Below are 72,089 nucleotides of genomic sequence, written 5' to 3'. Positions count from 1 at the left end.
CAAGATTCCCCGGTGATTGTCTCAGCCTTCGCCGGTGAGCCGCCCGGCCGCCGCCCGTAACTCGCCCGGATTTTTGCGGACTGCTCCCGGATTTTCGCGGGCGCAGGTCCGTGGAGGGGATGACTGTTGCCCGTGACCACACGCCGGATATATTTTTTGCCTGCCCCCGAAACCCTGATTCCAGTGACATGGAACCTGAGGCGCTTGTCCCTGAGTCCTGGTCCCAATCTGGGTTGGCCCTACCCGGCGGCCATCTTGACAGGACGAAGTCTACTATCCTGTACACTGGGTCGCAGCACGGTTGGAAGTGTGCGACTATGAGGAGCGTCGCGGTGCGAGCGCCGAGAGCTGTGCTGGGGTATGGTGATCTTCTCGAGGCTCTTGGTGCCCTCCATTCCACCTTGGTTCACGGCGCCTGGGTATTGGGGAGTAAGCTTGATGGGGTGACATCAGCGTTGGAACAGTTGCTGCCTGCCTGTCCCCAGGTACACGGGGAATTCCTACACCGCACACAAGAGGACAGTGTCGTGGCCGCCCCTGTGGATAGTGACCAGCTGGAAACTCCGGACAGTATCTTAACGTGTGATCGGCTGGCTGTGGGTCTGGTCTGTTCCGGAGGTATTGGACATGAGTGGGGGGTGGTGGCCTTGTCCCGTGCGCGGCCTCCGGCAACCCAGGCAACATTCAAGCAACGGTCGCCTGCTCTGGCTGATTTCGCTTTCTTGGACCTTGTGTGCGGTGCAGATCCTGGGGCAGCACTGGGAAAGATGACTCTCCATACTGCTGACTGTGTCGGTGATCAGAGACTTCCACCCTACCTGTGTGTGTCGCTTCCTGTTCTCCTTTGGACGCTCCTCTTCTTTGTAGCATTGGACATGGCACTGGGCCGATGGGTATGCATGGGTAGATTCGCAAAGAGTGGCCAAGGATAAGGCTGATCCTTCAGAGGTAGTCATCTAATAGGCGGGCGGGCTCAGGGGTTGCGTGCTCTCACGGCATAACTGTTAGTGTATTAGGCGCATAATGCTCCCCATTCTTCTTTGACTTGGTCGATTCTGTGTTGCTTAATGTTTGCTTTAGGGGAAAACAAATTGTGCGGGAGGGAGAAGCCGGGGGCATGTTTTGAAGGCCCTCCTCCAGTTTATTAATATTCTCTCTACCCCCCCGTCGGGTGGGGTTTCTTTTCCTACTCCTCTTTCTCTGATTCTTCTATATTTCGGGTCTGGTTCCGGGGCGACAGGCACGCTGCTGGGGGGGGGGGGCCGTACTCATCTGCAGAGGTGCAGGGTGGGGGGTTGGGGGAGGGGATCTTTTAGTCTTTAACCTCCTTTTTCCATGGCCTCCTTTTTCTTCTCTTATTCTTCTTTGTCTTTCTTTTCTGGGATCAGCATGGTAAAACTCCTTCGTCGTTAATCGCTGCGTTTTCATGTGTGCCACAATTTCCGTGGTGTTTTCTGGGTTTTAGGGCAGGGGACTGCAGGTGTAAATGGCCGTGATATTCCTCCACATCCTGAACTTCTTGTTTCAGCGCCATTGACTAGATAAATTGCTGTTTATTGTGGACGTTTATTATTCTGCCTGCCATTTCTTGCTGCCGGGAAACTGTTTGGCACCTGATCCTTCCATTCTCCCTTATTATAAAATGAAAACCTTTTGTATCATGGTCTCCTACTTGGGCTGTTTAGTGGCCGAGAATATACCAGCATGGAGATTCTGCTCCCCGAGGTGCTGCCTGTGATAAATATTGATTTTTGTTACTCTGACTGCTTAGCGGCCGGACCCGGGGGTTGTAGGCCCATACTTGTTATTGGTTGAAATGTCAATAAAGGTTTTTCAAAAAAAAAAAAAAACGGACACAGGACGTGTTTACACAGTGGTGAAGGGAGGGGACAGGGCCTGAGTTAACGTGTGCAAAAACGCCCTGTGGCCTGTTTTAAGAGGTAGTTTTAATCCCCCTGCCCTATTATATACTAGGGGCTTACAGAGGAGGTCATGCTAATCACAGGGGGACCCCAACACATAATGTTCCCTAGTGTATGTAGGTGTTTTCACTGTATTCTAAGTGTCTTTTAACATAGCACTGGCTCTAGGACTGGTTAGTCAGACTCAGTTACCACCAGTATCCGTCTGAAAAAGTTGAGGGTACAGGATGATTTTGCAACAAGGCTTCTTTCTGCTCTTCTTTTTGTTCTTTCTGCACGTTATCCTTCTTCCTGCACTTTTCTTCGTCTTTGAGGACTTCTGTTGCTTCTTTCTGCACTTCTTTTTTTTCTTTCTGTGCATTTTTTCTTCTTTCTTCACATCTCTGTAGGCATAGTTAGAAATTAGCATTTAAAAAACCTTTGAAATTCACAGAAAAAACCATAGGTTTCAGGCACGTTATAGTTAGGAATTGACATTTAAAAAACCTCAGAAATTCACTGAAAAAACCATAGGTTTCAGGGGTGTTATAGTTAGCTGGACTTTTCACTTGTACAAAACCATTGAAATTCCCCCGTTATAGTTAGTTCAGCTAACTATAACTCGCGCGCCCGCAATGCACTGCTGATGACGTCACATATTACATCACTCATGACATGGTCAGTGACATCACTGTCCAGCTAACTATAACACCCCTGAAACCTATGGTTTGTTCAGTGAATTTCTGAGGTTTTTTAAATGTTAATTCCTAACTATAACGTGCCTGAAACCTATGGTTTTTTCTGTGAATATATATATATATATATTCACTGAAAAAACCATAGGTTTCACACAAGTTATAGTTAGCTGTACATTTCACTCGTAAAAAACCAATGAAATTCCCCCGTTATAGTTAGTGCAGGCAACTATAACTCACGCGACCGCAATCCTCTGCTGATGCTAATACTGTATTTAGACACTTATTTGCCCATGTCTTCTTCCATTAAATTTTAGCTATACATATATTACAAATATTTTTTTTTCATAAAGACACATATGTCATCAGCAGAGGATTGCGGTCGCGTGAGTTATAGTTGCCTGCACTAACTATAACGGGGGAATTTCATTGGTTTTTTACGAGTGAAATGTACAGCTAACTATAACTTGTGTGAAACCTATGGTTTTTTCAGTGAATTTGCAAGGTTTTTTAAATGCTAATTCCTAACTATAACGTGTGTGAAACCTATGGTTTTTTCAGTGAATTTGTACGGTTTTTTAAATGCTAAGTTACTTTACGCCATTCGTGGCGTGCGCGCCCAGTTAACGCAGTTCGTTCCGTGCGTGGACGGTGCGCTTCGCGCACCGTGCGCGCACAGTGAGCACGCGGTGCACTTCGCGCACCGCGCGCCCAGTTTACGCAGTTAGTGCCGTGCACGCACGGTGGTCACGCGGTGCGCTGCGCGCACCGCGTGCCCACGTTACGCGGGATGGGCCATGTACGCACGATGCGCTTCGCGCACCGTGCGCACATGGGGGACATATTATGTGCTTCGTTGTGAAAGGTATTCATTTTTAGTTTCCTTGAAAAATATCTGCCATGCACTAATGTTGCCCTTCGGGCACCATTTGCACACGGGGTGGGGAAAGTGTGGATAATTTTTTTTTTTTAAATAATTTTAACCGTACGCGTACGGTAAGCGTAATCGGCGATTTTTCGAAAAAAATTAAAATTGATTTTTTGGTCTTGGGGGTTTTTGGGGGACACCTATATCGATGCTGGGTGGTTAAGAACTAAATATACTACCTCTTAAGATGTTTTTTGACTTTGTTTATGCTGCCCACCTCAGAGTGCGAGAGAGAAAATGGCGGCCGCCGCTTCCTGGTTTCGACCGATTCGAATGTTTACTTAGATCGAACAGCCAATCAGAATCGCGCTCGCGCACGTCACCGTACGCGTACGGTAAGCGCACCGTAAGCGCACCGTAAGCTGGCTCAGATATATATATTGATTTAAAGGCTATTTTCTCAGAATCTACTGAACAGATTTACACCAAACCTACAAAAGGCACTTCCTTGACCTGTAGACTACCTCTCTGCCAAATTTCAAGGAATTTCAAGGAGCCCCCGCTTGACGAATCCCCCCGAGACTTTCAGGGTAGGAGCGGAGCGCAGCGCCCCACCTATTTTGAAAATTTCACGAGGATTCGTCGACCGGCGCCAAAGTTATTCAAAATAGAATGTTGCGGTTTTCCTATGGAAACAGGGTCCTAACTATAACTACCTACTGGCGACCGCCAGTAGGTAATACATATATATGTCGTGAACAAGGCAGCGCGAGTCTGCTGAAACGCGTTGATGTTACACCTCGTTCATCAAAAATAAAGACCGAGTGCCCATTCTTATTTCGGAGTGCTGGATGTTTGTTTCGCAACAGAAATACACCTATACATATATATATATGTATGTGTATATATATATATATATATATATATATATATATATATATATATATATATATATATATACATACACATACATATACTGTGCAGCCTGTGTGACTGTAACAAACACCACAGGAGCTGAACGGTGTCACTGTTCCCAGGGTCGTCGGATTAGGATTCAAGCCACTCTTTAGAACCTACAATAGTGGGAGCTCAATGTTATCTGTGACTAGGGAAAAGCATTAGGTTGTCAGAGATGGGGTTGTACCCAATAGCTCACTTCCCCAGAGATGTTTTAAGGCTTGGGCAAGGTAGGCAGTTGCCCTGGGCCCCCTGGGAAAGTGCAATTTCTCTCTATCTAACATCTGTGTATTTTTGTGTCTTAATATTTAACATTTAATTTAGTATTGGTAGGCAACATAGGACGTGAATTGGCAAAAATGGGGAATAAAATTCAAAGTTGTTCCAAACAGGAGCCACAAAATATTTCTTGCCAGGGCCTCCAAAATCCTTGGGATGACGAGGGCCACAGAAGGTCTCTGAGATGGTTTACCTGGGTTCATGGGCCGGGACTGGGAGAGTATTGTGTACTACATTGCCAATGAAAGCTGATGCCCCGGGCTAAACTCCATACTGAGATTACGGCGATTCCTATAATTTTTTCAATCTCTAAATTTAAAAGACACTACAATAACAACTCTACATGACTACTGTATTTATAGGACATGCCATGCTCAAGTTATGATGCTAACTGAACACATAAAATGTTCTTTAAGATACACATAGGCTTTCCTGTTTTCAGTTTCTATTTTTGGTAAATTCTGGTGGGGCTTTTTCAGTTTTTTCAATACCTTAAAAAACAGTGGTTATCAGTGGTTACACATTTTTGTGCCATTAAAACAACAGAAACAGTGATTTTTCCGGTGTTTATGGAATTTAATTTAATTTTAATTATTGCTTGCTTTCTGCACTGATAGTGCATGTGTATAGGTAGCGTATGCACGGGGTGTATGATGTCCAAATACATTTTTACTGCACCAGAATGGACTACAAAGTCAATAGCATTCTTCATTAACTCTGAAGATTGTAAAGATGCTTTCAACATACCATCTAGCAAGTGACAAGGATCTCTTACAGGGAAGCACTTCAGCTCAGGTATTGATTTTGACAGGCCATCATACAACGTTTTCATAAACGGAGCTAAGCTGAATTTCTGCAAATACAAACAATATCACTCCAATCTTTATTGCAATTGGAAGGAACTTTTTTCAGCAGCATTCCAAGTGACACTGCATTCCATGTTTACCAAACGAATGGTGTCATGTTTTCACCACTATCTCAGATGCTTGGTGACAACATTCTTTTCGCATACACCTGTCATTACATCTTGTATTTAATGTTAAAAGACTGGGGTGTTTGGCAATTCACTTACAATCGATACTGACTCACTAGAAAAGGGGGCTGATGTATCAAAGGATTTTACCCATTCTCTGTGGGTAAATGTGATGGTAGATATTAGGAAAGATTCTTATGAAACCAGCCATTTTACCTATCAGTGAAATCAAATGTAACCAACATTTCAAATATGATTTTGATATTTCCTGATTCTCTACAGTTCATAAAATAACTAAATAAGACTGAAAATATGCTTCTGAACACTGCATCTTTAGACCAAAGACCACAAAACTGAATACAGCAGAAGGAAGAAGAGACAATGTTTTAGTGACATCCCTAAACAACAAAACTCAAGCAGAATAATGTTAGCCCAGTCTTTCTTGTTGCTACCTTGAATAACAAAGTCACATTGTATTGGCCCCTTCAGGAAGAAATAAAAATGACTCTTTCACTCATCTTTTCCTTTCTATGAATGGCACTTAGTTTGTGGTTGCAAAGGTGTTTTTTCAGTGTTTATATGTTTACACCGGTGATGACTATTTTTCTTTTGGTGGGGTTTTATCAGTTAGTATAGGTTTAAACCTAAAACCAAATAGCCTAGATACACACATTCAATCCTTCACATAGCCCAGAAACTTACCTAGAACCGCGACAACCACAGTGGACACTGATTTTAAGCATTCTAAAGACCATAATCAAATGCACCCAATGCCACTCTGACATTAACTATGGATAGTGTTGCAGTTTAAAATCTAATTTGAGCATTAGCACCTGAGGCTTAGAGCTGTAAAGTGACTCCCTATGTCATATGAAGCCAGTCCTAACTTTTAAGCCTTCATAACTGCATTCTGGGACTTGTACTTTTATTTTTACTTTCTAAAAATGGGAGTGTGGGATTAGAAATCATTGTTTTCATTGTGCTTTTGAGCAGCCCTACACTCTGTGAACAAGAGTTGTCCCAGCTGTTGACCATGCTATCTGGGTTATGTGAGGGCTTACTGTTAGGTCTGAGCACTAACTTGTTCATCTCCACTATACCAAACCACAACAACAACTTCGCCTATCTTTTACCTATGAATGCCAGTCCTCTCTCCTGGAACTTCTCATGAGCTCACTTTCAGGAACTCTTGCCCAGAAGTGGTTTTGGAACTTTTTACAAAATACCACCACAGAATATTTTACCCAAATCGTTATTAACTTGTTTTCTTCTTTAAGTTTTAAAGTTAGTTCATTATTTGGCGGCCCTTCATACTGCTGTGGAAAATGGCCACCTCCCGACTGACTGGTGCCATGCCAAGATAGTGGTCTTCCCCAAGCCGGGCTGACCCCCAGAGTTGCATGCCTCATATAGACTGATCTCTTTACTCAATGTAGAAGCCATACTCCTGGCCAAAATCATTGCTAATCGCATTGTCCCATTAATTACCACACTGGTCCATCCATATCAGGCCGGTTTTATGCCTAACCATGCCACCCGACACAATATTCGTCGCGCACACAACGCGATTGCCTCTGTAAACCAGCTACGCTCCTTCTTGCCGACATGGATAAGGTGTTCGATTCGCTGAGCTGGACCTATCTGTTTGCACTCTTAGATCACCTGAACATTGGCCCTAGACTTCTTAATTACATTTGCCTCCTATACACAGACATCACTGCCTCGGTACGGATCGCCAACTCCATCTCGTGGCCGTTCCACATCAGAAGAGGCACTAGGCAGTGATGCCCTCTATCTCTTCGCATTTGCCATGGAGCCGCTCGCAGCATGGGCGCGAATTGACACCCAGATATATGGTTTTGACTGGTCGAGCGAGGTATCCGATCGTATAGCGCTATATGCTGACGATGTGTTGTTCTTTTTTACACGCCCGAATAGATCTGGCCCACGCCTGCTTCGTATAATGCATATCTTAGGCCAAAACTCTGGTCTCTATATGAATGCTTGCAAGTCCTACTTGTGGCCTTTGTGCGAGAGCGATCAGCTTGGGACTTAGGCACAAGAGGTGACGGTAGTGACAGATGGTTTTAAATACCTTGGTGTCTTCCTGTCGTCGTCTCAACCTGGCTCCTTGAATAAAAATCTGGCCCCTCTGCTGCCTCAGATTAAACAACAGGTGAGCTCCTGGTCACATCTGCCCCAGACGCTGTTTGGCAGATCGGCCATCTTTAAAGTGGTTTCGATACCTTATCTGCTCTACTAACTCCAACACTATCCCTACCCAATATCACATACATGGTTTCGGCAATTAAACTCAGCTCTCAGTCACTTCCTCCGGGGGGGGGGGGCGCAGTGCCGGTCACCCTTCGAATGTGCTTTCAGTCCACATACTGTGGGAGTCTTACGACCCTGGATATTCAAATGTACCATGCGGCTTCTCATCTTAAATGATTGGTGGTATGGTGATCGAGGTGACCCTGCCTATGCGCTCGAGCGTTGGTTGATGGACTCTAAATCTCTGCACATGATTCTACACTCTAATATGACACTAAACCTGCTGCCGCCTGCAACCCGGACCATCTTTGTGATCTGGCGGCAGGCTCTGCGCAGGATCGGGTGGTGGCGCAGACCCACAAAGGAGACTCCCCTCTGGCGCACTGGCCTCCTACCGCAATTGCTCGAACTTCTAGAGTTTGCGGGCTGGGCCGCCATTGGAATCTCAACGGTTCGAGATGTTCTTCAAGGCCGGACCCTTAAGTCCTTCCTGCAACTGCAATCCGACTTCCAAATGCCCCGATCCAAATTTTACAAATATCTTCAATTTCGTCATGCATTCTCTCCTTACCTCGCGCGACAAGACACTACCCTGAATTTCAACCCCATCGAAGCAAAGTGTTTGTGGGTGAGATGGGTGCACACAGAATCACAGCACTATACCGCACCTTGGTCACTAATAGTAACACCACACTTCACAAAACCAGAGAGGCCTGGCAGGAAGACCTGGGTCCACTTGACGAAGATGACTGGAAGGAGGCTCTTGAATCCCCGCACGGTGAGGCCTTCGTGGCACGCCTACGACTTATACAATACAAATACCTCCACAGGGTTTACTTTACCCACTACAGACTTTGGCGCGCTGGGATGATTGCGTCTCCCTTGTGCCTGGTCTGCAGACTGGCGGAGGGTACTTTCCTCCACATGACATGGGACTGTACCACCCTTTCGTGGTTTTGGCGTGGGGTGCTGGCCTGCCTCTCCGAGGTTTTGGGGTGGGATGTTCCAAGGTCTACGCGCCTAACTATGCTTCACATTACCGATTGTTGTGTGCAGATTTAGATTCCGTATATAGGTTTTCCGATTTATGCCCTTATATAGGTACAATTCACATTGCCCTTATTTGGACATAGAAATCCGGCCCTTATTTAGACATTGTCCATACAAACCAAATACAGGCATGGCCACCTACATCTGTCCATCCACTTCACAACGAATTCTTGGAAAACCAGACCCTTAAGCCTTTAGGCATTTCCCTCAGCTTGAATATTGATTTCTCCAAGAACTTATTAAGTATGCATAAACATCTATTCCTTAGGGGTTCATTCATGACGTTCCTCTGCCCGACTTTTATCAATACTGGCATTCCTAGACACCTTCAAGGTATACATATACCAGCACTTGCCCTGGCCAATTGCGGTTCCCGGAGGATTCGATCCAACCCAGATTACGCGGTTCACCACGGCAAGTTTGGAAGGAGATCGAGTTCCAGCCTGATGCACTGACCTGACGCTGCCATCCTCCTCGCAGAGAATCCAGCTCCAGTGCTCTCTGACTTCCCTTGCGGGGGGTTAGACTATCGAGTCCAGAAAAGAGATTCCAACCTCTCTCATTCTAAGGTACGGAGCTGACTAGAACTTAGAGCAGTGTTCTTCAATCTGTGGGGCGCGCCCCTCCAGGGGGGCGTGCCACCATCCAAGGGGGGGGCGCGCACTCCTTAGCTTAGCTTTGTTGTCTTGTTTTTCGTCTGCCCCACGTCGCAAGTTATCACCCATTTCAAATGGGGATTTTTAATTGGCTACTGCTCCCACTTTCTCCAATCAGCTCACAGGAACGTCACCTGTGACATTCCACCAATGAGGGGGACAGCTAAAATTGCAGGAAGTGCCGCGAAATTTGCGGGAATAAAGCTCCTGCTTTCTATTTTTGCTGCCTTTTCTGCCTGTTTCCTTTGAAGGCTTTACTACGTTTTCCCTTCGTCTCGCTGTGAAGGCCTGCTGAAATCTGCACAGCTAAGAGGGCTTTCTCGAAGTTGGGGGGAGAAGGGGATGTTGGGCTGATGTTCGGCCCTAACAGAGGTTTTGATCACAATGCGCGACCTAAAAGCATCCTTGCGCACAGCGCTTTATCTGTGCATTGCTGCACTGCCGGTAAGCAATCTAGCCTGTCTGCAGGTGACCTCGTTGGTATTTATACCACATGATACATATGGCAATCACACCAGACGCAAACCACCCGCACACGCACCTGTGTAAGCTTTTCAACATGCTTTTATTCTGGCTGGCACAGCTTTATTACTGGCGCTTCCTGTTGCATTGCCATGAGAAGTTTCACTTTCTCTTTCCGGACAAGCAAGAGAGCGACTCGTAAGTACTTGACAGAGTGCTCGCTCACGGAAGAATGGACAGCTTGGTAGAGAAAATTGGGAGGTTATTTGGGATATTTTACATGGCAAAACAGATTGGGAATAGTTCGCCCTCAAAATGTAAGTCCCTCAAGACGTGGCTCCGCAGGGCAGGTGGAGGTGGACGGGGGCTGGCACTTATGTCCTGGATGCTACAGGGCCCTCCTGCAACGTGGTGATCATTCACCCACTCTGGAACCCTTCTGTGCTGTCGGATTTCAGTGCTGGGCTGCACTTTTTCTGTTGTATATCAATCACTATTGCACGGTTTGCAAAGGGATGCTGTGGAGCTGGCAATGATGTTGGTTTTGGCTTTCTATTAGCAGTAGCAACCACTGGGAATTATCAGCTGCTGCACACAATTATCACAGCAGTTTTACGTGCCCATTTGAGCGGAGGTGAAAACTTTTGTTTTGAATAGCTTCCAAGTAGCCTCCATGTCATTCATAACATATTGGCCATGCCTGCCATTTTAGTCAAGACAGTTTTGCATTCTTGGACTCGTAATTTCGATTTTAACATGGCAAGTATGGGATGAAACTTAAAAGTATATCCCGTAGCTCCAATGCTTGCTGAAAAATCAGAGCTTGTTGAGAGTTTCATTTTAAGAGTAAATTAATGTCAGTCTCACAGTGGAAATGCTAACTAGAGACAGAATAACCATGAAAATTAGTGAAAAGTGTGAATCCTCATTCGTGCAGAGTAGACTTCATATTCAGTGTAATACAGCCGTAATATTTAGTGTAGGGTGACAGTAATAATTCTAAATGAAAATCGGAGCAAACTGGGCTTCATGATCAGAGCCCTGTGGCTATTGAAATCAGTACAGAGTGGGCAGCATGTGCAGTCTTATTAGGAGTACGGTCACAGTTCTCTGCCTCTCCCAGACTCAAACCAAAAAGTTGTTGTCCTTGTTGAAAGTCAATGCTGTGGGTTTCAACTCTGATTGTTCAAGATTTTGGTTCTTCATTAGGCCAGGTACCCAAACGGGTCTAGGTGAAAAATAAAGTACTTTTGGCAGCATATGCTTCACAAAGGGGATTGTGAAAATATATGGTGGGAAAGTGCACATATCTGTGAAACTCATTAAGTGCAGGCTGTTCAAGATTCAAACAAAAATGTGAAGTGTTTTTTATTGTCCACATCTAAGTCTCAATGAAACATGTACCAAGTGCTATGCCTAGTCATGAAGTATTGAGTCCTGTCGCACACTTTAAGTCAGTGACTTCTTAAGAGTTTGACGTTGCTCAACTGGGTGTGATTTCTGATATTTATGTTTCCCTCATCGTCTTTGCGTGATTTTGCTTGTGAGAAAGTGTCACTCATAGTCGTTGAAATGTAATTCATAAGACACTAACACTATGAAAATGTCACACATAGCAATCTGAAACCTTGGCACTTCTCAGGAGACCCGTTGACTTTAAGAGACCCACACATGGAAATACCAAAATATTTGGGGGCAATGGTGTGACGTTTACAATGTGGAACGAGGTGTTAGGGTACACTTAAGTCAGAGTTCTTCAATCAGGGGGGGGGGCGCGCCACCATCCCAGGGGGATGTCTTCAGAGGTACCTTTAGGGCAGCAGCCCCTGGGTCTGCACAGAGAAGCTAAATTACACCACTTCAAACCTGTTTGTAAATAATTGGGGATTGTTTAACTTTCTCTCAAATATTCCTGTACTGGAGTTCAACAATTACTTAGGCCTCCCAGGCAAGTGTGTGGCATGTTGCACTTGGGCTGCATTTAGAAGAGCACAGCAGCCAAGCTGGAAAATACATAGTTTCTTTTAGAATTATACAGGCAGGCAGCAACACCCACAGGGCTAGAAGGGCTTCAAGTTCAAGTCTCACTGGGAGAGTTTTGGCTGAAAATGTCTGCAGAATATTCAGCATTTGAGAGAAACTGCTATCAAAACTCTCTTACCTTTCAGCTCGTCCTATTTATGTGAGATTGGGTTCTCAGCACTTGCAGTATTAAAGACTTAAGTACCATTCAAGACTGGATGTGGAGCACGACCTGTGGATGGCAGTAGCAAATATCCATCCAGAGATTGACCGTCTCTGTGGCGAAAAACAGGCACACCCGTCACATTAATATTGGTGGTGTTATTATCAATCTGTCATGTGTAAAACAAAGCATCCTCGTAAAAACAATTTGTGCACATTTTATCTTGGAAAATTTTGTTTTGAGCTGTGTAATAAGCCTCTGTCATTTAACCACACCCACTCACAAACCTACAGTTAACTAAACTCTTATTGCTTTGAACATTATTTGCCGGATATGGCCTGGGATATGCGGGTGGCGGTCAATTATGTAGTGTAGCAGATTACAGAAATTTCTGTCAGGTGGCTGGGGGGGGGGCCCGACATTTCAAAAAATTCACCTGGGGGGGCTCAACCTACAAAAGTTTGAAGACCTCTGACTTAGAGAAACTTTTGGCAACTCTTGGCTAAACTAAAATATAGCTAGCTATACTTTAGAAATGGCACCTACTTCAAACCTCGTACTGCACTTAGGTTAGGTACACTGGGGTAGAACAATTTAGAAGTATCAGATGAGTATCACATTTTAGCTTGTGTTATGTATGTATGTATTTTAATGAATATATGTCATAGTTACAAACCAGGCTATTGCAGTATTATTTTATCTTACTGCTAACCTTGTACATATTGTACTTTGCAGTCTGTCTTACGATTGTGGCAATTCATATCTCTTGCATTAGAAATAAGACTGTTCAATAAACCCTTTTATTGAAACGCCCGTCTCTCTATTTCTGTGCAACTCTGTAGAAACGAAGCATGCACGATTGACTGAGTGAAACTGTTATCTATTCTTTCCACGATTATGAGACTGTTCCCGATTCTAAAAGGAAACAAAGTTGTCATGTTTATGCGGTTGTCAGAGACTAATCCCTTCTTGTATATTCAAGAAGTTTCTAGTGACCTCTGAGTTAGCTGGCACACACAAGTAATTAAGTTTAATATACTCGATAGAGACATACTGACTTTAGTCCTATGTCCAATCTATAGTGTATGTTATTCCAATGCGCAGAGCCTATCAGGGATATAGGAACTACACTACACGATGAGATCGGAGGCAATAGATACAAAAGATGCTTGCTATTCCTGGGGCTTACCTTAGCTAAGTGCAGCATTGCCATGGCTTGGATGGCGACTTCCCCGCCCTCAGTTGGGGCATGGAAGCGAGGCCTTAATTTCTCCATGGGGCTGGGAATTCTGATTTATAAGGCACGGGGATGCCCCCAGAAACACCAGAAAATATGGAAGAGATGGGCCGACTATCGAGGTTTATATCTTGAACCTATCCCCCCGGCGCTCTGTACTGATGATCTGCCTTGACGTTCCAAGGTTGGGTATGCGCACTGTGGCTAATTGTACATATGGTAGTTTATCGCGATTGGAGTCATTACTTACATGGACAAAGTGACACAGCTGTTGTTTGTTTATTTTCATGTTATTCAGCCCTATGTATCCTCATTTTTTCGACAAACCTACTATCAAAAGTTGACATCTTTACCACTGCCATATCATGTATATGATATATTGCCCTGGATCCTCCTGGACTTATTTTGCCTGTCAACAATAAAATCTGTTGTGAAAAAAAAAAGTTCTTTGTTCACAATAAGTCTTAAAGAGCCTTCTATTCAATTTCCAACATTAGTTTCTTTCTTTTCACAGGAGTCCCCGGACTCCTAAAGTGTCAGCCCTATTAATCGAATGTCTGGACTGTAAGTACATCTGCTCTACTGAGTAGTGCTTGTGCGCGCGGTAAAGGCTGCTCCAGCGCAGGTGTCTGTTGTCCGTTGTTCTTAAAGCTGTACTCTTGTTTTTGTCTTGCAGGTTCGGGGGTTGCAGAGCCCCCTGGAAGACAGATAGACATCGAGGGGAGCCAGATGGAGGATCAGAGGCGTGGCGCGAGGAATATAACAGAGAGGTTAATTCATCTGCGCACAGGTAAGTATAACAAGCATGAAACGTTGGGTGGGCGCGGTTTATATAGCCAGCCGTGCTGAAAATGGCTGCCGTTCTCGCAAGATTTGGATATATCGCAAGAACATGGTCTCTGGTATTTTCCAGAACATTCCATATGTGTTTTTATGCAACAGTTCAGAGTGTTTGCTCCCTCACAGCCACAATTTCTTGTGCTCAGCCTGCTTTTGTCTGTGTGCCCGAGCTGGGCTTGGCATGGTTTTCCTCGCGCCCATGACACTTCCAAATGATACTTGCTTCCTGTGGTATATCTGAATTTATGATCGAGGCTTGTACAAATTTTGCTTACGTGAAGGAGGCTTGCGCTGGTACTGCGTCCTATGGCTGCATCTCTGAGCTCTATGGTGGTTAGTTCCATAAATCTTTGCTTCACATGTTGCATCTATTTTCTGGCAACTTGCACTGCTCTTTCCGCCCATGCCTATTTGTTTAGTTATTTATTGTGAGGGAGGCTTGCTTTACGTGCTGCATCTGTTTTGTAATCAAGCCACAAGTTCTAAATAAAAAGAAGTGGGGGACTAACCAAGATAGGCAGTATGCAAATGACATCATGGCGTGTGACATCGCACAAGGTATCACAGGAAGTGGCATCGCAACCCATGACCTCACAAGAAGTGACATCAGATCTTAAGACCTCACACATCTGTTTACCAGGTCTATCATGGGTACATTTGAGTGCATTACAATATTTAACAAATGCGATTTTGCGTCAGGGTTGTGCCAAAAAAATGATGCAACCCCGACGCAACCCCGACGCAAAATCTTGACCTCAACTTATACATTTAATTTTTAAAACCATGCCACAAACAAATTGGCAACAAGGAGAAACGTGTCAGTAAGTCTGTTATGCTTAATTAGTTGCTAAGTCTGCATTTTAAAGTATCTTATGGGGTTAACTCACCTGCTGTAGAGATCTTTGTATGGCCAGTAAATCTCAGAGAATAATAATGGTAAAATAACTATTTGATGGAGAGGTCTGTGTTTTGTCTAGTCCCAGTTCTGATTCAAAGTAACATAGGTGGTTAATATGTCTCCTGCAAGATTTTTATTTTATGGAAATGGGGAAGTGGGTTACTGCTTTTAACACAAATACCGTTATGTTACTTGCAGTTCATAAAATGTAACCCTTCTACTACAGCATAGTAAGCTACCAAGGACACCTTATAACCCTCGCTGTCTTATGTAACACACCCTGTACATTGATTTATGCACATTTATTATCAATGTATAACGTGTACGTGTGATGTAAAGTGCTCTGACACCCATCAATGGGATGAGTAATGTTATAAAAGAAACAAAACAAAATATTGGTATTTCAATTGTTACCTGTGTAAATACCTGGGTGGCCAACACACCTGACATTCTAACAGTGCATGCTTCTCATATACAGGGACTGAACACAATCAAATGCATGCCTCTTTTAAGTACTTGTAAAGCGATAAGCAGTGTGCCTTTATTTCCCCACCATTGCATTTAGGTATGAGTCTCCCGATAGCTCCCAGCCAGGATACTCCAACAAAAAGTGGCCTGATGGCCCCTTAACTTTGGCCTTTGTTAAGGCCCTAGCTGGAATCTGATAAGCCCCCACCTCGCCTGCACGTATCTGCTCCGAACGAAAGCATACAACACGCAGGCGCTGCTTAAAGTATCCGGGTGTCTGAAAATTACTCCGGGACAAGTTTAGCATATTTCTGTGGGGCCCAACCTCTTGTCAGGGTAGACAGCGTCCACCCTGTGAAAAGAGTGGGTAGACGCCGTCTACCTGCGTGCACCCTCGACTCGTGCCCTGTTTGTAATGAAGGTTTATACTTCTCATTACTTCCAATACAATATCTGTTTTGTAAGGGAGGCTTGCACTGAACAATTATGAATTATGATAATTTACAAAGAGGCTTCCTTCTGGTTTTCTTTCTTGCATTTATCAGCTTCTAGCCTCTTGATGTTTTGGTTTCTTATGTGGCATTTTGTGACAGTGTTGGCTCTTGAACTGGTAATGTGGTCTTGAAAGGGGGAATCACAATGACGATCTATGGTAGTGGTGGGGTGTAATTACCCGCCCCTGTGACCTTCACTTTGTGGGTATGACCACGAGACCCACAAAAACAAGAATGATGGAACACCGGAGCAATATACGCTGTAGACACAGCACCACCAAAATGTGTGCCCATTTCTGTGATTCCAATCACACACAAGATGATCGATCTTGGAGGCCTACCATCTAATCTAAGGAGCAACATGACACTCTTCAAAGAGAGAGAGAAACAATGGATTTTTCACCTCTCCACTAATACAAAAGGCCTAAATGATGACATTCCATGGTGCGAGGTGTGATTACTTACTTGTGATTTAACTGTGCTATATTAATTACACCTCTGATGGAGGAAAAAGCTACTGCCCCTCATTATCTATCGTTCAGGGTCACACTATGGCCGAATATTGACAGGTTCTTCCTCACACTCACTACAGTCTGTGATACTCATTGTTCAGTCATACCTATACCCTAATTGAGATATGTCCATTTCTTACACCCCAAATGTATGTGGAAATAGCATGACAATAGGATAAGACCTGTGATTTTCATGTCTCAGCAACATATGACCATCAGTACAATGATAATATGATGAGACTTGTCACTTTCCCTGCTCACCGTTATACTCTGAGCAATATATGGCCCCAGTATCCATCACCTGCAAATGTTTCCACACATCAGGTTACCGCTCTGTAGTATATTTCCCCGTGTTTGAACACCTCGCAGCAGCTCCAACAGGCCATTAGTTGTTGTAGACACCGCCCTGAAAAGTAAGGGGGTTGGCTCTACTAGTCACTACTGCTCCAGAGTGCATGTCGTCTCACCTGGATCACCTCACACTAGCTGGCCACACATGGACTGTTGTTCTGTAAAAAAGTACAATGCAACCAAGAAAGAAGGAATTTGTTTTTTTAGTCTAGAGGTGATGGTAATTTGAGTTACACTTTAATCTTCCTTTATTTTTTAATGAATTTTCACTTGAATCCACACATGCCTCACAAAAGAATTCCTTGAAGACCCTTTTATTAAGTGCTGCATTGATTTATATTTTTGTGAGGCCAGGCACACAGAATGTAAGCCCCTCAACCCATACTTTGTAAATTACAATTTGGTATGTCCTGCTGTCACAAAGCATTTGCATTACGACACTTCTGGGTATATCTCTGGTATGAGTTAAATTGTGTGAGGTACTTGAACACAGTGGGATCAGGGGGATTGTATGAGGGGAGCCCCTTTATTGTACCCCACACTGCCCCCCTACGTTTTTGTTACACCACTGACAAAGCAGCAGCAAGATCAACTTACTTGGGACAATCGATGTGTCCCCAGACCTCTTCCTCCACAAGTTCCAACAGAGAAACTTTTATATGGAGCAGCATATCAGACATCCCCCTTCTATATATAGATATAAATGTTATAACAAAATAAACCTTGTGTAATAGTGTCATTCCAACCATCACATTTGTTGGGAATTTTCTTCAGATGTACTGATCTCGTGCCATTACCTTTATACTTTTTTTCTACAGGAACCAGTAAATAGATGTCTTTTACTTCCAACTGGTGCCATTCACGAACTTTCACACCTTTACGACCTTACAGCATTTCATTTCTTGCAATCCTTCAAGTTTGCAGTAATAGAAAAAACCTTGATCACCCTATTCGGTTGGGGCCACTATATGTACCTCTTCCTATATGCTAGATTCCTTCCCTAAGAAGTACCAACAGAGAACCTACAAAGCACATGTAATAAATCTGTAATGCCGCAGTGTCATTTACTGTGTCACAGTCCCCTCAGCTCTGCTGGGCTAAGCCCATCATAAATGGGCACGGCCACTTGCCTCTGCCTGCTGGTACCCTTGCCTTGGCTTATTTGCTACACCATGATCCTAGAACAAATGTCTCTCCTTGTGTAAAAACTCTTCAACCACTATTGACTATTATTACTACTACCTTATCAACCCTGGGTACGTGGTTGAACATGGCACTGAGATGTATGAACTAATTCTGGAAAACACGGTCAGTGCTTTAATGATCACTGAACCCTGTCTTGCTAAACATCTTGAATTCTCCTTACTTTTCTCCTACTCCTGAGACATAGGGCCATATGTAGGTACGATATATTTACCGATTCATAAATACCGAATTTTACCGATTCGGTATTTATGAATCGGTAAATAGAATATAGGTAAACATTCGGTAATTATTACCGAATCGGTAATATTCGGAATTTATGAATCGGTATTTACCGATTCGGTAATAATGCATCCCTTCCAATTCATTCCTATGGGCCTGGAGGCCCATAGGAATGAATGGGAAGAAATTCACAATTACCGATTCGGTAAATACCGAATCGGTAATAGGGGGAGCATATTCATGGGTGGCAGGGTGTCATATTGACACCCTGTTGCACCCCTGAATCGTGCATGTGTGCACATGTGGCGCACATACATGCCCTAAGGGCATGTATGTCTGCTACATGGCACTTGTCAAAAAGCACAAAATTGCTTTTTAAAAGGTTTTCGTTATTTACCATCAACTTGTAGTTGGTGGTAAATAACGAATCCAGACACCTAAAATGCACTCACTTGAGTGCCCCCTACATTGGATTTCAGGATTCGGTAATTTACCGATTTCTTAAAATTCCGATTCGGTAAATTACCGAATCCTGAAATCCAGCCACCTACATCTCAATAGCCTAAATACCGGTCGGTAACGGGATATTTACCGATTTTCGTCCGTTACCGACCGGTATTTAGGTACCTACATATGGCCCATAAAGTCTTAGAGAAAGACATGGTGAAGGGCTTTGAAGCTGGGGAAGCTGCAGTCAATTTAGTGAACAATCTTCCTGTATCACCTACCTGCCCACTGTTTACTTGCTACAAATCTGAATGACTCGCATGATTATTTAGCCCCAACCACAGTTTCATTCCTCTGTGCTAGAAATGTTTTTACCCAATCATGGCATGTGTCAACATGCTCTAAAAGCTTCACTCTTTCAAGTCACTTTCTTATTTTTTGTGGTTCTGGTGTGACCATTTTCTGGTCCATTTTACTTTCCAGTTAAAATTGTTACAGGGCTGCTTAAACTACCTTCATTCTTACAGGATCAAGAATAATTATTGAGTCAACTCTACTCAACCTTTCCAGTTGCTGCTATGGCATTTTATTACTATTTATTGCCTAGAGAACTTAAGTCTTTTTTACAACTAATTCATCATTTTTTCAATGGTGCTCTTCCCATATGTAAGTCCCAGATTTTAACTCATGACCCCCCTTAGTGCAGTCTTGAACTTCATGTCTTGTAAGGCCGTAATCGGGTTAATATCATCGACCCAAAGATAAAGTGAGTTATTGTAGGCTTATAGCTTGTACGCAGGCCTGTACCACAACTATGCTATTGACACAACATCAGTAACAAGTGCAGTAACTACTGATGGTCTCTATTTAAACTAATTGCTTCTACCTCTGCCTCTGCCCCTCGCTGTAGGCCCTATGCAGTCACTTTGCAACAACTTTGGTTGGTTCTTTAGGGATACAATTTCTAAAAGAAGGCATACATTACACAAAACTGATATACAGCAGTCTTTGTAACTGCATTAGCTGTTGATGTACCCTATTTCTTGTGCAGCCATAAGCTATTTGTTCAGTTGCATTATTGGATCACTACAGTGATCTTCCTTACTCCTCCTCCTCTCTGAAAATGAAGGATTCTGTTTTGAACTCAGTTTAAGCCTGTATGTTGAAAGATCATGCAGCCATATTATCTCTGCTAGCTCAATCTATTATCCTAAAATTCTGTGAGAGATTTGTTCTAATGTTTTGAGGACCATATTGCCACCCAGTTAATGAGAAAAATCTACATTGGGTCCTGCAGATTTTGATAATTTCAGAGCTTCTGGCCGTATTCAAAACTTCTTTGCACCATGCACCAATCCAACCCGAGTCCAGCCTAGTTTCTACTAGAGTTCTACTGGAGTTCTTGAATCTGACTCATAAATATCTCCACCAAGCTGAGAGGCGGTGGCGAAAAAACTATGATCCAGCAGAACTGAATGCTTATAAAGACCTCTTTTCCTCCTCTAAATAAGCAATTTTAATCGGGAAAGCGGAGTACTATGGGGGAAGGATTGTCGCGGCAGTGAATAGACAGAAAGAGACTTTCGCAATTCTGAAAGAACGGAGCCAAAAGGCCGAGAAGAAATCTACAGTCTCATCTTCAGACTGCGATGTCTTCCAGGATTTCTTTCTTCAGAAAGTCAAAGACATCATTTTGGAAATTGCCAACACCTCGACTGACCTCGGTTCCCCCTACCAGACCCAGCCCCGACCCTGCGATGGCAGTCAACTTACTAATATCCCTCAAATTGATTCAGCCACTCTATCTCTATTAGAGAACCGCACTAAATCAGGCTCTCAAGCAGACCCCTGCCCTCCGAGGATTTTTCAAATGGCCCTTCCAGAGCTGGAACAGCAGATCCTTACGCTACTAAACAATTCTCTGGAAACTGGCTACCTGCCGACCAATTTTAAAAAGGCCAGGGTTACCCCCCTGCTGAAGAACCCTATTTCACAGCTCCCTTTTCTGGCCAAAGTGTTAGAACAACATGTACTAAAAACACTTTCTAATCACTTGGAGGACCACCAGCTACTCCAAGCCAGACAGGCGGGCTTTCGAGCCCACCATAGTACAGAGCTAGTAATGCTGTCCGTTCTTGACGAGCTCAGAGTTATGGCTGACAATGAACAGCCGAGTGCCCTAATTTTATTAGATCTATCAGCGGCATTCGATACGGTCAGCCATAATATACTGCTGACTCGTCTTACCAACCTGGGCATCAGTGGGCCAGCACACCAATGGCTAAAGTCATTTCTGTCTGACCGGACTCAGAGGGTTCAGTTGGGTGAGCACACATCGGACCTGTGTACTCTTGCTAGCGTGGTACCCCACGGCTCCGCGTTGTCTCCACTCCTGTTTAATATCTATTTGCAACCTCTTGTGGAGACCCTGGCTCACATGGATTGTCATGTCTTTAATTATGCCGATGATACCCAAGCAATTCCCATCAGGCTCAGGAGTCGGCCAAAAAGTTGCTCAGATTCACAGTGAACTGGATGACGGCCAATTCACTGAAAATAAATCCCGATAAAACCGAAGTGCTTGTCATTCCAACTAGTAATAGCCCCCGGTGTGATCTTTTCTGGCCTCCGAAACTAGGTGCCGCTCCGGCACCAGTCCCGGTTGTAAAAAGCCTGGGTTTGAAAATTGACTCTGAGTTATCCATGTCCAGCCAGGTCACCACGGTGGTTGGAGCCTGTATAGGACTACTAAGGCAGCTGCGAAAACTTGCTCCTCACCTATCAACATCTTCATTACAGTCAATTGTCTCTGCTACCGTCATCTCTAGGTTGGATTATGGGAATGCCCTCTACATCGACCTTTCCCAGAAACTTATCAGGAGATTGCAGGTGGTGCAGAATGATGTGGCTAGGCCTATTTTCAGACTTCCTAGAAAGACTCGTGCTATCCCTCTGTTACATAAACTATACTGGCTCCCCATCAAACAAAGAGCTCAATTTAAGGGCCTATGCATTGCCCACAAGGCAATCTACGGCCAGGCACCTAGGTATATAAAAGATCGCCTAGAGAAATATGTCCCTAGTCGGACATTGCGCTCATCTGAGGCCTGCCGGTAAGCTTCCCCCCAGTACACTACTAAATCTAAAGGGGGTAGAGCATTCTCGGTTCTGCTTCCGCAGATTTGGAATAACTTACCTGAGTACCTGCGTAGGGAACCCGTTCTCCTCACTTTTAGGAAACAATTAAAAACGTTCCTATTTAGAGAGGTGTTAACTACAGAGTAATTTTTCTGCCACCACTGCTGACTTTCTATCTGCCCTAGTGACTTGCTCACTTTCTCTATAAGCGCTTAGAGACCTGAAGGTGATTTTGCGCTATATAAAAGGCATATAACATAACATAAATGAATTGATAAGGGCCACAGAGCAGTTGCGATTCTTTTCAACCTTTCTAGTGCCACTGACACTGTGGATCACTTGGTGTTACTTGATCAGCTTTCCTTTGTGTCAAATGACTCATGAGAAACTTAGGCCTTGTGCCAGTCCTATCTCTTGTAGCATTTTCTTGGATACTAACATCACCCTTGAACCTAAAATTGGCACCTTAGTTACATTTATTGTTTGTTCTTGGCACTACTACTGCTTTAACCTAGCTCTTGAATGACAGCAATTTGCTCTCTTCCAGACATTCTCCATGTCTGGTTCACCACATCAAGTTGCCATGGAAGGCAGCAGTCAGGCTTTTGATCAAAGTCAGGAAGATTGATCATGTGTCCCACTCGTGAAAGGTTCTGTACTGACTCAATGTTCGAACTTCAGAAGGATTTAAATTCTGCCACCAAGGGGGCGATTGCCTTCACTATAAGTCTTGCATATGTTTTTTAGTGCTCTTCCCCTGTAGGTTCCATCTAGGCTCATAGAGGCTTCCTTCAGCTGCTTCTCTCAATTCCTTTCTTTAGACTCAGTTTCAACATTTGGACGTTATTTCGCTGTCCAGGCTCCTTGGATCCATAGAAACGACATCTCAAAACCATTTTGTTCTAGATTTTGGTTTCCATCTGTCTGTGGTGTGCTGTAGGTTGTTGTGTGCCACACATTGAAATCTGGTGAATGTATAAGGCACTAAGCAAGAAAGTACACGTATCTAGGACACTCATTGACAATTTGTCTCTAGGCACCATTGTGCTATATTGTCTGATGTGAAAATTCCAGGACAGGGTGATCACCTCCCACAATGTCATTATGGACACTGTTTGCAGTTTTCCATTTTCATTAAACTCCACCCATCCCTAAACCCTTTCTACCCCTCACCATGCCTGTCCTACCCACACATCCCTGACCCGTAAACTCCACCCATCCTGTAGCTTTAAAAACCCTTTCTACCGCTAAACTCCACTCATCTATGAATCCGAAAACCCCATTACCACCCCTAACCTTCAACCATCCCTGAACCCTAAGAAAGCCTCACCGCCCATCCTGGACTTATTATCACCCCTCACCGCCTCTAAACAACGCCCATTCTAAATCCCCCAAAATCTGCCACCACAAAAACAACATCCATCCCAGACTCCTACTAATCTCTTACCACCCCTAAATTTTGTCTATCCCTGACACCCTAAATACGCCTTTCTACATCTAAACTGCACCCATACCGAAACCATTAAAACATCTCGCCAGCCTCAACTACTCCTATTCCTGAACCTTAAAAACCCTTAACTATCCCTAAACTGTACCCATCACTGAACCTTAAAAAACCCTCACCAACCTTAAAGTATGCCCGTCAGTGAACCCTAAAACCTCCTCAATGTCCATACACTTCACCCATCCATGAACCCTAAAATCCCATTACCTCTAAACTCTAGTCATCCATGAACTCCAAAAAACCCTCACCACCCCTATATTCACACATTCCTGATAGATAAAAACCCTCACCACCGCTGAACTCCACCCATCACTGAACCTTAAACCTCCCTTTCTACACCTGAACTCTATCCAGCCATGAAACCTAAAAATTCCTCTTTTCCTCTAATAAACACCCATCCTTAAAACAAAAAATAACCCCCCACTACTCCAAAACACCACCCTATTTTAATGTAATTTTGTATTTTCCCTAAAAATAGTTTTGCCGTAAATTTTTTTCCCAAGATTTTGGTTTACTCAAATGTGGTTTCTCAGTTTTCGTACTTCTATTAATTCATATACATTATCGTGCAAGCATTGTATTGTAAAATCAATAGGTTTGTTACCGCTATACGCTCCTGAGGTGGGCACATTTTTGACATTAGACATGTACCACCTGAGCTTCAATGCCAGTTCAGGTCCTAGAGGAGCTACGATTATGATCCCCTGATTCAGAATCCCATTCCCAGCTTCTGACAAGGTTGGGACTGCTCCCACGCCCCTTCTTGTGCTCATGTAGGATACCTGGCTCCTCTAGGGATGATCCACTATCTGGAGTCTTCATGAAGTGGAACGCTTCTCATGTTGGAGCAGTCACTACTCAGTAGACAGAATCCTAATATTGTAGTTGAGAGTAAGTGATCTGGCCTAGAACTTTCAGTTTTGTTAATACAGTAGTATTGTTTTTTTAAACCTGTTCCTCTTCTGAAGTCTGGGGAATGTGATGTGTCCCAGGCCATAGAAGAAGCTTTGGAATATGGATGTAAGGAAGTCCCATGGATTGGAATGGGGGCCGAGGTAGGGAAAGATGTAAGATTGGGAGGGGGGGGGGGGGGGGGGGGGGTTGAACGTATCGTTAGGACTTTAAGTATTCAGGCTCGAATGGAAGTGGAGGATGAGACAGAATCCAGTTGGAGAGATGTAGAAAAAGGAGGATGGTTGCATGGCGGTAAGGAATGGGACAGGGTTGGTAGGAATTGTGGTCGAATAGATGGGTGTACGTTGCAAGGCAAGGGTGGCAGATAAAGATTATTTTGTATGAGGTGTGTGTGGTTTTAGAAGAGATGGAGGTGGCTGGTAAACCTAGGGATGGGGTGGAGGGACAAAATGGACGGAGGAGTTTTTAGAGGGTTGGTTAAGTTTAAATGGAGTGTTGACATGAACAGAAGGGGTTGAAATTATCCATGACAGGTTAAATGGGTGAAAGTGGTTAGGGTGTTTGGCTGTAGTTTGGAAGCGATTGGAAAATAAACGGATGGAGGTGTAAATGGAGGATGGATTAAAGGCACTGCAAAAATCAGACAGAACATAGTTCCACGTTGTTCATTGATTTATTTCTGCACGAACTCTGGTTTTCCATGTCCATAATGATAACAAGCACTGAAGGCCTATTTTAAATAGAACATTCAGTTTTTTTCTTGGCTTGACACTTCTTACCCCTGTCAGCAACACACCTGAAGTCAAACAGTCAAAGAGACATCTAAATGCCCGCTCCGTGATCGAACAAGAGCTGTGATAAGATCTGGAGTGTGAGGAGTGAGTGATCACAGATACAGCGAAGAAAACACACTAGTAGAGGTCTGTGGACCCCATATTACCCAATTAAAGATTTAAGCTTTCTGTGTGACCCAGAGGGCAGACCGATTTCAAGCAGTGAGCGTTGGAGAAATCTGTCCTGTTGCTTCAATACATTATTTTCCCACAATAATTCCGCAATAAGCTTGGAAGACATCTGTAAACCTGCAGCCGACTGAATGTTAAAATCAGTTCCAAGTTTGGGAAGCTGGCATGTCCAGAAAAATATGGGTACGCCATACTTTTATTTTCCAAAGACTGAAGGAAAGCAAGAAAGAACAGACACATAAATTGCATATTCAGCCTACAATCGCTAAATAAATTCAGAAAATTGAAGATTTCGCTATTGCAGTGTTAGTGACTAGGTTTCAACCTCTACAGGAGGACTTCTATCAAAAAGCATGTCTTCAAAATTCTGAATGTCCTCAGTGACTGAGGGTGCTGCGCTCTGATGCCTGCATGAAGTGTACAGAGAATATCCTGAGCTATCAGCATGTGTTAGGTTTCTGTGGGAGCGGAGCAGCTCAGAACTGGACGTAGGACAGGACGACATCACCATCAATCTCTATCGTGTCGATGCGTTGAAACTCCCTGAAGCGGTGGTCAAAGTTGAAGAGGTGCTGTCCATTCACGTACACCTTGAATCGGTAGTTGCCACAACGTACAGAGATCTGAAAAGAGAATGGAAAGTTCTCTGAGTTTAAATGAAGCAGCTACTTAAGACCACAGATTTAACATGCTCTACCTATGCCAATTCTCCTATTGATTGACCTAATAGACGTGGAGATCCATCTTAAACTTCCCATCAGACTTTGTCTTTAGTAACTCTTCTCCCGCCTTAACCAGCCAACAGACCTAACCCTCAGCACTGAGTCAAGGGAGGCATCACAATCCTTTTCTTATAATAATAATACAACCTTTGGGCCCATCAGAAAGAAGGACCATCCAGTGATCTACTCCAGACTCCTTTGATAAAAGGAGATTCAGATCTTTCAGACTTCATATAATCATGCAATATTCTTCTTTACTCATCTTTAGTGCTACATTCAAGAGAAGAAGCAAATCCTCTCCTTTCCAAACCATCTAAACCCATGGTGTACAGAATAGTTAAAGTTATTTTCTTTGTGTTCAACAAACCCCAAGAATAGGGACCGACAAATTCCTTTACCATGATATTCCCAATTTTAAGGGTTCCAGAAAATTATTTTATCTTTACTGCATAATTTTTATTCACACCAAGCCAATGGCAGAAGTGTGTCCTGGGGACATGTCTGTCCATTCCATACTTTCAGCCTGATTAGAGTGGACTGTCTGCTCTATTAGCTGTGACTTCCTATATTGGTTAAAGTTTGCCACCTATATTGGCTATCAATTTACTACCTCCGTACCAACCACGAAACCTCAACGGAGTAAAGGCATGCATAGTGCACACCCTCTATGCTTTGACCCCCCCCCCCCCCTCCAAGCTGTGTCTTCCTACTGTCTCTCATTTTTCTGCACTGGCATTTTTGGTCAGCAGTTTTTACCTCCTCAGTCCAATCATATTGTTAAGCTATGTTTATGTTATGTTATAAGGAACTTCTAAAGCGCACGTTCACCAAACGTCTTTTGGCACTAGAGGCAGGGCAGAGATGTGGCTCAGTCATACGCTTGTCTGAACAGCCATGTTTTGTGCAGAGTTCTGAATTGCTCATGGGAGGTTGCTGCTCTTATATTTACCAGAAAAGAGTTACAAGATATTCTATTATTCCTAAACTGGCCCACAGTCTGGTTTAAACACTGTGTCCAGGAATGGCTTCCACAGGGTGACAGTTCAGCTGCTTTACTTGATTTGATCTGTAGGGGTCACTGTGAGACAAACCATTTCTACCCTGCCAGGAGGCACTTTCAGTGTTGACCAGCAGATGTCACTTTAGCTAACATTCAGCACTGTAGTTTTTCTAATAATTACAGATAATACTGCCTATATCATCCCAGCTAAGAGGGAGGACTTTGTCACCATTCCACGTGTAGCATGATCACAAAGTACTGCAACATTATGGTTTTCTATTTTTTTTTGTACTGTACCAAGCATCCATGTTTTATACTTACATCAAAGTACTGTCCCGCTGAGAAGGGGTTAAAGGAGCACTCGCGCTCCTCGTTTCCCCAACCTCCATTCAGGAAACTGTTTCTCACCACGCAGTTCTCATTCATTCGTGGGTTGATGTGCAGGGCAATTTCCTTGGAGTATCCCACCATGAAGTTTACGGCAAACCTGAAAAACAGTAGATATATCAAACGGAATATCAATATCTCAGCAAGACCATTAAAATTTCAAGTGACCTGTAATCCACTAGATTACAGAAGGCATACATTACTGACAGAGGTTAATCTTTTGAGGAATTTTTGACAATTTGTGATGGCTGAATAGAGACCTTTGAACTGGCCAATATCGTAACTTGTGTGCATCACTCCCATCACTGTCAGGATGTGGAAAAACATCCCCGTATCCATGAGGACTGCCTCAACGCTGTTCCAATTTAGGAAAGGGAGGAAGACCCACCTCTTCAAAGAAAACTATGTCACAATGTATCAACAGTCCACAAACCAGCTACCTTCCCTTTCACGTGTTACCTTTATGCTTGTCAGTGACCCTCTACAGGGCTCCACTGCCTTTTGGTCTAGTTTGTCCTATAGAAATACCTCATAGCACGTACCACATACCATACCACTATCTATAATACTGTTAACAAAAAACATATTTTTGTGGAACTCTTGTGCACATTAAAGTAGAGGTAAAGTTCCTACCAATCCTAAATATGCCAATATGTTTATTTGTGTGCTTGTGTGGTTCACACTAATCTCTTAGTTCTCTATTTTCACTTACTTTGGTCTATTTTGCAAGGTTTATGTTCCAAATGTGCTTTATAAATAAGTAGTAAAGTCCACGCGAAAGGTGGGAAGTGGGTGGCTTGCTTTGAGGGTTTGTGAGCGGCCATTAACTCATGAGATTGTGGGCATTTACAAACTCCTCACTGAACATTTCCCATTGTTGACATAGGTGGAGATCTTTTGTAGCAAAGGGATGAAGGTAAATCCAGGAAGAGAAGGGGAACAGAACACTTGCAGACTTCGTGAGGGCTTGAGCGAAAAGGGTTCTCCACAGGGAAAAATGTTTTCCTTGTGTTGAATTTTTTGTTTAAAAAGTGCAGTTGTACAGGGGGGCACTCTTCCTCCAGTGTAGAATATTAGTGTACAAATGTGCTCTAGGGAGACGGCAAAGTGCAGAAATGTCATTTCCAGGACTACACCTGGCTACCTCAGCCTAGCCAGCTATCCAGGCAAATTATTGCCAGTGTTTATGAATTCAACAAAGGAGTAAATCTCCACTCGGTGGTAGCAATACTTCTACTGATGTAGAATCGGTCTGCTACATGTACAGCAGTTTATTAATTTAAACATCGTTAACGGTTCACCAGCGGGGAGGGGCTAGCCAGAGGGATTTGGTTTGGCGTATGTTTTCTAGAAGATCCATGCCTTAATGTGCTGGAATACTATGATTACTCGCATACGTTGTGTTGTTGAGTGTCTCGCTGCTGCTGAGAGACCTATCAACATGACACATTCTTAACCATGAGACGCTGGAACAAATTTACAAAGAGTTTGCTGGGTTTAGGTGCCATGCAGGAAGAGTAAGTCAGTACTTCGAAAATTGAGTACACTGAATGATAGAAAAATCCTTGTGAATCAAGCCCTCTGATTTGTTTGTTGTTTAAGGATGTCTGCAGTCATGGTGGAATGATGAAAAGCTGCTTATGTATCAAGGCAGGCTCATTTCATAAAAACCAAAAAGTCCGTTCAGGTAATGTGGACACCACTCAATGGCTAGACTTAATGAAAGATCCTGTGATCTGGTTCCCTAAGGCTTCTCACTTCTTCTCCTTTGGCATGAAGAACTCTTGAAGAAATTCAGGGACAGGCTTAATACTTAATACTTACCAGCTCGGGCAGGCTTTAGAAAAAGCACTGATGATGCAAAGACATTTTTTATTTTCTTTCAATGGTTTTTGCAGATGTGGGATTTTACAGCTTTAACACAGGCTTTCTTGAGTCGCAGGATAATTTTACGTCTTTTTTGCAATGATGTATGAATTCTCTTGTGCAAGTGGGCTACAGATTACTTTAATATTTGGTATACCGAAGCGTATGGGTTTTATGCAACAGATGCCCGGGGTCAGAAGAGGGAAGGTTCGTAAGCCAAGCGCCTAGTGATTTCTGTACCTGTTAGCACCCTGAGGAATGAACCCTCGCACTACAACAGTCCGCTTCGCGGTCATCCCACCAGAAATATTGCCTCTGTATGGGATTGCCTGTAAGAGAAAAGAAAACAGTTACATGTCAGCTGGCACTGCCAGGGAGATATTTCATAGGAGCATGTTGGATGCGGAAAGGAACGAATAGTTCAGTGCATTGAGTATCTAATTTAAAGTTGATTGCATGCTGAGACAAGATCAGGCCTCATCTAGAAATGCTTGATTCATCAGTATGGGGACAGATTTGGTTCTCTACTGATAATGCCTGAGGAGAAGGTGGTAGAAGGAGTAATATTTAGGATTCTGCTGGCAAAGCCGGAGTGGGGGGGAGGGGAGTGGCGGGGGTCAGATGGAAAGATTCACATGTGGTGCTCAACTACAAATACCTTCATGTGATAGTGAACAATGTAGCTGTCCAGATACCCACACAGCAAGAACGGCAGACTGGTATATAACAAACACACAGAGAAAAAGGTGTAAAGCTCTGACAGGCAGGCGAGATACTTATACAGATACAGCGATTAACAGATGATAAATAAGTATATGTTGGAAGACAGGGCTTAGATAGCTCTCCTAAGAGAGATGCAGAATTTTCAGTGGTATGTAAATTTTGTGCTTTAGGGAGACTTGAGATACATGATGAGGCAAACTAGGCTAGTCTTGTTTCGAGGGCTGAGGGGTCTGCCGCTTGTCTCTAGTCTCACGCTTTCATTTGTAGAGGTGTAATTCCAATTGTGACATATGGCAGAAACTTGATGAGTGATCACCTGCTCAGAATTCCCCGTTAGTGACTAGTTGTGGGGGCAAAGGAGACATCTAGATCTGTGAGTAGTAAAGAAACACTTCTTAAAGAAGTGGGCACCACACAAAAAGCAGTAAGGCTTGGGGGAAGGTTGGGAAAGTGGTCTTTTTCTGCTTCTCTCATTTACACTGAAGCATAGCACACTGTCACACATGTGGAGTGGGATGCTGCTCACTGATCTTACCGGATTGTAGATAGGTCCACCCATCACCTGTAAGGTAAATGAAAGAGAACATTAGGAGAATAGACAAAGAGTAACAGCAGTTACACAAGACTCAGCTGATACAACCCTACTGTAACTTAAGGCGCTTTACATACAACCCTACTGTAACTTAAGGCGCTTTACAGAGAGTTGGCCACAGTCTGAGATTCATGATGAGTAAGCCTTCATGTAGAGTGGGAGAGTACATGGTACTAAAAGAGAATGACCATATGCCCCCCTAGGGAGAGTTGGGGACTCTTGCACTAATAAAGGCTTGGCAGCTGTCCCGTCATTGTGAGTTGGTGGCTTTGTGAGACCAGCAAACACTGGGCTAACAGACAGCCATCGAGGGTTGGTAGTTAGGTGGGCTAACAAAGACTGGACAGGTGGATGTCCAAATAGAGTCGGTGACTACCTGGACCTAAGAACGACTGGGATGATTTCTGTTGATAAACAGGCAGTGACTGTTTGACTAATCATGAAATGGCAATGGCACTCCATGGAGAATGAATGACTATGTGAAAATGGCAAAGACTGGGCTGTTTTCTTGCCATGAAGAGCTAGTGACCATGGGATTAATAAAGAGTGGGCCGATGGGTCTCCTTGGATAGTTAGGTACTATTTGAGTCTAACAAATTCTGGGCAAATGTTCCTCCCTGTGGAGTAGGCGGTAATCTTGGACTAACAAATACTGGGTGAAGGGCTCTCCATGAAGAGATGGTGAGTAACAAAAAAGACGCAGCAAAATACCCTCGATTTGTGGTAGGTGAATACATGGCATTAACAACTAGTGAGGGAATGTCCCTCCATGAAAATGTAGCCACTGTATAGTACTAACATAGAGTGGGCAATTGTTATTCCATCTAGGGTCACTGACTACATGGAACCAAGAAAGACTAATCAAATGGCCCCCCACGTAGAGTTTGTGAATATCTTGAACTAACAATGATTGAGCCCATTGCCCTGCGTGGAGTGTAATGATGATGTGGCACCACAAAATCCAGGATTGGAGAATGACTATAGGGAACATGGGGAAGGTGGCAATATGCAGAGATAACAGGCAGCTGTCCAATCTGAAAATGTGGATACACGTAGCCAAGGCCCACTGAAATTTTTGATTAAGACTGAATATTTTAGCAAAATGTCAAACATATGGTACATGCACAGGGTCTATAAACCATGAAGGGGTTTCCCAATTTAGGAACTCATTGGATCTGAATTAGGCATTGCGGCTATTAACGCAGATGCCAGCAAATGAGCAATGAGACTAGAGGAGTTTGTTACATTTAAAGCCGCTCTGGGAAGTCCACAGTGTGCTTGTTTTGTATGAACAGAAGCCTTTGGAGACAGATCTGTCAGTCAGTACAATTCCCAGAAATGGGTTGGATGGGCAGTCCTGCCAGTTACTGGCAATTATTTGCTTCCAACAAAACTCTGAAAATGTTATAGGTTTAGATGTTTTTGAAAAATAAAAACATACTTTCACAAATCACAAACGTCTGCATGTTACACTCCACACCTTCATTTTAACTAGCCAACACACAATTTGTTACCGATTTTGTGGCAGGCAGCAGGCAATGAGAGTAGTTGTTGCCTTGATGGGTGCCAGTAGACACCATTGGCAAAGCTTGGTTACTGTTAACTAGAAAGATCACTTCACTTCATGACAAACATATATGGAAAAGACGTTGTATATGGAACAGGAAAAATTAAGGTATGGCCTATAAGCTGTTCAGGTTTAGGTAAGTAAAAATACAAGATGGTTGATTCGGCTGATAGCAGTGGGTATTGTGTGTGATAATACCTAACACAACCCAAAACAGATAAGGTTTATGGGTTGCATCTGTAATTCTAGGTAGCCGTCTTAAAATGCAGTGGGATCAATTTTTTTATACATATATGTGTGAGTGTGTTTGTGTGTGTGTAAATGTATGTATGTGTGTGTGTATATATACACACACACGCATACACACATTTATAAATAACATATTATATATATGTGTGTATAGATGTATATATGTGTGTGTGTGTATATCATAGATCTTTGATAATATAAATAGATTACTTTTCTTTGGCATTCACATAATGGTTGTGGTCTACATCCAGGTCTGTACTTGTTATATATTGAGTTATCCTATGGGACAGAAGTTGGCTGATACTTGGCAAAAGTAAGTAGTTGGGTAGTACAGAATAGTACTCCTTGCATGCTAGTTGGTGGTTTCATGTTGATAGGCAGCTGATATTTTACTTACAGGCAGATTTCCAGGTTGGTATCCAGGCATGCCCATTCCTCCCTAGGAAAAGAGAGCACAATGACAATGTAATCCCACTTCAGCTCTGTACATCATCTCAATAATTCCCTAACTGACCTATTAACTCATAATTCATATAAAGCATGAACCAGTGTCCCACACTTGAATGTCTGCTATGTGAAAAATAAATGATTGTTCTGTAGACTTTCCTCATAGAATTGCTCTAACATAGTGTAAGGACAAAAAGTACTGTGGTTTGGAAAGCCGTGCCACATTGCTTTTACTCTACTTTATCTGTCCTGTGAGTTCCATCAGTGGACTCAACAATCTCTTCATCCACCAAAGGTGCTCCATGATTTTGATGACATTCAGCAGCAGAGACCTCAAAGTATGTACTCATAATCAGGGGTGGCAACAGTGCCTGGTGCCAGGTGATGGATAACCAGTTGATTCTAAGACAAAGAGCACAGGCTATTTATATTTAACCCTGGTGAGGTGGGTGCAAGGGGGAGGTTATCACCCCATCCCTGTCTGATAGATGCCTATCACCCTAAAGCGGCCCTATTGCACACAGAATATGCACTGTATATTGAGTGGGATGTACATGGGTAATGTATTACCCAAATGTGGTGCGACTGGGTTAGAGTGCGTGAAGTGAGAGGTGCACAGAAGGGCAGTTCCCCAATAGATTGCCTTGCCCTTCCTTATGGATGTCACAGCCTGCACAGCAAAGCCTACTGTATCTAGACAGATTTCATAGACATGTGGATGCACTCCGCAATGCATAGGCAATCTGATGTCACCTCCTTCACCCTGCTCTGAGAAACCCTGGGAAAAGAGCAGACATCTTGAGAAGATAAAATGTGTCCTCATCAGAAGAGTGTTTACATTTTAAAGATAGCTTAGACTTTAGCTGACTCTTACTTCCTGATGTGTCCCAAAGCATAATAAAACATGGTCTTATGTAATAGTATCTGCACTTTTAGAAAATCACTGCTACACCAGAAGAGAGGGCTGTCTGAAAATAGAAAAAGCTCAGGATGTTGCTGTCTTCCATACAGCTGGGCAGAAGCATTTGACTTGGTCAACTAAGTGATATGTGAGGAGATGCAAGGTTTTAACATAATGCTGAAAAGCAAGATAGATACTTTGAAGAATCCCTGATAAACAAGATGGACATTCTTCAGGGATGCCATCATTCAATGGGATCCTTGGGAGAAAGAAGGATTATTTTCAAAACTCATGAAAAGATACAGTTGAAGAGCATCTTGTGTTTTTGGGAGTTAGCTGACTGAGCATGTGCGTGGAGCCACACAGCACAAGTTAAGGTCAAGAGGAGCTATGAAAATGAATCAAGCAGCTGAGTTGGAAGTAGGACTGATGCGGTCCGAGAGCAAAAGCACCAGAGGGCCACAGGTGCACCCGACTAACAGGACAGCGAACTGAAACTGGCCAGAAGCTTCCAGTCTGTTGATATCCTGCACATGAAAGGTTGACCATTTAATAATGGAAAACCTGCAGGGCACAAGGTCTGATATTTCACCCTTTAAATTGGAAAGAGTAGGTCGAGGTGATTAGATCAACACAGGAGGTTCTGCTTGAGGTAAGTGAACAAGCCATATGCCTCATGTGCCCACCAGTGGAGACAACATACAGTGAATGCTTCGCATAGAGCCTTGATAGATCGCTAAGACCAGGTCAGCTCTTACAGCTTTTACCTACATTACATCCTGATACGTTTTGTTGAGTCGCCAAGGTTAGAACTTTCTGCATCTGAAAGACCTCTCTCTGCTGCTGTGAAGGAGAATATTGGGACTGAAGTCAGGGACTTCAAGAAGTATTTCAAAGTGGAAGTCTACCTTCAGAGATGTTTCTATGGCCCTTTCATGTGCAAAATAACCTTTTTGAGCTTTGTTCACCAGGACGTGTTGAACAACTTCCACCTGGCATGGAAGAATGGGTAGACAGGTAATTTGGATGAATAAGGCTTCATCCTTGAAGGAATCTTTGTCATTGGCAGAAGAACACAGGGCATCATCTTGGAGCATCATGGGATGAAAGTCAGAGACAAAGTCAACTTCACCACCGTCCTTGAAGCTGCTGATATGATACAACAACAGCCGGGCACTCCCAAATTGAAAATACTTATGTTTAACATTAGAAACTGTAAGTGCAGTCTGTGCAATACTACTCTTCTAATCGAATCCTGTATTTTGATAAGTCATTAATAGCGAATATCTGTAGGCCTAAAAAGTAACTTGGTCATTGGGGTGGAATTTGGTGCTGAGGGTCCTCCAGGTACCTGTTTTCCCTAGATGCTGTTTCTCTTCCCACTGTACTAATGAAGGCCGGTTTCTAAATGCTTGAGACTTAAGCTGGATGATCATAGAGTGAACGAGAAAAGACTAAAAGAGCTGCTGGTGCATGGTCGACTTAGTCAAATGCATTGGAAATCCATAAATGCCAATAAAGCTTATACTTTTTAAGTTTTCTGCTCTGTGGTTGTCTCCTCTTCACTGTAAAGTGCTTGTTCTTGATGGTAATATTTCTGTGAATGGGTTTGATTGTGTCTGCTTGGTTGCTTTGCAGTTGTCTCTGAATGGATTGCCATCAACTGACTGTTCTTTGATTGAGCAGGTCAGAGGCAGTGTTTTTTGCATATGTGTGTGTGTAATCAGTGCTTTTTTTCTTGCTCATTGTCTCCAATTGGTTATTCTCTCTACTGCTTCTGTATGGTTGACCTGTGATTGTCTTTATTGTGATTCGCTGCCTTTCCTTGGCTGCTCTTGTCTTGCACGGGCTGCCCTGTGTGTTACTTGAGGTTAGGTTGGTCTGATAGCTCCCTTAGGCTCCCCACAGGTTTCCTTATGATACTTACTGGCATCCCTCCAGGCATTCCCCCGGGCATTCCCCCAGGCATACCTCCGGGCATTCCTCCTGGATAGTACTGAGGTGGCTGCCCCATCCCCTAAAAATAAACAATAAAAATTTGTATGCAACCACATCCACCGTACTATGCATTTCATTATAATATTTCCATCCATCATCCTTCCCCTTCAGTTATTCTGCAAGTCCCACTTTTATATGACACAGTTACACCCATATAACTATAACATGTACAAACCTTTCTCCTTCCATAAGCTCTGCTTTTCATAAAAAACTATTGAGAAATGGATGACATTCCTTTTTTAGAGTATGGGGGCACCATTTGTGCCCTCTCTGCTGCTCTGCTGCTCTCTCTCCCAATCCCCCTTTCACAAACTTACCTTCATCTATCCAATGCTCTCTCCATTCCATGCCCATTTTTCTTCATTCCCTCACCCCATGCTCCCTTTCCTGCCACCCACCCTTCTCTGTTGCATGCCCCCTTACCTGCCTTTTACCCTTTTATTCTCTAGCCCTTTGGCTCCCCCTTTATCCCATGCCCCTTTTCTGCACTGCCTTCTTTGGACACTGGGTATGCTTTTCCAACACTCACTTCTCAATCCCACGCTTTCTTTGTCTCCTTTACCTCTCTGAGTCATAAGTCCCCTTTCCCACCATTCACCCCCCTTTCCTTTTACTCACCATGCCCATTCCACCCATGTTGCCTTGGAATCCTCCTCCAATGAAGTTGATGGACTGGATGGTGACATCTCCTTCCACTTGTAAGCACTCTACACGCTCCAGTGGAATCCTGTGCCGGAACTCATAGAAGGGTGCCCCATTCACATTCACCTATGACAGCAGACATATGCTTAGCTGACCATGGTAATATTGTAATTGCATTTGTATTGCGCTTCCTGCTGCTGATGAGGAGTAAAAGCGCTTTTTTGGTGAGTAGCACGCTACTCAGGAACCCAAAAAGAATTAGTGGTCAACTAGTATAGGGAAATATAAAATTAATTTGAGCGCTAGACATTTGAGTTTGTTATTTGTATTGGAAAAGGATAGTGGAGAGATGGAAGAAGGAAAGCTTTGCATTTACATCATGCTTGCTACCCCTGATGAGGTGTGTTAGCACTTTTCGGTGGGTAAAAATCTACTCCAGAACCCAAACAGGATTAGTGGTGAATTAGTATAGGGAAATATGAAATTAATTTGAGCGGCGGACATGTTAGTCAGTTATTTTAATTGAAAAAGGAAAGCAGAGGGATTAGAAGAGGGAAGAGTTTGCATTTATATAGAGCTTGCTACCCCTGATGAGGTGTTAAAGCTCTTCGGCAGGTAGCATGCTACTCTGGAACACAAACAGGATTAGTGGGAAATTAGTGCAGGGAAATATGAAATATATTTGTTTGGTGGATATGTTAGTCTGTTATTTGGATTGAAAAGGATAGTGGAGGGATTGAAGAGGAAAGGATTTAGGATTTTTTGTTTTTGTAGCTCATAGCAGTAGGAGGAGGTTTGGTGTGAGTAAAAGGGAGGTGAAGTGGGAAATGTCAGAGGCAAGGGTTCAGACAGGCTTGAGTGGGAGATCTGAATAGTAAAAGAGGTATCAGTTGATGCAAGGAGGGGTAGAGGAGGGAAGGGTCTAGAAAGGGTTATTTTGGGGCTCATAGTAGTAGAATGGGGTTTGGGATCAGTGAGAGAGTGGAAGTAGAGGATATATTGAAAGAGGTATTGGGTGAGAAATAGGGTAGTGCAACCGAGGACTACTCCTAGGAGTGGTTAAGCATTTAAGGGTCATCATACTTGAATGGCCCAGGGGTGAACTTATACATAAATCTAAGCCTGTGACGACCTTATCCCAAAGATACCCATGTTGGCATAGTCATTGCAAGTATTCTTAAACAAAACCCACATTGTAGATGCTAAGCCAGAACAAGAAACTGAGGCACTGGAACTCCAACTATGCTTAGTTTGTGCAGGTGATAGGCACACCCACTCTTTTGAGGACCAGAACATATTTTTCATCATCACTCTTTGACCCAGAGTGAGAAAGAGAATGGCCAAAAAGGGAGAAAGATGGGGGCGAAGAAAGACTGGAAAAAAGTGACAAATAGAGAAAGGAACAATGAAAAAGATTTTGAAAAAAGAGTGAGGAAAAAAACACAGGAAGTGGAGGATGGTGGAGGAAAGAGGCATGACTTGGATTCGAGACTAGGTAGCCTTGGCGTTTGGCAGCACTGGTGGAAAGCTCCCAAGAAAAAGTTGGAACCACAGATCTCCAAGTGCAATTTCTCGCCAACTGTGAGGAACACGACATACATAAGTGACCAGGATTTTGAAGGACCATGTCAAAGTTATACAAGGCAAATATTGGTGCAAGCAGACTTGGGATCACTTAGTTGTGCCTCAAAAACAGGCATTCCCCAGCACAAATGTGCATGTTCCCACAGTGACTGCTATTTAGAATAGAAGGTTTTGTATCACAAAGAAAGGAATATTCCATTGTTTGTGCCTCCGGCATTATTATGAGATCCGTGTAGGGATGTCTTTCTCCCCAGGCATTTCAACGTAAATAAAAATGTGCAAATGCTATATGATCCCTAATACTGACAGTTTTGGTATCAGACAATTAGTTTCATTGATGAAAGAAGGGATTAAAGTACAGGCTTCTTTGTCCCAATGTTCACTGTGTGGCTACTAAGCCACAGAAGTCTGGAGTTAAGGCCAGGGTGAAGTCTTTTGTGTCAAGCCCCTTACCTGGTAGAAGTCATTGTTAATAATGAAGACCAGCTCAAAGTGCTCTCCCTTGCGGAAAGGCATTTCATGCTTTTTCTCTTCTGAACACCAGGACCCGCCCTGGAAGCTGTTGAAGACTATTTTGTCCCTTCCATCGAAGCGCGGGTTGAAGTGGAAGGCGATGTCAGCCCCATCGTATGACCCACACAAGAAATTCACATGAAACCTACGGGAGGTAAGGATAGAGCGTCAACCATCAATTGATTTAATTGTCACCATTTAAAGTTATCCATTTTGACACATAGATTCGCAATACTGTATGGATGTTGAAAAAAGGTACATGATCTGCACTTCTGTGCATGTGCGGTGTAGAGAAGATGATAAATTTAGGTGTTGTTGTGGCAGTCGGGCAGCTTGACAATGGGTAGTTAGGTGGAGATTTAGTGTGTCTGGCAAGTGCTACTGGGATCTCAATTTGGAAATCTGTAGGTTGGATCATTACCTGGTTTAGTAAATAGCTGTTCACCACACATCCTAACAATCAGCACATTAAACACAGGTCTTGATACTCAAACATAACATACTTCTAATATCCCAAAGTCAAGGTTTCATTTGATAGCCGAAAGCACTCTCCACTCAAAGATAACTAACTGCCAATGGACCTAGACACAACTGCAAATGAACATTCTCAGACATCACATGTTAGCCAAAATTATTACACCAGTGTTTCCACAAGACCACACCAAATCCATAGAATTGGCAAAACAGTGCCAATCCAACAGCAGTCATGCACCATACTAAGACACTACACAACCACTCCATTTAAACAAGCTTAAATATACCACGTCATCATGTGCACACTGACACATCATAATTACCTCCCAGGCCTGTGATGTTTATTTTGAAAGCACTTTTGCTACATCGAGCAATGGGCACCGATCACCCAACCCAGGAAAAATGGAAAAGTCCATTGTCACAACCATCCATGCAAATAATTTCATTTTCACTTTATGCACTGTATATTCTGCTTTTAAGATAAATATTGAGAAAACTCTACAAATCGCCAACAAATAGACACAATTGTTTGACTGCTCTCGCAGTTCTGCTCAAAATTGCGCCAAGATATACAATGCTTTATTATGTCATAAGCATGCTTGTGAGCTGCTTGTGAGAACCACATAAATGCCTATCATGTGACGTAACAAATAGCACTGCCTGCAGGTTTGTGTCTGCCCTGTGATCAAGCATTTTTACAGCAATTGATGCATGTAAAAGCACCCCATAAAATACATTAAAGGATAATGTAGGCCCCGCCAGTGTTGACACATACAGTGCGGTGTGGTTGGATGTGTGGTAGTAGTCTGGTGTGCCTGATGCAGGTCTTGTGGTCAGGCATGTGGTGAGATTATTTTGTGCTGGCATGTTGCATCAATGTGCCATATAAGGCCTAGTGTGAAGTGCAATGATGGCCCTCCCCCCTCCCCCGTGCCAGGCAAGGCCCAATGAGCAGGTATTTGATGTCAGCCCTCTTGTGCCACATGCCCTGTAAGTAGATCTGTGATGGCAACTCTCTTGTAAAAAGATATGTGATGGTAACGCTCTTTAGACACATGTATATGAGGATGGGGGCCCTCTTGGATCAGATGCCATCTACGCATATATGTGATGGCAGCCCCCTTGGCCCAGAAACCTTATTAGCGTTAATGTGAAGGCAGCCCTCTTGTGTCATATGGATAGAGGCCTTTTAAGCAGGTATGTGATGCGACCCTCTTGTAACACATCCAAGCCCTGTGAACAGAAATATCTTCGGGCATCGTTCTGTACTAGATGTGAACCTATAATCCAACAGGCAGTGGCAGCCATGTGGGCCTTCTGCGGCATATATGGACCTTCTAAGCAGATATGGAGAGGTGGGCTTCTGTGCTATTAAAGTAATGTCTTGAAATTTTGCAAAACCTAACATTTCAACTGATTGCATTCAACTCATCAAACTATTGTGTGTATACACATATAGCCAAAGGTACAAGCATACAGACCAGGGCAGACATATCAGTAACCGTGAGCGTGCACACCACAACATGTAGAAAATTGACACTTGACTCTGACTGCAGCTGAAAACCCATAACCATCCCCTCGAAAAGGATCAGGACTGGTCAGCCCATCCTCTCACAAACGCATTTCGGAATCAGGTGTATTAACCAACTGCGGTTACTTACGGGTTAATGTACATAGGATAATGTTCACCTTAACTGTCAGCTGTAACTATAGGGATGACGTCTTACTCATAGTGCTGGCTTGAGATAATCTATGGTCTTTGCCTGGGGCAGATGGCTAAGGCCAATGTGGACACATGTCTCATTACAGAGCTTCCTGGATTGTTATCACGTCACCATGACTACTCAATCACATTACAGAAGCACAATGCATGGTCACCCACTATGCGTCATACTGTGAGATCTGTTTCAGTATTTAAAAAACTTGTGTTTGTAAATGGGTAAACTGTGTATACAACTCTTTGTGCACGTCCACACAAGAATTCAAATGAGATCGACTGCGCAATGTATTCGCATAATTGTGAACACATTTCTGGCTATTCAGGTGTGAGCTCTGGTGTATCACAAATGTATGTATATACATAGTGAGAGTGTAAATGTGCATTTATACATCCACGAGCATATAGTGTGAACAAACTTACCGCAGAACATCTGTAGTGAGGTGGGCAAGAGACTGCCTCGGTCTACCCCAGAGGACCAGTATCAGTGCTCCTGCACATGAGCCACCCCACATGAGTTTGCTCTGTACATAAGTAAGACCTTACAACTGGCAGTGTATGTGTGTCAGAACTCGATTCAAAGAGCAATCTTGCTTTACAAGTTGATGGGTCCATGCTGCTGGCGGTTACCCATCCAGCATCACATTTCTTTAATATGGGTGCCACCAAAAGTCAGACAAAAAGTAGAAACACCACAGTCATACAAAAAATCTGGTCCAACAAGAAGTGTGGGGAAAAAAGTGTACGTCAAGTGCAAGTTACCTGTTAATGTGATGGGGAATTGTGCCCTGGATATAGACGGACATCCCTCCTCGAAGGCCTCCGGAAATCGGGTTCATGAAAGGAATGGGCTAAAATGAAGAAAAAAAAATAAACATTAATCATTGTCACTAAGACCACAACGAAAAGTTAAACAATGTACTTTACATAACAGAAGTACTCCTAGTTCATAGCCTCCTTCAAAATAGCACCTATTAGAAATTGCCCATTAGCGAATTCCTGTGACTCTAACTTGCCTTAATCTAGGTGTTGGTAAAATAATAACCAGCTGATTATGGCTAAAGCTGGACATGCAGAGTGGGTATCGAGCATAAGAGTTTATTGACGATGAGTACTAAAGTAACTATAGGAAATTAATTTACCAAGTATGGCCAACGCCTAGGCAGACACTAAATGGAATAAAGGACTGAAGTGATTGCAGCCTAGGCCAATCTTTGGTGCCAAACAAAAAGATTGCTTAGCAAAGCCAGCCAAATTAAGCATTAGTTCTGGAAATGGAATCCGATGAGATATTCTTTTCTTTTTTCAATACAGGATGTATAAAGTTAACATAAATGTTTTACATTTTCTTTTCAAATATATAACATGAAAAAAGTGACACACGTTATGACCAATACTGTGCTCACCGGAGTCCACTGCAATAGGGGTAATATGTGGTAAACCTTTTCCTAAATTGATTTTTGTTACTTAGAACCATTTCTGAGATCATCAAATAACCATAACATTATTCCAGAATTCAATAATATCGCTCCAGAAGGGGTTCTACCTCAAGATGGAGCGCTTAATATTGTCCTGCAACAACATCAAGTGCAGAATATGGACTACCATAATATAATCAAGGTAAGTATATACTATATATACTATAAGAGGGGCATATAAATAGAAGGAAACTTTGAAATTTGCAACACCGGAAGCATCTGAAGAGGCTACCGCCGAAACGCGTCATGCCAGAAAACTCGAACAAATGGTTCCTTTAAGCCCTGCCCCGTCCCCTTGTCTTTTTTGAAACAGGAGGATTTTTTTGCATATTAGCATGTAGCCAGTGGCACGCAAAGGGGACCATTCCAGAAGTGTTCTGGGTGCAGTGGCTTAACCCGAACTGACCCACGTCCGATGGAGGCAGAGGCTTTTTGCTGCCAGCCGACAGTCAGTGAGTTACACGGAGAGACGGAGTTACTTCACCGCCGTCGCCAAATTTTGCCAACAGCGGGACTGTGAGGTTGGAAGCACAGGGCTCAGGGATCGTTTGTTGCCCAGCACAGTGTTACAATCTCAAGCCACCCATTCTTCAGCCACTCACCTTGAGGAGGGAAAAATCCAGCTGTAAGAGACATTCGTCCACATTGCGAACCAACTGCATGATGGGATCTGCAGTCCACACTATGAACTGGCCGAGTGTTCTCTGATGAGATATGATGCAGGTGTGCTCCACGCTACTTTAGAAGGAGGGGCATATAAATAGAAGGAAACTTTGAAATTTGCAACACCGGAGGCATCTGAAGAGGCTACCGCCGAAACGCACCCTGCCAGAAAACTCGAACAAATGGTTCCTTTAAGGGTCCCCTTGTCTTTTCTTAAAGAGGAGGATTTTTTTGCATATTAGCGTGTAGCCAGTGGCACACAAAGGGGACCCTTCCAGAAGAGTTCTGGGTGCAATGGCTTAACCCGAACCGCCCCACATCCGATGGAGGCAGAGGCTTTTTGCTGCCAGCCGACAGTCCGTGACTTACACGGAGAGACGGAGTTACTTCACCACCATCACCAAACTTTGCCAACAGCGGGACTGTGAGGTTCGAAGTGTAGGGCTCAGGGAGCGTTTGTTGCCCAGCACAGTGTTACAATCTCAAGCCAACCATTCTTCAGCCACTCACCTTGAGGAGGGAAAAATCCGTCTGTAAGAGACATTCGTCCACATTGCGAACCAACTGCATGATGGGATCTGCAGTCCATACTATGAACTGGCTGAGTGTTCTCTGATGAGATATGGTGCAGCTGTGCCCCATGCTACTTTAGAAGGAGGGGCATATAAATAGAAGGAAACTTTGAAATTTGCAACACCGGAGGCATCTGAAGAGGCTACCGCCGAAACACGCCGTGCCAGAAAACTCGTACAAATGGTTCTTTTAAGGGTCCCCTTGTCTTTTTTGAAGAGGAGGATTTTTTTTGCATATTAGCATGTAGCCAGTGGCACACAAAGTGGACCCTTCCAGAAGTGTTCTGGGTGAAATGGCTTAACCCGAACCGACCCACGTCCGATGGAGGCAGAGGCTTTTGCTGCCAGCCGACAGTCCGTGACTTACACGGAGAGACGGAGTTACTTCACCACCGTCTCCAAACTTTGCCAACAGCGGGACTGTGAGGTTGGAAGCGCAGGGCTCAGGGATCGTTTGTTGCCCAGCACAGTGTTACAATCTCAAGCCAACCATTCTTCAGCCACTCACCTTGAGGAGGGAAAAATCCGGCTGTAAGAGACATTCGTCCACATTGCGAACCAACTGCATAATGGGATCTGCAGTCCATACTATGAACTGGCCGAGTGTTCTCTGATGAGATATGGTGCAGGTGTGCCCCATGCTACTTTAGAAGGAGGGGCATATAAATAGAAGATAACTTTGAAATTTGCAACACCGGAGGCATCTGAAGAGGCTACCGCCGAAACACGCCGTGCCAGAAAACTCGAACAAATGGTTCCTTTAAGGGTCCCCTTGTCTTTTTTGAAACAGGAGGATTTTTTTGCATATTAGCATGTAGCCAGTGGCACACAAAGGGGACCCTTCCAGAAGTGTTCTGGGTGCAGTGGCTTAACCCGATCCGACCCACGTCCGATGGAGGCAGAGGCTTTTTGCTGCCAGCCGACAGTCAGTGACTTACACGGAGAGACGGAGTTACTTCACCACCGTCTCCAAATTTTGCCAACAGCGGGACTGTGAGGTTGGAAGCACAGGGCTCAGGGATTGTTTGTTGCCCAGCACAGTGTTACAATCTCAAGCCAACCATTCTTCAACCACTCACCTTGAGGAGGGAAAAATCCGGCTGTAAGAGTCATTCGTCCACATTGCGAACCAACTGCATGATGGGATCTGCAGTCCATACTATGAACTGGCCGAGTGTGCCCTGATGAGATATGGTGCAGGTGTGCCCCACGCTACTTTAGTAGGAGGGGCATATAAATAGAAGGAAACTTTGAAATTTGCAACACCGGAGGCATCTGAAGAGGCTACCGCCGAAACGCACCCTGCCAGAAAACTCGAACAAATGGTTCCTTTAAGGGTCCCCTTGTCTTTTTTTAAAGAGGAGGATTTTTTTTGCATATTAGCGTGTAGCCAGTGGCACACAAAGGGGACCCTTCCAGAAGAGTTCTGGGTGCAATGGCTTAACCCAAACCGCCCCCCATCCGATGGAGGCAGAGGCTTTTTGCTGCCAGCCGACAGTCCGTGACTTACACGGAGAGACGGAGTTACTTCACCACCATCTCCAAACTTTGCCAACAGCGGGACTGTGAGGTTGGAAGTGCAGGCTCAGGGAGCGTTTGTTGCCCAGCACAGTGTTACAATCTCAAGCCAACCATTCTTCAGTCACTCACCTTGAGGAGGGAAAAATCCGTCTGTAAGAGACATTCGTCCACATTGCGAACCAACTGCATGATGAGATCTGCAGTCCATACTATGAACTGGCCGAGTGTTCTCTGATGAGATATGGTGCAGGTGTGCCCCATGCTACTTTAGAAGGAGGGGCATATAAATAGAAGATAACTTTGAAATTTGCAACACCGGAGGCATCTGAAGAGGCTACCGCTGAAACACGCCTTGCCAGAAAACTCAAACAAATGGTTCCTTTAAGGGTCCCCTTGTCTTTTTTGAAACAGGAGGATTTTTTTTTCATATTAGCATGTAGCCAGTGGCACGCAAAGGGGACCCTTCCAGAAGTGTTCTGGGTGTAGTGGCTTAACCCGAACCGACCCACGTCTGATGGAGGCAGAGGCTTTTTGCTGCCAGCCGACAGTCAGTGACTTACACGGAGAGACGGAGTTACCTCACCACCGTCTCCAAATTGTGCCAACAGCGGGACTGTGAGGTTGGAAGCACAGGGCTCAGGGATTGTTTGTTGCCCGGCACAGTGTTACAATCTCAAGCCAACCATTCTTCAGCCACTCACCTTGAGGAGGGAAAAATCCGTCTGTAAGAGACATTAGTCCACGTTGCGAACCAACTGCATGATGGGATCTGCAGTCCATACTATGAACTGGCCGAGTGTTCTCTGATGAGATATGGTGCAGGTGTGCCCCATGCTACTTTAGAACGAGGGGCATATAAATAGAAGGAAACTTTGAAATTTGCAACACCGGAGGCATCTGAAGAGGCTACCGCCGAAACACGCCGTGCCAGAAAACTCGAACAAATGGTTCTTTTAAGGGTCCCCTTGTCTTTTTTGAAACAGGAGGATTTTTTTGCATATTAGCATGTAGCCAGTGACACGCAAAGGGGACCCTTCCAGAAGTGTTCTGGGTGCAGTGGCTTAACCCGAACCGACCCACGTCCGATGGAGGCAGAGGCTTTTTGCTGCCAGCCGGCAGTCAGTGACTTACACGGAGAGACAGAGTTACTTCACCACCGTCTCCAAATTTTGCCAACAGCGGGACTGTGAGGTTGGACGCACAGGACTCAGGGATCGTTTGTTGCCCAGCACAGTGTTACAATCTCAAGCCAACCATTCTTCAGCCACTCACCTTGAGGAGGGAAAAATCCGGCTGTAAGAGATATTCGTCCACATTGCGAACCAACTGAATGATGGGATCTGCAGTCCATACTATGAACTGGCCGAGTGTTCTCTGATGAGATATGGTGCAGGTGTGCCCCATGCTACTTTAGAAGGAGGGGCATATAAATAGAAGGAAACTTTGAAATTTGCAACACCGGAGGCATCTGAAGAGGCTACCGCCGAAACGCACCCTGCCAGAAAACTCGAACAAATGGTTCCTTTAAGGGTCCCCTTGTCTTTTTTGAAAGAGGAGGATTTTTTTTGCATATTAGCGTGTAGCCAGTGGCACACAAAGGGGACCCTTCCAGAAGTGTTCTGGGTGAAATGGCTTAACCCGAACCGCCCCACGTCCAGTGGAGGCAGAGGCTTTTTGCTGCCAGCCGACAGTCCGTGACCTACACGGAGAGACAGAGTTACTTCACCACCGTCTCCAAACTTTGCCAACAGCGGGACTGTGAGGTTGGAAGCGCAGGGCTCAGCGATCGTTTGTTGCCCAGCACAGTGTTACAATCTGAAGTCAACCATTCTTCAGCCACTCACCTTGAGGAGGGAAAAATCCAGCTGTAAGAGACATTCATCCACATTGCGAACCAACTGCATGATGGGATCGGCAGTCCATACTATGAACTGGCCGAGTGTTCTCTGATGAGATATGGTTCCTTTAAGCCCTGCCGCGTCCCCTTGTCTTTTTTGAAAGAGGAGGATTTTTTGGTATATATTATCTACTGGCAGTCGCCAGTAGATAGTTATAGTTAGGACCGTGTTTCCATAGGAAATCCGCAACATTCTATTTGGAATAACTTTGGCGCCGGTCGACGAATCCTCGCGAAAATTTCAAAACTAATGGGGCGCTACGCTCCGCTCCTACCCTGAAAGTCTCGGGGGGATTCGTCAAGCGGGGGCTGAGAAAAAAGGGGGGTCCCAAAACGCGTTTTCCCTATGCATTTTTCCATAGGACCTTTAGACACAGCTACAGCCTGAACGGCTGAACAGAATTACTTGAAATTTGGCAGAGAGGTAGTCCTCAGGTCAAGGATGTGCCTTTTGTAGGTCTGGTGTAAATCTGTTCAGTAGGTCCTGAGAAAATAGCATTTAAATCAATATATATATCTGTAAGCGCGCTCCGTGCGCTTACCGTAAGCTTACCGTACGCGTACGGTGCCGTGCGCGAGCTCAATTCTGATTGGTGGTTACATGACTGTAAACATTCGAATCAGTCGAAATCAGGAAGTGTCGGCCGCCATTTTCTGTCTCTCGCACTGAGAAACAAAGGTGGGGAACGTGAAACGGGGCAACGAAGAGAGTTGCAGACCCCCTAGTGTTTGTCAGGGGGTCCAAGAAGGACCCAAAAGTACGAAAAATAAATTTAATAATTTTAAAAAACAATCACTGGGTAAGCGTACGGTAAGCTTACCGTACGTGCACGGCAAAAAAAAATTTAAAAAATAAATAAAGAAGTAACAATCACATTTATTAAATAAATAAAAGGACCCACAAGGGAGAAAAAAACAAATGTTACTGCGTAAAAAAAGGCGAGGCGGGCACGGCATGGACTGCGCAACGTGGGTGCTCGGTGCGCGAAGCGCACCGAGCGCCCACAGCGCGAGCACGGTGCGCGAAGCACACCGTGCGCGCAGGGTGTGCGCATAGTGAAAAACCAGAAAAAAAAATTAAAAATAAATACATAACTTAGCATTTAAAAAACCGTACAAATTCACTGAAAAAACCATAGGTTTCACACACGTTATAGTTAGGAATTATCATTTACAAAACCTTGCAAATTCACTTAAAAAACCATAGGTTTCACACATGTTATAGTTAGCTGTACATTTCACTCGTAAAAAAACAATGAAATTCCACGTTATAGTTAGATCAGGTAACTATAACTTGCGCGACCGCAATCCACAATGTGTAATTTCAGATGTCATCATTGATGTCATGAGTGATGTCACTGACCATGTCATGAGTTATGTAATATGTTACGTCATCAGCAGTTTATTGTGGGCGCGCAAGTTATAGTTACCTGATCTAACTATAACGTGGAATTTCATTGGTTTTTTACGAGTGAAATGTACAGCTAACTATAACATGTGTGAAACCTATGGTTTTTTAAGTGAATATATATATATATATATACCTACACAGAGGCATGAAGTTAAAAATAGAAAATCTACTCGTCCCTATGTATACTTACCTAGATGATATCATGGAAGTTGATATCCTGCACTCAATATTGTGCAGAATGCTATTTTGTCCCTCAATATTTCAATACGTCCTTCCAGAAAATATGACAACATTTCATATCTTAAGTTGATTGTAATCCTTTGAACATCTTCTGTCTTACTCATATATTCATTCTAAAGCTCATTGTTCAGAGAGACATTGTTAGGATACACTGTGGAATAGAGTTGCCCTGACTTCAACAGAGTGCTAAAAAGACTCATATAATAGATCTGTCTTTTTGTTATCTTACGGTTTGCTTCATATAACGTTCAAAAGTGTTAGCACATCATTCCAGGTGACGTACATTGCAAACAAGTCAACCGTATTTCGGCCAAGTCATTTTCCATCTTTCAACAGGGCTATAAATATCACAAAATTCGTTTTTTAAGAAACGAGGTTTTGGAATGAAAATTCCTCACTGTATATTTTGTATGGGCTGCATTGATTTTATTACTATATTTTGTTGTTTGTATATAATGAATTGCATGGAAATGTGTCAAACATCAGGTCGCACATACAAATCAAAAATGACAGCACTGAAAATTGTTTAACAACAAGTTTGCACAATTTTTCAGACTTTAGAATAACCACAACCAAATTGTTACATTATAATAGTCCATGATCATTATAAGACTGAAGTAACCATAACATCAGAGTAGACCGTAGTTGTAGCACTGAAGTAGCCAACACATGTTTCGCTGAATCTTGTCTCCACTTCTTCAGGGCAATTTTGTCTAATTAATGCAGGAAATTCGTATAATCCATAAAGTCATAATCCAGATATAGGCAACCTTACAAGTTACTATAGAATTTCCAGACAACAGTCACTTCACAGGCAAATAGAGAGAGACAGTGCGTTCCCGCATAAACCTCCGTCACGAACAGCTATAGTTGACTGTAATGTAAACTATTTGGTTGAGGTTATCCTAAAGTCTGATATTTTGTGCAAACGTGTTGATAAACAATTTTCACTGCTGTCATTTTTCATTTGTATGTGTCAACTGAGGTTTGGCACATTGCCATGACATTGATTTTAGATACAAACAACAAAATATAGTAATATCAGATCAGCAAAACTTCTCTTTGTGGTTTATATTTTTTATTGTATTTTGATGTTAACTCCCCACTACCCTCATTGTATTCAACACATTTTTTGTCAGCTGGATAAACTGACATTAGTCAGTGAGTGCACAGCACCATTTCTCATTTTGTTCTGTTAAATGTTCAAACTTATACACACTTTTTTGTTTGTCTACTCAGTGGACCATAACAATTTTGCTTTGGTGCCGTAAATCAGCAATACATAGAACACGGTTATATTGTTTTTCTCAGTATCTTAATTCCTGGTCCAGCACACCTTCGCCAAACTTGTTGGTTTGACCAAAAAAACATTCAAATGTAATCAACAAATTGATCTTCGAACAAACAGAGTTTTGCCAAACTATTGATGATACTTAAATGATAATCCACTGGAAGCCACTATTGTACCCATTGTTCTAAGTAAAATACTTTAGAACAGCAGGATCCTCGGTCAACATTTTCTTAAGGGTAGACATACAGTGAGAGATGTACTACTGTTACATTGTGTAGGTTGCATCTGGAGTCATTGCTTTATGGGTATTACGTTGGGAGTCATTATTCATGGGTGAGCTCTCCAGTCTTTGAATTTAACATTGCAGGGTTTACTTCATAGTTACATACAAAGTTGTTTACTTTGGTAAGTTCTGTGTGTGGTTGTAATTTGTAGCATAGTAAATTCCTGTAGTAGGTACCGGTAGCTAGAAAACAGGCTCAATTAGTATATTTGAGCATTGTGCTGAAACAGTGTCGCATAAGCTGCATCTTCACTAGAGCGTTGTTGAGTGCCTTCTCATGCTCTTGGGCACTTCTTGGATAAAACAAAAATACACAGCGGCACTGACCGTGGGGAAAGAGCACCATCGTATTGCACAAGGCTGTGGTGTTGAACTATGCAACACTGTTTCAGCACACGGCTCAAATATGTTAATTGAGCCTGTTTACAAGCTACCGGTACCTACGACAGGAATTTAATATGCTACAAATTTCAACCACACATGGAACTTACAAAAGTAAACAATTATGCTGACATCGAGGACTCAATGTCCCATCATGCAGTTAAAACGGAAAGCCTTAAGCATACGCCCACTGGGGGCAACAAGGGAAATAAAGGATGTCAAAACTAGCGTGATGTGAGCTGTCTTTTTGGGGGTTGACCTACCCAAGAAGAAGGGGATTATATCCTTGAAACGCATTGGCTGAAGTATAATTGAAGGGGAGCAGGAAAACGGACAGCATCTTCACTAGAGCGTTGACAAGTGCCTTACCATGCTCTCGGGCACTTCTTGGATAAAACTATATATATATATATATATATATATTATCTACTGGCGGTCGCCAGTAGATAGTTATAGTTAGGATCGTGTTTCCATAGGAAATCTCAAAATTCTATTTTGAATAACTTTGGCACCGGTTGACGAATCTTCGCGAATTTTTCAAAACTAATGAGGCGCTCCGCTCAGCTCCTACCCTGAAAGTCTCGTCAAGCGGGGGCCGAGAAAAAAGGGGGGTCCCAAAACGCGTTTTCTCTATGCATTTTCCCATAGGACCTTTAGTCGAAGGTACAGCCCGAACGGCTGAACAGAATTACTTGAAATTTGGTAGAGAGGTAGTCCTCAGGTCAGGGATGTGCCGTTTGCATATATGGAGTCAATCTGTTCAGTAGTTCCAGAGAAAATTGCAGTAAAAAGCACATATATATCTATAGCCGCGCACCGTGCGCGCACCCTAACGTGCGCGAGCGTAATTCTGATTGGTTGTTACATGTCAGTCAACGTTCGAATCGGTCGAAATCAGGAAGTGTCGGCCGCCATTTTGTTTGTTTTCAGTGCGAGAGTGGAAAAGGAAGGTGGCGAACGTGAAAAGGGGGCATGGTAGAGAGTTCCTGACCCCCTAGCCTTGGTCAGGGGGTCCCTGAAGGATCCCGAAGGCAGAAAAAAACATTAAAATTTTTTTTATTTTAAATCGCGGGGGTGTGCGCACCGTGCGCGCACGGTGAAAAACCATAAAAAAAAATAAAAACATTTTTTAATACGTAGTTTATTGATAAATATATAAAAAAAAAATAAAACATACATAACTTAGCATTTAAAAAACCATACAAATTCACTGAAAAAAACATAGGTTTCACACACGTTATAGTTAGGAATTAGCATTTAAAAAACCTTGCAAATTCACTTAAAAAACCATAGGTTTCACACATGTTATAGTTAGGTGGATATTTCACTCGTAAAAAACCAATGAAATTCCCCCGTTATAGTTATTTGAGATAACTATAACTCGCGCGACCGCCACTCTATCACAAGGATGATGTCATCAGTGATGTCATGAGTGATGCCACTGACCATGTCATGAGTGATGTAATATGTGACGTCATGAGCAGAGGATTGCGGGCGCGCGAGTTATAGTTATCTCAACGAACTATAACGGGGGAATTTCATTGTTTTTTTACGAGTGAAATATCCACCTAACTATAACATGTGTGAAACCTATGGTTTTTTAAGTGAATATATATATATATATATATATATATATATATATATATACATACTCACACACACACACACACACACAGATTTATAAACATACACATATACTTATAAGTTTTGACACTTAAAATAGAATTGTAATTTAAATGTAATATAAATGTGTGTGTGTATATATATATATATATATATATATATATATATACACACAGATTTATAAACATACACATATACTTATAAGTTTGGACACTTAAAATATAATAGTAATTTAAATGTAATTTAATTGTTAAGGAAAATTAATTTACTATTTTTACATGGTTTTATTCATTTTTTAAAACATTGACAAATGATAGTGTAATTATTAGAGTATGTTCACCTGAGGGAGTCACAATACCGAATAATGTGCAAGGAATGATCCTGGTCATTATTATACCAATAACAGTCAATTACACAGCAGCAAATAAAAACTAGTGTCCCACATGTAAAATAACTTATCCAGTCAGGGAAAGTTAAGATGTGATGGTCAGGGATTGTGTCTGGGAGTGATCAGATTCGCCTTCCAGGAATTTGCTGGCATTGCACGCAGTCTAGGATATCATCAAGAATTAGTTTCATCCATTTGTACCATTTTTATCCACATTTCCTTGGTCAACTGCCACTCTCAGACATCCTTAAACCACAGCATTATCGAGGGACCTCTAGGCTGTATACAGTCTATCATTATTCTATATTTTGCTAGTAACCGCACCAGTGATCTGAACCTATATCGGATTTTACTTTTTTTGTTTGGGATTGAGGGTCAGTATGCAGTGTTTCAAGGAGCTGTTGATCCTCAGTGAGGGTATTCTCGCCCAGACGGATCAGCAGCGACCCCCCCCACCAGCGCCTTGAGACCTTCACCAGTGAGTAGCGCACTATACAAACCCCTGATTGATTGGTTGATTGATTGATATTGTGGTCAGAGCCTCAGCTACCAGGCCCCAAATTTTGATAATTACCGGGCATAAACGTCATGCAGAGAAAGTCTGCTGCAGTCTGTCTGCATCTATGACAATCCTGTTTGTGCTGGATGTATCTTGCTATGTATGTATGGGGTTAGGTAGGCACAATTCATAATTTTAAATTGTAGCAAGCAGAATCTAACGTTGCTTGAAACCCCCATATGATTCCCTAGCAGTCAGACCCATTCTAGGTCAGTGCCAGTCACCAATGTCGTGTTAACATTCAACAAATATTGTCAGTGGGTCATGTATCCTATCTTGCACCATCGCCGTGTAGATGTAGGAGAAAGGCCTGCCCCAATCTTGAAGTCCTACCAGGGCATTCAGCATGCGTGATTCGGATGGTCGTCCCAGAAAGCCAATTCAGCATCTGCGCACCGCTACAGTCAGTTTACCAAATGTCAGAAATTGACCTGGGCCAATCCTGAATTTGTTCCTGGGTTTCTTAAACGTGATAAACATCTCCCCCTGTAAGAGGCCCCCCTCTATCCAACCTGCCGTCTCCCCTACCCTATTCAAACTGCTGAAACACTGATGGGTCCATATCTCCATCGCAGACTCAAAAGGGATACCACTCACTACATAGTTGCAAAAGTATTCCCAGACCTGAGACATTAAGATGTAGCACTGTCTGAGACTGATGCCTCCAGGTCCAGTGCACCACACCCAACTATCTTGGGGGTATCAGCCCACCAGAAGTGTCCTGTTTCTGTTGGGGGTCTCCGCTATCCACACCGAGATGTGCTGTAGCTGAGACGCCCTGTAGTAGTACTTAAAATCTGGAAGTGACAAGCAGTCCTCTTCATACGAGGGTTTAAGTGTACTGAGGGCCTGATTTAGATTTTGTGACGGATATCCCATCTGCCAAAATATAAATCCCATAGGATATTATGGGATTAGGATATTATGGGATTTACATTTCGGCGGACAGGATATCCTTCACCGTTGTGACAGAGTAACCCATCTGACGAAATCGAAATCAGGCCCTTAGTTTAATGATAGGGTGTGCTCCATCCCACAGTAATCTATTAATTTAGTATTAAGTAATTCAATGTAGTTAATAAGTAATTCATTGATTGATTTTAATTGTATTAAATATTAAAGGAAGTAGCATTTTTTAGAGTTCAGGGATGGGTGGTGAATAAAGGTAGTAAAGTGCTTTTACGGTTCAGGGATGGATAGTGTAGAAGAATAGTATGGAGAATTGAGGGCTTAGGGATGGGTATTGTATAGGGGTAGCATGAAGTTTGTAGGGCTTCAGGAAGGGTAAGGGATAAGGGCAGTAACTGTTGTAGAGCTCAGACATGAATAGTGTATAGGGCTAGTAGAGTTTCAAGGATGTATAGTGTATAGGGTAGTAAGGAGCTTTAGGGTTCAGGATCAGTAGTGCTATTATTGTTCTAGGTTGGAAAGTGTATAAGGATAGGAATTCGTTTTTAGGATTCAGTCATGAGAAGTAAAGGGCTTTTAGAGCTCAGAGATGAGTAGTGTATAAGGGTACTAAGGTGTTTTAGGGTTCAAGGATGGGTAGTGTATAGGGGGAGTAAGTTGTTTTTAGGGATCAGAGTTGAAAATTAAAAAATAAATTATATACATTTAAATAAATTAATTTCCTTTTATAAAATATTCAATTTAATATTAATTTATATCTAGTGTAATTACTTTATAGATGGTCTTAATATATTTCATTAAACTATTACAAATCTATTACATTCTATACAGAAGCAATACTTGCCTGGGAAGTATAGTACTTCAGATGTCAAGTTCTGTGGTGTAATCAGCAGGATGTTACGACTCCCGATGCAATTAATGGTAAAGTAACAACTGACATTCACACTGAGATAACCATGCTAGTTTGACTGGACTTACTGACCTGGTTAAGAGATGTTGGCAAAACGAGTTCCTTAACTCTATCCTTCTCACTCCAAATAACTGACTAATATCCTCCACTCAAATTACTTTCATATTTCACTATACTCATTCACCACTAATCCTTTAGGGGTTTCCGGAGTAGCGTGCTACTCGACAAAAAAGCACTTCAACACGCCATCAGGGGTAACAAGAGCTATATAAATGCAAACCTTTTTTCCCTCTTCTATCCTTCCGATATCCTTCTGAATCCAAAGAACTGACTAACCTATCCACCACTCAAATTACTTTCAGAAGAAGGGAGAGGTGTGGTGCAGCGGCCAGGGCGGCTGATTCTGGAACACTGGGGCTCACAGTTCGATCGCCGGCAGCAGGTTAGCCTACCATCTTGTGACTCTGGGTAATAGATCGCTTAATCTTCCCGACGGCCCCCAGCGCCGGGACACCTCTCCGGAGGTAGCGCGCTTTACAAATGCTGGTATTTCATATTATTTATCATTTATTTCATTATTTCATTTCACTGTACTAATTCAACACTAATCCATTATGGATTCCGGAGTAGCCAAAAAAGCGCTTTGACGCCTCGTCAGGGGTAGTAAGCGCTATATATATGCAAATACAATTCTCCTCAATATGATTATGCTTCAGTCTTCAACGAGTTCTTTGTCTGACAGATTTATTAGATATAGGTCTTAGAAGGAAAACCTGATGACCAGAGGTAAAGGGAGTTGTGATCAAAGGAACAATCTGAGTGATTACTGAAAAATAATCCTGAGAAGGGGATAGAGGTTCGAATCAACAGGATGTTAAAAAATGCAAGTCATGTCCAATAAAAAATGGATGCTGTGCGTGGAAAAGACTTATAATGTTATTTTCAGAGGGCCAGAAGGCACTGGAAGGTCAATCAATCAAGCATACTTTATTCGGTTTTAAAATTAAAACCATAAAAGTTACATAAATCCATAAAACAGTTAAAACATACAATGAATAACAGTAAAAGTAAATAAAAATCCCGTAAAAAACAGCAATATATACATCTGGTACAAAAGACTGATTGGACGGGGAAAGCACACAAGAGGAGTGCCTGCCAATGATAGGGGTTTACTAGCTCTCTGTACAAATCCTGGATCGCAATGACGATTTAAAAAAACCTACTATGAAAGATACACATTCTGGTTTCAACAATTGTAGATAAAAAAGGGCTGGGAGGACCTGGATAAAATTCAGCTTCTTTAAAAGAGGTGTTAAAAAATATCAGCGAGGTACTTCATAAAATTTACAAAAAAACATGAAGTGTAGCAGATCCTGAGGAGACACTCCGTCGCAGCCACAGGATGCTAACACCTGACCTCTGCAGCTCCCTTTAGGGACGGCAAGCATCAAGTAAAAATAGTCTAAACGAAACCTGATCAATAGAAACCGCTCATGAGATGAAAGTGGTCACAAAAGATAGGGCTCAATGGATGGCGATGTTTTGAGCACCATATGTTTGCGGACACTAATTTTTCCAAGTTCTAAGTCATCTCTACCAAACTTTAAGGTAGTGAAAGTTTTCTTTAGAAATTCCACATCCTTCAGGGTAATCGAATCAGGTTTTAAAAACAAGTCCGGCCGTCTCAGCTCTTCACAGCATCCCTTAATATAGTTTAACCATGGAATGCGTGTCATATGATCAAGGCTCATGTTCTCTCTTAAAATCTGATGGTTAAGAGCTAGATCTTTATTTAACCAGCAATTAAGCCAGAACAACAAGGGGCGCATAGCCAAAGGATCCCCTATATAAGACACCCCCAGTTCCTCATGAACTACCAAATTTGATGTTCCGCTGAGCACTCCTAAAATGCATTTCAAAAAAACATTCTACGCCATCTGCAAAGCATCAGTTGCTACATAGCCCCACATTTCACTCCCATAACTAGCAATGGCAACACTTTTGGCCCGGTATATCTTCAACATTGCCGCGATTGGGCGCCTACCCATCTTTCCGGCAAAGTTGAAGATTGCGGCATTTGCCCTTATAACCTCCCCTTTTTTCCTCTTGATCAGGGCCCTCCAGTTTAACCTGCACTGGAAGGTCAATTCAGAACGCAAAAAGTCTGAAATTAGAAACCTCTCTCATGGATGCTATGTTGTCAGCACATCCTGAGTATATGAAACAAAGACTTAAACTTAAACAACAGATATTTATTTTTATTTTTTTGTAACGAGGTTGGGCATAAATGAATAAAAGAGTTGTGAATTGTGCCCCCGATGTGCACCAAAAACCAGAAGAGTATTTAATCGACTTGAACAGTGTGCTCTTCCACGGCATTACAAATCCCACAAGTTTGTAGAGTTGAAAGTAGGGATGGGCGAGCCACTGAAAGCTCGAGTCTGAATCCTGGCTCTGAGTCAGCTCGAGGTCCTATTGGAATCTCGAGCCCATAAGGAGCAGAGCTTTCTTGTGGCTTCTGCCTACCTCACTCCCTCCCTTTACCCAGGATCTGGCACTAGGGACAGAGCTATATAACGTGGAAGTGGGGATCCAGGTGCGAGTCTCAGCGTCGGCTCAACTCCCTGTCATTCTGAGCAAATCACTTAATCTCCCCCTGCATATAAACAATCATGTTTAACCTTGTGTAATGTGGCTGGTGCTCGTGTAAAGCGCTCGGCCCTCTCTGGTCAAGTTCACGCTGTATTTAAAAACTGCAGAAAAATGAAGTAAGGGGTAAAAACAAACCCTTAACATAAGGAAAGGGAAACATACGCATTTTCCGCTGATTTGCACAAAATTAAACCAGAAAACCTGGTTAAATCGAGGGTTCTCTGCTTATTAAATTGTGTCATCTTAGGCAAATATTTTATTTCACCAACACTGTTTTCTTCTTTGTCGAGTGAGAGCACTTTTGAATATGTGAGTTCAGACGACCAGTTTTTACAAAACTATCCCTTTTAATAAGTACTTCTCATTCTGGTACTATAGTGTGCCTTATTAATGTCAAAGCTTCGACAGGTTAAAGAAATACACTTTTGGGAATTTTGAAGGGGCCTTTTCATATATTACTCGATATTTGTTGTATAATTTACATAGCAAATATGTTCAGTGCTTGGCACGTACACAGGCTCTTTCTTGGTTGCAAGCCAGACCCTTGGCTCGGCTCTGGTTCAGCTCTCTCTGTTAATTTGTCAGCTCGCCCACCTCTAGTTGAAAGAAATCTACAGCTTTCCCAGAGTATGTAACTATATTGAACAGAATATAAGTATTTTCTCCTCAGTTAGTTTGCTAGACTGCAAAATACACATCACCTGGAGAGGGAAAGTAGAAAGTTTCCAATATGATAACTAGTGTTTGAGAAAGCGGTTTTCTGTGCAGAACACTTTATATTATTTGATGTGGAAGGATAATCGTAGTCTGTATATTGAGCTGGTCTTCAAATTTTAAAGACGAATGATTATTTTAAGATGAGGCCTTCTTCACAGCCCCCAATTTCTCCACTGTATGCACCACCAGAACAACAAGCAAGAATATCGACTACAAAAATATATTCAGAGCCACTGGAATTATGTGGCAAGGGAGCACCAAATATGTGGCAGAGTTGACTAAATTATGCGGCAACAAAAGGCAAATTATGTGGCATAATGCTGCACATTTGGATACCATTAATTATTTTGACATTTTTATACATGGTAATACTGTCTGGGCAAATATTTCACCTCATTATTATCAGTTTAACAACTAAATGCATAAATAAGCAAATGAAAGATGACTAATTAACTGTTGTGAAGGGCTTTCCATTGCACGCAAACACATGTTGCTGCATTTTTAGTAATTTTTAATCTGCTCGAGCTAGAAACAATTTTTTTGTTAAACTCTGCAGATTATGCAGCAGATGATGGATAATGTGGAAAATGCGACAAATATATACTTATGTGAAAAAAGCTGCTCCCACAGAATTGCATAATTCCAGAGGCTCTGAATATAGTGAAGGCACTATAAGTTTAGTGAAGGTGTTAGTGCATATAGGTAAGTACAGATTTACTATATTTAACTACACATCGACGTACCTTAATGATACGAATATCATTATAATTCTTAAGTGTGGAGTTAAGTATAGTACATATTTTCTTATCTATATTCTTACCTTCACAATATTTTGGAAGTCGATATTCTGACTACGATATTTTTGTAGCACATTATTTTTGTGCTTGATATGCTGACATACGACTGTCTTGTGTGGCTTGCCTTCCATTGGCAGGTATTCAGTATTTTTCTAAGGTCATTACCTCTCATAACCTTTAAAAGCCTGACTCCCAAACATTTTGCACACCTACGTGAATTTGTAGGGAGTTTTTTTTTAGCTAAGGGTTGCATAGCGACGCAAAAGGGAAGCTAAATCATTTCTAATGAGCAAATTCCTCCCTTAACTCCGCACCAGCCTCATCCTATGAGGCCCTACTAGCACAGCAGCCATTTCACTGACTTGCAAGGCACTTTTCCAGTCCACTACTTCAAACTGCTCTCTACACTCCCCTTAATGACATATTTGCCTCTATGACTTACACGTACTCAAACTTGTTCCCACTGCTCCGAACAATTCATCTCTACTACCGTCTCTGTTGCCTGCCGAAATTTGTTAAAAATCTTTTTGATATCTCTCTGCTTTGTTTTGCAATTGTTTTTACACTAACTCTGCTTTTTTGTAAAGCGCTTTCATACCGTAATCTGGGTCTTGTTCGCGCTATAGAAAACTATGAAAATAAAAATAAAAAAAAGAATAAATATTACTTCAAAAGTCTAAGGGCGCAGCGCAAAATTGGGCAGTTCCTTGGACCTATTAGTAAGCAACTCCTTTAGTGTCCTATTTTTACATTCGTAAATGACACAATGGTGGAAACCCACCATTAAGAAAGGTTTTCCCCATCATAGATTTAGCACTGGGAAAGGGTGCAATAAAGGGGAGGAAGGATGAAATATGTTTGCGGCATTCGTACATTTTTTGCAGGTAATTTTCCACCTGAACTCACAAGTAAAACTACGATAATGAAAGACGGAAGTAATTGCCTTTCCAAGGGGAGAACGTTCTGTTATCACAGGATCCCACAAGAAGTGACATCTTAAATCAAGCAGAGGTAAAAAAAAAAAACAAGTACCTTTTTTCTACAAGTGGCACATGAAGATCACCTGCTGGCTCAGCACATTAGCTCAAAAAAAAGGGCCACACACACATTTCAGGCAGGTGTAGGAGAAGAGGTTTCTCCATGAGAAAAAAAGATTGTGCTTGACTGGTATTGTCGACAGGGCCGGTGCTGCGTCAAGGCATTATTAGGCAGACCCCAGTCGATCAACAACAAGTGGGCACCAGACTGGCACGGAAGCACCAAATATGGTCCATTGCAAGGTGAGGACACAACAAATGCTCTTAGGTGCAACAAATCCTCTGCTTTTAGGCATGATGGATTCTAGATAATAGCCAACAAAGTTGTGTTCATGAAAACCAAAGGACGTCTGTTGAATGGGCGACGTTGCCATTTAATATTGACATTGTATTGATGTTCTTGTTAATGTTCTTTTCTCTAAAACCTTAATATAAATTATTAAACAAAAAAAATATATTGAAGCTCTTGTACGATTAGAAGTGAGCCTTGAACAATGTGGCAGCATTGCTATTGGTTCACAATTGGCATTTCTCCCAATAACTCTGCACAAAAGACGGTACATAAGGACATAAGCAGACTTGGTGGTAAGAGGGAAGGACGCTTTGAAGGTTAGAACTTGTTGAGTGGAGACTGGGACACAAAAAAACATGGAGATCAGATAATTAGGTCAAATATCATAATTTATGATGCATTCTTGGCAACGCCTGGTGTTTATTTCTCAACTGGCTCTTTATAGTGTCAACTACTATTCTGAAAAAAATGATCAAATTACCATGGGAACAAGAAATGGTGAGGTCAAGGGGTTAACCACACATCAAACACGTTCTGCCAACTCCTTTTCTTTAGACTTGCAGCTCATGCACCGTCAATTATTAACTAATAGGGTAAATCACTCAAGGGACTCTTGCAAAGACTTTCAATATTTAAAATATGATTTTGGGTGAACTAAGACAGTTAGTGTTAAGAGTACTTACATCGCTAAATATATTATTGTGGAGCTTTTTTTCAAGTATACATTGAAAGGTTGTTGAATACTTACAAATATAATGCACTATATTTTACATTTCTAATGTGGGTTACAGAATCTGAAGCTACATGTTTTCCCTTTTTTTATAAAGTGCTTTAATCTTTGCAAAATTGTTTTATTCTTTCTCAATTGATCACTACCAGGTCCCTCTTGGAGCCAGGTACCACTCTCGAAATATTTTAAATTTAAATTAATCATAATTAGGGCTCCCTGTTTTCCATTTTTACAGATAAATACAGACAGAAAACATTTATTTTCGTATCTGTATTTATTTTTAAATGTGGATAAAAACCGAAATTGGGTTGTTTTTTAAGTAATTCTAAAGTCTGTCTGCCATGACTGCCAAGCCAATAGTTTTGTGGGTTGATAGGAATGGTGGGCTAAAAAAGAAAGGGATTTTAGTAAAGACGCTTTAACGACGAAGCTGATATTGAAATATGCATATTTTCATAAAAGTGCATAGATTTAACTTCAGCTGGTGCTCACAGCACTGAAACCTGGCTGGCATTCAAGCATGAGTGCATTTTTATCAGTTAAATAAATGTGGAAATATACTAATTTCAGCTTCATTTTTTCACAAAGACCAAAATAAATATGGATAAATACAGATAAAATAAAGAAAAAATAAATATGGATAAATACAGACGGAAATGTCAAAAAGATAAATCCCATAAAACCGAGAGCCCTAATCATAATACAACATTTTTGTTTTGTACATCTGGCCATAACTTGCTGGAAAAATAATGTGAAAGGGCGGGGAGATGGGGAGACGATGAGGGCAGGTGCAGTGGATTGTAACAAAGCCAAACTTTAGAAGCAACAGGTTCTTTGGTACTCACTGGGTTGTATATGGGCTGGTATCCTGGGGCGGGCATGAACGACATCTTTGCTGCCTGACTTGTTTGGCGTCTCTCGCTGGAATACAAAGACCCGTCCGCACAGAGAGATTGCCAGCGGAGGGCCAGCCTTTTATATGCTGGCAGAGGTGGAGCTGTGCTTCGGTCAGGTGCACATTTTACCTCTGACCTGCATGAGCTGAGTAAGGTGCTTAGACACACCCCCTTAGTCTGCTGCATGTTGAATGAAATGCTCATAATTCAGCTTCCTGCTCTTTGGCTTCACCCCACTTACATCCTACCAGCGTTGAGCTGTCCTTCATTAATACGCAGGTCTTTGGTGGTCACCTTCAAAGTTATGAAGAACGCAGACGCTGTTCTCAATCTTTGGTGGTCTCCTCTTCCTCTGCTGACCAAGTGAACCATGGTTGGGGGTTCTGTTCATCTTTTCAATGGAAACGATGCTGCTTCAAAGGCTCTTCCACAGTTCTCAATGGACTCAGTGCTTCCAGCTGTAGAATGTCCTTCATTTCTCTGACAATGTGGTCGATTCCGTGGGCTCTTTTTCAGATATTGCCACCACCATGGGGCACACCTAAGCTGTTTCCCCCAGCATTCATAAAGGTGGCCATTCAGGTTAGAAAGTCTGTTTTTGGAGCCTTTTGATTGGTTCACTCGTAGTTTTTAAAGGGAAAATGATTGTGTCAGGAAGGAAAGTACATCTCTTATCCGCGTACATGTTGGTTTGCTGAAAAGTCACTTATTAGTTCTTCCCATCACCATCCTACTCTCTATGAACCATTTTGTTACCTCCATCTTGAAGACGTTCTTTTACAGTGCCCATTCTTCTATGCAGCTTGTTGTGATTCTCCATATTCCAGATATTTAATATTCATGTTCAGTAAACCCCATAGGAGGCTGTAAATCGGTCTCGTAGCAGGTAAGATATCTTGCTTTGAGCTCCCGCTGTAGAGTTCAGTACATAACTTGCGGATTACAGATTCTGATCCCAGGAGGACCGATCAAGGTCCATAAAGTTTGCAACACTGATGAGCGTCAACCTGTGACTTAAACACAAAGGGGGAGATTTACTAATCTTTTGAGCCGTGTTTCTTTGCGCCAAGGGGGCGTTTTGAGGGTGGTGCATAGGTGTTCCCATAAAACCACCCAAGGTTTCTCACACTAATCTCAATTTACTAAAAACAGTTAATTGGGTTTAGCGTGAGAAAACTGCGCCCGTTTCAACTGGGCGCAAGGAAGGAAAAATGCTTTCATTTCTCCTTCCTTTTCCGACTTTGCATGCGTGCTGCACAGTACAGCACGTATACAAAGTGGGAAAAACTTTCCCTTGTGTCAAGCATATTCCTGTACAAAACCTATGCTGGACTCATGCACACACACTAGCGCTGCGGCGCTAAGATGTGTGCATGGCACACGGCAGCTGTAATCAGCCCCGGCGCAAGGGAAAGGGGAGGAGATAGCCATATCTTTGAAGATATGGCGCTTCCTGCTTCCTCCCTGTCGCGCAACGCAGCGCAGCCTCGCAGGGGGCTGCGCTGCATGACTTTATCATAAATCTCCCCCTAAGAGGCTATTTGTGGTTCGCTATATTAATGGTTAATATATTTTATAGGACAATCTGATAAACGGACCGCACGGATTTGCATGGATAGACCAAGAGGTTCCTGAATGCAACTTGAGGTGCCCGACAGACGAGCTGGTGTGACCCCTGTCTGAGCTGGGATGGTGCAGTGAGCTAAAAAACGGTGATGGATTAAAACCATGATCTCTTGACTTGGTAAGAGTATTCTGCATCATTCAGAAACTCTGTCCATCACCACCCCCTTTTTCCCAAATCGAATTTATCCACACTCAGTGTGGGAGGGTATGCTCAGACGTGAGTCCCTTGCTCATTGCACCATCAGGATTCAGGCAAGCCGGGCCGACGAAGGCTGTGATGCCAGAAACCGGTCCCCGGAAGCTTGTTTCCTTCCCAGTATAAGAATTGGCTTGGTAGTTTGGTTTGCCCTGTTCCCATCATGCACTGGGACAGGTACAGACTAATTTGCATGTAGCCAGGTTCTGAGCTGGGATGGTGCAGTGAGCTAAAAAACGGTGATGGATTAAAACCATGATCTCTTGACTTGGTAAGAGTATTCTGCATCATTCAGAAACTCTGTCCATCACCACCCCCTTTTTCCCAAATCGAATTTATCCACACTCAGTGTGGGAGGGTATGCTCAGACGTGAGTCCCTTGCTCATTGCACCATCAGGATTCAGGCAAGCCGGGCCGACGAAGGCTGTGATGCCAGAAACCGGTCCCCGGAAGCTTGTTTCCTTCCCAGTATAAGAATTGGCTTGGTAGTTTGGTTTGCCCTGTTCCCATCATGCACTGGGACAGGTACAGACTAATTTGCATGTAGCCAGGTTCTGAGCTGGGATGGTGCAGTGAGCTAAAAAACGGTGATGGATTAAAACCATGATCTCTTGACTTGGTAAGAGTATTCTGCATCATTCAGAAACTCTGTCCATCACCACCCCCTTTTTCCCAAATCGGTGTGACCCCTGGCAGCGGAGCCCTCTTCACATGATTGGGCATTGCCAGTCACCAATTGCTATTTCCATAGAATGTTCCAGCGTGGCCGTTTGAGGACGTTTGTGTGGCCATTGCTTGTTGAGAAGGGCGGGGTTTGGGAGAGTCATGCACAGAATACCAGGGAACAGAGAGCAAACAGCTTAGATGTAGCAAACACAAACTTATCGCTGGGATCTCCTGCTCAGCATTGGCACAGGGTGCGGCCTACAACAGTATCAGCAACTTTTGCAAACAAGGTCCAGGAGTGAAAGGCGGAGGTGGAAGCTGGCGTTCACTGGGAAATGCAAGGATTTTTGCAGGTGTGGCAAGCACTACAGTTAGTCACTTTTTGACGTTTCTTAGGCCAGAAAAAAGCCGAAAAAATAGAATTATAAACAAGGTAGACAACAACTTCCATAGCTTTAGATACGTTTAAATAAAAAAAGGAGTGTTTAAAAAAGGAGCCTCTCCTCTCGAGTATTCCTAACTTGTTCAGGCTCAGTTTATTTATCTTTTTGGTGTCTCCTTGAGTTCCCTCTTCGTTCTTCCTGCATTGATTCAGATTTTTACAAGTCCCTCTGGCGCCAATTTCTTTACAGTAACAATAACATTGTGCAGGAGGATTCCCAATGGTAACACCTAACAATATATTGACTTCCAATATATTTTGTGGGGGTCATTTGCTGGCAAAACATTATACATTGATTCAAGAAAAACTGAGACGTATTTTCCTAAGAAGTTAACTGTCACATTGGTGCCCTTGAAGAGCCAGTGAACATGTGTGGTCAAGTATCTTGGGTGGGGATGGGTTAAGACATGGATAATTCTTAGGTGAGGTGGATTTTAGAGGGAGGTCGAGGGAGAGAGAGAGAGCATAGGCATGGATTTCAAAAAGCATACATTAAAGAAAAAATAGGGAACACTTTCTTTTTTAATGTAAAGCTTTCGCATTTATAGCACAATAAACGCACGTGAAAACAACGCCGACCTTTTGATAAAACAATTCTTACAATAAGAAAGGTACCACTAATTTAAAAAAAACAGCAATTAGTAAAATAATAAGAAAACAAGATTTGAAAAAAAAGAACAATTCACAAATCCCGTTTTTCTTCTCAGCATCACTTATTTTAAAAAATGGCACCCGAATTGCCTGTACATTTAGCAGCAGTGACAGTGCCTCGCGAGACTGTCTGAGCTCATGTACCATAAATATCGGCTTCATAAACATAATGCAAAAACGTTGGACTATTGAGCACATTATCAATCTATGGAGCAATTTTTCTTCAATTGAAAAGTATTTTTCCTCGTGGAGAAGCCTTATTATCCCTTACATCCCCACTAAATCTGGGCACTGCTTCTGTATCCCCCTCTCCACCATGGAAAGGGATTTCGTCAGCATTGTGCTAGAGTAAAAAATAAATTCCGACCCTTTTTCAGGCTGGAAGGGAAACCCGAGGAGGCTGTGTATGCCATCAAATATAGTTGTTTATGGAAATTCCCAAACTTCCAGGGTGAACCATGGCTTATGCCTGCCAGGAATCCCGTTGTGAATTCCTGGAAGACACAAAGTAAAGTAAATTCGCTCTTGAACGTTCATTTACGACCAAATTTACCTTTGTTAATCAGCTCCTCCATGTTTGTACCTGGGGTCCCATTATGAGATGGCCATAGATGAGACTGGCCTCACCCTCTGCATCCTCCTTCTTGGCGTTACACATACTGGGTGCATTGATAATTCCATGGGATGGCGGTGATTTCCTCTAAGAGTGGCCCCGCAAGAATCACTTCAGAAAAGGGGGATTGCTGCAGGAGAATCATAATACAACTCCTGATTCCCATTGTAATTCCCCATTTCCCAGAGATCTTGAACTCCCAATGAGGCGCTTGTGACTGGCCTCATTGAAATTACAGGGCCCCAATCAAATGCCTTCTGATCATCCTTTAGATTCAGAAACTGCATTTTGAAGTAGATAAAGTACTGCTACAGTAGTACTACTCACGTACCACAAAAAGTAATTCACCAGCCTATGGCCAGAGACCTCCACCTGCACATCCCTTATATTTTCTGTGTGGAGGCTCTCCATCAAGGTGGCACATGTCTTTGCACACATGGGTATATGTTTTAGCAATGAATGTGATTTGGGCTGATGGGAGTGGTTGGAAAATGGAGAATAGCTCCTACTAAATGTAAGGGGTTTTTGAAAATTGAAGGAGAGCTTTAGGGAGGGACATGTTAAAATCAAAATGCACCCACAAAAGAGAAAGTCCATTGTAATTTACTAACTACACTTCCAAAGTTACTATATATATATATATATATATATATATATATATATATATATATATATATATATATATATATATATTATCTACTGGCGGTCGCCAGTAGATAGTTATAGTTACAACTTAGTTTCCATAGGAAATCTCAAAATTCTATTTTGAATAACTTTGGCGCCGGTTGACGAATCCTCGCGAAATTTTCAAAACTAATGGGGCGCTCCGTTCAGCTCCTACCCTGAAAGTCTCGGGGTGATTCGTCAAGCGGGGGCCGAGAAAAAGGGGGGGTCCCAAAACGCGTTTTCCCAATGCATTTTCCCATAGGACCTTTAGTCGCAGCTACAGCCCGAATGGCTGAACAGAATTACGTGAAATTTGGCAGAGAGGTAGCCATAAGGTCAAGGAAGTGCCTTTTGCAGGTCTGGTGTAAATCTGTTCAGTATTTCCTGAGAAGATAGCATTTAAAAGCATATCAATATCTATACGCGCGCACTGTGCGCGCACTGTGCGCAAACACTGCCGTACGCGAGCGCAATTCTGATTGGTTGTTAGATGTCGGTAAACATTCGAATCGGTCAAAACCAGGAAGTGTCGGCCGCCATTTTGTCTCTCCCAGTCTGAGGGGGTGAAAAAAAAAGGTGGAGAACTTGAAAAGGGGGCAGAGTGGACGGTTCCTGACCCCCTAGCCTTGGTCAGGGGGTCACAGAAAGACCCCCAAAGGAGAAACAAACAATATATTTTTTATTAAAAATCGCGAGGTGCGCGCACCGCGCGCGCACGGCACGCACTGCGAACCATGGGCGCTCGGTGCGTGAAGCGCACCGTGTGCCCACAGCGCGCGCACCGTGCGCGCACGGTGAAAAACCTGAAAAAAAAAAAATTATAAATACATAACTTAGCATTTAAAAAACCGTACAAATTCACTGAAAAAACCATAGGTTTCACACAGGTTATAGTTACGAATTAGCATATAAAAAATCTTGCAAATTCACTTAAAAAACCATAGGTTTCACACATGTTATAGTTAGCTGGACATTTCACTCGTAAAGAACCAATGAAATTCCCCCGTTATAGTTAGTGCAGGCAACTATAACTCACGCGACCGCAATCCTCTGCTGATGACGTCAGATATTACATCACTGATGACATATGTGTCTTTATGAAAAATAAATATTTGTAATATATGTATAGCTAAAGATTAATGGAAGAAGACATGGGTAAATAAGTGTCTAAATACAGTGATGTAATATCTGACGTCATCAGCAGAGGATTGCGGTCGCGTGAGTTATAGTTGCCTGCACTAACTATAACGGGGGAATTTCATTGGTTTTTTACGAGTGAAATGTCCAGCTAACTATAACATGTGTGAAACCTATGGTTTTTTAAGTGAATTATATATATATATATATATATATATATATATATATATATATATATATATATAGAGAGAGAGAGAGAGAGAGAGAGAGAGAGAGAGAGAGAGAGAGAGAGAGATGCAGTAAAGGAAGCAAGGAATTCTGGGTATTTCCCAAGATTAGTTGGAGAGCAGCTCCTATATAGAGCACCCTATAACACCAGGGTCACTCTGAATCTGCTCACCTAAAATGCTTGTTTTTCAAGCAGAGGTTTTAAACATAGGTTTAGCCCAGTGCCATCCACGCCAAGCTAGAAAATGACAGTCTTTTACCACTCCAGAGACAATATTACGGCTTTGAATTGGTAAAACACTATCGTTGCCAACCTGGAATGAATAAATGCAACCCAAGAAACGTGTTTCATTCTTATTATGAACTCTTAAGAGAGGTATAGCTTTGTCCAGACAGAAAGGAGCACCCAGTATAAGTCAAAACAATACCCTCTCAGGCTTAGACTGCCACATAAATTATGCAAAAAAGGAAGCAAGAAACTCTGGGTCGTTCCCAAGTTTAGGTGGAGACGAGCTCCTATATAGAGCATCCTACAACACCAGCAACACTTTGACTCTGCTCACCTCAAATGCCTGTGTTTCTAGCCGAGTGTTCAGGTATAGGATTAGTGCAGTGTCAACCATGTAGAGCAGGAAAGTGACATTATTTTGCCATTTTTACAGCAAAGTCTTTAAACATAGGATTAGCTAGTGCCATCCATATCAAGCTGAAAAATGAAAAAAGCCTTTTACCACAGCAGGAACAATATTCCAGCTTTGGATTGATAAAACACAATCCAAGCCAACCTAGAATGAATAAAAGCAACCCCTGACACATGTTTCACTCTTGTTATGATCTCCTCAGAAAAGTATAGCTTTGTCTAGACACAAGGGATATATATATGTATAATGTGTGTGTGTGTGTATCAAATCCACAGTGCTCCTGTGTACGCCTAAATCATGGGGGTGGAGCGTGCAGTCAGCGGAGCACGCCGACAAACAAATCCCGAATCCGCAATTAAATAAACAATCTAACAGGGCTCCAACGTGCAGTGAGAAAAGATTTAATGTGCAACTAGTGCAAACAGTACGACGTGTTTCGGCCATGAAGCAGTCTTGATCACATAATGATGGACGTGCACAACAACTTAAAGTGTGCAACATAGGAAAAGGACTTGTGTGCAAGTGAAGTGCAGTAGCGCCATCTTGAAATATGTGAAATACATATAAACAAATAATTGAACATATATTATAGATTGACAAGTTTTGAGATGAATTCATGTTTGATAATCTCTGATTTATATTTAGGGCAGCCCAAAGGAAGAAAGTACAGTACTAAATATGCGTGCATATTGACATCATATACACGGCAATGGTGACCGCTGCATGTCCTGGAAATAAAGAAAGGGGAGAGACGATACTGACAGAAGGTGGGTGAAATCATCCAATATCTCTTTGTGCATCTGCAATAGCAACTAGAGAAGACCAATACAGCCCCAGTGGGCAAATGTATTACAGGTCCCTGCATAATACTGTCAGAAACATAATCTAATGAAAAAAGTGGAAATATTATATAAAATTAAAATCCAATATGTAAAAACTGAATACAGGAAGTAAAAGGCAGCCTGATTGGACTTAGACGAAATTCCTAATTTACATACCCAGAATATACAACTATTGCAGACAAGGAATACAAATTATCATGAGTGCCATCTTGAAACCATATTAATACTGTGGTGGATGTTATGTTGTGTGATCCTGATCCACTGGTCTGAAAGTGGCTTCAGAGAAGGCGAAATACGATCTAACAGGCTAGAGCACCACCAAAATGTACATATATTCGTGGGAATCAACTGAATACATATGCAATCATAAAATTGTAAGAAAATAAAGTTATGTGAGCCCAAGTGGGCACAAAATGATACAGTAAAGACAATCAAATGTCACAAAGCTGCATTCCCCTTATTCATAAGAAACAAACTGCATTCAAGTAGGCACCCAAAAAAGTCTTATATGTGAATCAAAGTGAAGCACACCTTTGTGTGTCCAAGAAGAAAAAGGTTGGCGAATCCCATAGGACAAATCCATTTCAGCATGCGGGGATCCCCTTCCCTGTAATACAAAAGAGAAACATATACACATGTTAAAATCAAAGAACACTCTTATAGGAAAGCTTCAGAGTCAAAGAGCTAAAAATAGGAATTAAAAATCCCCTACGTGTACTCTGGGTTCATCCTCCATATTCAGACCCCTGGGACTTTTAGTGTCTAGATCTATTATGTGTCTAGATTCCTTTCTCCACAATGTAAGCATTCTATTCCCTCCTCTCCTATTAAATGCTACATGTTCTATTGGAAAGTATGTCAATTTGTTTCTGTCCCCAAAGTGCATTTCATTGAAGTGTCTCACCACTGGATATTGAGGGCCACAGTTGTCAATGGCCCACATATGTTCCAGAATGGGCTTTTTGACAGTTTGTATAGTGCTGTCCACATATCTTCTGTTGCATGGACACTCGGGTATATAGATGACAAATTGTGAACTGCTTGTGAGAAATTGGCTTATTTATTTTACTTCCTCTACCCTAGGAGACATCATATTTGCTTCTCCTCTTGCTGTTCTTACAGGGCTTGCAACGGCCACAGGAAAGGAAACCTTCAAGTATCTGATATTGATTTCCCTCAGTTACTGTGATGTCACTATGTATCAGATTGTCTCTGACTGAACGTCCATTAAGGTATGTCACAGTGAGTTGTCAGTAGATAGGTTTCTTATACTGGGATCATTTTTTAGAATGTCCCAATTCTTTTCTAATGAACTTGTGTACTGTCTGAGTTCCTCTGTTATATGTAGTGATCATACGTGTAGAGGTTTGTTTGTTAATAGTTTCCATACTTTTAGAGTTGTCAAATAAGAGCTTTATGTGGTCTGTTTAAGTAACTCTCTTTGTGGCTTTGTTCAAGATCCATTGAGGATATCTCCTCTCCTTGAACACCATAACCGTTTCTTCTTTAAGATATGCATCTGGAGTGTACGGTTTCTTTCGGGTCTCAGGAACTTTCTGTAGGAGATGCTCCACTTAAGGGCATGCAGGAGACTGTTTCCTGCTGTTGGTTTTCTGTATAAACTGGTTTGAATCTTATTCTGCCTAATTTCCACTGCCACATCCAAAAATTCAATTTTCTCTCTGCAATGTTGTATGTAAATTCCAAAGGGATGATCTTTTTGTGCCTTTCCAAATAATAAGGTTGTCAATGTATCTAACTTGCTTGCTCCTCAACACCCACTCACTCAACAAAACACACCACAGATATCTGGGACCTCTTGCATGACAACGCCGCATACCTACTTCTCCTCACAGAAACTTGATTGGACCCACATTGCCACAGCCATCCACCGGATACAAGATCATCAGGCAAGACAGACGTCACAAGCCTGGAGGCGGACTCGCCATCATCCACAAGAACGCCATCAGCTGCACCAGCCAACTGGCGCATCATCATCTAACATGTAACACCTGCTGTTCAAGCTCCACATAACAGCCAACTTTCACCCTAAGCGGCAGTCCCATCTATGGAACACGAAGCCTGGTACCAACTTCACCGACACCATCACGGACCTCATCACCCCACTTGCCCTCAACTCTAGCAATTGTATTCTACTTGGAGACCTGAACATCCATCTGGAAGACCACACCAACACCCCTAACCCACCATGGAAAATCACTCATTGAAGACCCTGGAAGCCTGGGCCTCACCCAAC

General features: G+C 42.7%; 1 protein-coding gene across 1 annotated transcript; it reads right to left on the bottom strand.

The window, feature by feature from the left end:
* Positions 1-25,183: 25,183 nt before the first annotated feature.
* On the bottom strand, positions 25,184-62,218 carry LGALS4 (galectin 4). The gene is made up of 10 exons (XM_085625013.1): positions 62,073-62,218; positions 41,639-41,727; positions 38,626-38,830; positions 36,565-36,714; positions 35,876-35,965; positions 32,998-33,039; positions 30,728-30,754; positions 29,710-29,798; positions 27,538-27,703; positions 25,184-26,117 (listed from the first exon to the last, which is right to left on the bottom strand). The coding sequence occupies exons 1-10, from the start codon at positions 62,115-62,117 to the stop codon at positions 25,971-25,973; spliced, it is 1,050 nt and encodes a 349-aa protein (XP_085481139.1). The 5' UTR covers positions 62,118-62,218; the 3' UTR covers positions 25,184-25,970.
* Positions 62,219-72,089: the final 9,871 nt, after the last annotated feature.

The sequence above is a fragment of the Triturus cristatus genome, chromosome 9, assembly GCF_964204655.1.
Source record: "Triturus cristatus chromosome 9, aTriCri1.1, whole genome shotgun sequence".
NCBI classification, from domain to species: Eukaryota; Metazoa; Chordata; class Amphibia; order Caudata; family Salamandridae; genus Triturus; species Triturus cristatus.
Note: the sequence above shows the minus strand (reverse complement) of the source record. Positions and strands in the feature narration are given on the sequence as shown.

Coding starts and splice junctions, on each gene's coding strand:
- LGALS4 (XM_085625013.1), bottom strand. CDS start 62,117: ATGTCGTTCATGCCCGCCCCAGGATACCAGCCCATATACAACCCA. Junction 36,715..38,625: donor TTAACAATGACTTCTACCAG/GTAAGGGGCTTG, acceptor CTGCTGTCATAG/GTGAATGTGAATGGGGCACC. Junction 29,799..30,727: donor GTGGACCTATCTACAATCCG/GTAAGATCAGTG, acceptor TTTCTCTTACAG/GCAATCCCATACAGAGGCAA.